At 33.2% G+C, this 72,089-nt stretch overlaps 2 protein-coding genes across 2 annotated transcripts; both read left to right on the forward strand.

Annotated features, from left to right (window-relative positions):
- The first annotated feature begins 31,682 nt into the window (after nucleotides 1-31,682).
- Nucleotides 31,683-35,256, forward strand: LOC110639214 (uncharacterized). The gene is made up of 3 exons (XM_058128590.1): nucleotides 31,683-34,279; nucleotides 34,378-34,465; nucleotides 34,573-35,256. The coding sequence occupies exons 1-3, from the start codon at nucleotides 31,683-31,685 to the stop codon at nucleotides 35,254-35,256; spliced, it is 3,369 nt and encodes a 1,122-aa protein (XP_057984573.1).
- A 247-nt stretch (nucleotides 35,257-35,503) lies between these two features.
- Nucleotides 35,504-37,171, forward strand: LOC131169371 (uncharacterized). The gene is made up of 7 exons (XM_058128591.1): nucleotides 35,504-35,774; nucleotides 35,859-35,936; nucleotides 36,039-36,286; nucleotides 36,358-36,570; nucleotides 36,694-36,786; nucleotides 36,874-36,972; nucleotides 37,115-37,171. The coding sequence occupies exons 1-7, from the start codon at nucleotides 35,504-35,506 to the stop codon at nucleotides 37,169-37,171; spliced, it is 1,059 nt and encodes a 352-aa protein (XP_057984574.1).
- The last annotated feature ends 34,918 nt before the right edge of the window (nucleotides 37,172-72,089 follow it).

A 72,089-nucleotide genomic window follows, 5' to 3' on the forward strand; every position in this document is an offset into this window, starting at 1 on the left:
GTTATATTATTGCACCATTAAGCAGCAATGCTTAGTGCGATGATTTATGTCCTCGCGTAGGTACTGAAGGTAAAAACCCAGTGGACATTAAACTGGAGAATTTAGAGTCCAGATCTGTGGAAGTGTTAGAAGTGTACAAGGTTGTCACCTCCTCAGCAATACATGTAGACAGGGCCTGTATAAGTTATTTTATGTCTTTTGTGCATTATGTAAATTATGAACTTGTGTAATTAGTTTATAAATCATGTAAATGTACGTAATTTGAACATTTTTACATATGAATTGAGTATGAATGGAAATTTATGGAAATGATTATAAAATTGAAATGTATGGATGAGATTTAAAATATGAGAAAATTATGAGAATGATTGATGAGATAATTATGATTAGCATGGATAAGATTTTATTTTGAAAATATTGTTGAATTTCAAACAGGTGAATATTGAAAAAAGCCAAATGATAATAAAATAGGGAAAACTCCGCTAGTTTCTCCGTAGAAAGATAATTGATATTAAAAGATAATAACTTAAAAATTATTAAAGAAATAAAGTAAGATAAGTTAGGGTGCTCCGGCACTGAGTGTGACATGTCTTGTCGGCTACACTATAGACGGGTGAGGGGTGTTACATTTATTGATATCAGAGCGCGGTTTAGGCGTTTCTAGGCCTAGATAGACTGCATATCATGCATTGCATTCATAAGAGTTGAGGTGACACTATTGCAGATCTGTATTCCCATTTATTTTAGGTTAAGGTATGGAATAAGATAGTGAAGAGACAATGAGATAGCGAATGGAGATGAGAAGGAGAGTGTATTTAAGATGAAAAATAATGAGTACAGAACTATTTGAGGATAGGATTGAGACTAAGGAGAAAGTGAAGTATGATAACACAGAAAGGTGTAGAAGTAAAGAGGTAGCAGTTCGTCGATTGCTTTTGTCAGATAAATTTCGAGGATGAAATTTTTGTTAGAGGGGAAGAATTGTAACACCCTCACTGTAACTATTCTGTACATTCTACTATTCCGCTGATCGGTGTCGATCCGGACAGCTAGAACGTCTACAAAAATATTTAGACTAAAGTGAGGAACTATAAGTAACTCAAATATTAACAAGAAAAATGTAGGAAAAAATTTTAGAAATAAAATACAACCAAGTTAAATGAGCCGGTGCCCTAGTGATAGGTAATCCAATAGAAAGTTGCAGTTTTAGCAATTAGGAGCCCTAGACCCAGGATAAAATTCATAAAGTAATTTTTGGGACTCCAGAGAAGAGTCATTGAGGTTTCTATGGCATTAGAATGCCAAGAAAAGAGTTAGAAAAATTTTTAGATTGGTACAGACAATTTTAGTCTATTAAGCCAAATGAAGGGCATTTTGGTCATTTTGCCTTCAGAGAAGATTTTTGGCCGACTTGTCCAGTTGAGTAAATAATTATTATGGCATAAAATGTGAACAAATATTGCTAAAAATTGAATTGGAAATGAGTAGAAAAGAAAAGAAAAGAAAAATGAAAGAAATTAGGAATTATGAAATCATATGATGTCATTAAACACTCTCCACCTAATCACAACTTGACAAGCATTTAAAGAAGATAAAAACTAAATAAATAGGGATAAAAATAAAAAGAAATCAGATTGTCTTCATCAATTTCCCGGCAGCCTCCCTTTCCTCACCTCCATTGAAGAAGCTTTCATCTCTCTCTTTTCCAAACCTTGATTTTTCACCACTAAACCCTAAGTTCTTTTCATTAAAAATTGTCCCTACCTCTTGGGAAGGTGTTTGACAGCCAAGAAAATCAAGAAAAGTGAAGTTTAAGCTTGGGAAAAATTCTACTCAAAGAGTTTAGTGCTATATCTCTCCATTTTTCCCTCTAAATTTGAAGTTAGGTGTATGGAATTAGTAAGAAATTCATGAAATTAAAAGCAAATCTCCATGTAAGGACCAACTAAAATTTTTGGCAGCTTTATGGGGGGAAGAAGTTTTGATTATTTTGATGCATTAAAGGGGATTAGAGGTGGTGTTTGAAGTGTATATGTAGAGTGATAATGAATTAGTATGTTTAATTGATGTATGTGCATGAACGGACACTTTGGAAATTAGGGTTTGTGAAAAATTAGAGTTTTTCTTATGTAATGGTATGTTAACCTTGTAATGGTCAATTAGTGACCATTTGAATGTGTGTGAGGAGGAATTGAAGTGAGTAAGGATAATGGAGTTGAGTTTAGGCATGCTGCCCTTGGTGACCTGCAGGACTGGTTGTGAGTCCAGCAGGTTTGGGCATCCATAAATGGAGTTGTATAGGTTCAATTGGTGCAAGTCCAATTGGACATGAGACTAGACAGATAATGGCACTACTTTGGCGAAGAAACCCTATCCAGAAAACCAAACCAAGTTGGCATAAAAATTGCCCTAATCCGGGTGACTTACATTCTGCCTGGGCAAAATGAACAAATAAACAGTATTTATTCGTTGGTCATAACTTAGTGTAGAAAGGTCCAATTGACTTGATATTTTACCAGCAAAAAGATGAGACACAAACCTACAACTTTTGTGAGGAATACAAATCCAAATTCTTACCATAACTTAGTCAAATTGCCAACCAAACGTAGGTCAGCAAATCTGGCAGAACCAAATTGCCCAGAAATTCTAGGTACAGGTCAATCCGGCCAGTTATGGTAAAATGACCATAACTTGAGCTATAAAACTCCAAATGGAGTGATTCAAAAAAAGAAATGTAACTAGACACAATAAGGAACAACTTTTATGAAGACAATTTTATCAAATTCCTACTGAACAAGTGACCAATGGAACAGTAAACCTAGGGTATGAAATCTGAAAATTTTGAATAACATAAGATAAGCTTTGAAATAGTATTGGAAATCAATACCAATAAAAATAAAATGCAAAATGTGGTATTTTGGTGAACTTAGGTTCAATAAATTTATTATGTATTAAAAAGTTAACAATTTGAGTGAATAGTAATATGAATAGTAATACAAAGACATAAAGTGTAAGAACTATATTGTTAAAGGGAAATTAAGGCCATAAATTTGAAATCTATGAAATGTTCATGGATTGCTTGAAACATGAAAAGTAAGCCACCTAATTGATGTGAATAGGTAGTTAGGGCTTATATGCCCATCGCAAATAGAATTCATAAAATGTATAAATGAGAAAGGAAAAATGTTTTGAATACAATGGTACATGTGAACCATTGTTTTGAATTATGATCAATATGAATAACATAATGAATGAATAAATGAACCATATTAATATATGAATGAGACATTAGTTCTCATTATTGTAGAAAGGAAAAGTACTTTGAGTACAATGGTATAAAAGGATAATTGATGTGAATTGTGATCATATAAATGATCAAATGAATGTATAAATTATAATTGAAATTTATCATGAAATAATGAAGTCATAAAACACAATATATTAACATTTAATGATACTAACGTGCCCATGTATTGCCTAGACACGTGTGTCAGATTGGATAGATTGGCATGCTAATAGGGTATTATTTTAGTAGTACTGCGAATGGCTTTATGCCTGTATTTATGGCTTTATGCCCGCACTCATGGCTTTATGCCCTCACTCATGGCTATTATGCCCGATCATGTGTTATCATAGCTTTTTAGCCATTCTGATTGCATACAAGGTTGATGTTCCGTGTCCTATGGTATGACGGCCCGAGGCACCACAGTATCCAGTGCTAACGACCCGTTATCAAGTTTAGTCAGCCTGTCATAGGTTACTTGGGTAGTCTAATTTATTAAAATAATTTATGAATATTAGCAATTAAAAATGCTAGAAAGTAAATAAATGAGAAGAAGTTATGAAATAAATTAGATTAGCTCCAAAAATTTATTCCTTAGAATGATCTGAAGTAAATTAAATTAGTTCTAAAAATTTTAAATATTATGAAATGATTGTAAACAACTTAGAAAGTATCAAGGAAGTGATAAAAAGACTAGTGAAAGAATTATAACTTAAATAACATTACGAATATGACTTTCATAAGAATATAAGTATAAGTATAAATTTTAGATTTATTTGTACATTATATAAATGATTATAGTAAACTTATGACAAAAGAGATTCTAGAAAGCAACATAAATGAAGAAAAATATATTGTATGGCAAATTCTATACGAACCCAGTAAAATTCTTGAGTATAGAATGTCACACCTCATCCCTTGTAACGCACTACATGTTCCCGTAGCATACTTAATGAATTACCAAACTCCACCTACCGATAACCCATTAGTTATGCTACAAAGGATTTTAAAACAGACCATAGCTTTTTATCTTATCAATTCTTTTGCGAAAAACTACATCATAATAGTTAAAATTCTATGTAAACATTCATTGGAAATAATGATAGACTAAATATTGCAAAAGTTACATTTTCATAAGTCTCAAAGTAAAATACAAAATAGTTACAAACTCAAAATGTCATAGCAATGCAATACTTTTAAATACAAACTGCTCAATGTCCGTACATCCATGCATATAGGTACAAAATACTTCCAAAGGAATCATAAGGGTATACCTAACGTAAATACCCACAAACAATACCAAAATGCTGCTTTCAAGTCTCTCACTCGGCAGCCTTCTCCTTTCCCTTACCTGCGACAGCATAAAGGAGCTATCGCTGAGTATATCACTCAGTGGTGCACAACTAATAACTTAAAACTTAAGGTAAAACACAATTTGTCAAAGCATAATAAATCACATTTTTCTTAAGCATAAAAACTTCACAATAGTTCTAAGTCTATAAGAGCCATTTATTGGAATAACATTTCAAAAGAGAAATCACACTTCATAAATCACAATTCACAAAGCATTAGTGTTGCCAACATCAACACACAGTTTAGGCCATGACACAAAATTTCACGATTAGTGCCATGTTTTACAGGACGACAAAGCAATCTCAACCTCACTAACCGTTAATAATGAGGGAAGGGCTAGCTAGCTAATGAGTACTCATGTAGTCTTACCCCACTAACCATTATTAATGGGAGACATAATCAATATCAATTATCAACCCTAAGTTACTGTTACTACTGAGGAGTTCCGAAAGGGACTGTCAAGCTAACTGTGGTTTAAAAACAGTTTCCAAAAATTTCCCACTCAACAATCACATTTATAAACCAATAAACACATTTAAATTCATCATAATATCCATATAGAGGTGGCAACACCTAAATTTCTTAAATGCAAGAGAAAAACCATATTTCAGTCAAAGTAAACTTGTTCAAAGCAAACTCATTCAATCTAACACATTCCAAGCAATTTACAAGTTTAAAAACGAAGAAAAGGTTAGTTGTGCACAAACCTTCAATAATTCTCCTTCCTTGTTACCTACTTCTCCTTGTCCGTTCCAACTTCTTTTTCTACTGAAAATGCACAAATAGAATACCTCAATACCAATCTCAATTGCTTCCAATAACTCATTACATGTATGTCTAATGCATCCCAAGTTAGCTTTGAAAATTTTAGAATATTTTGATTTTGGGACAGCTTGGTGCCCTAATCTTTGAACCCAATTTTTACCTAGTTTCGATCATAATTTGGTGAGGTGTTCTTCTTGAAAATTGTTCATTTAGGTCTTAACTTTATTTTCCTTTTTGAATCGCCTAATTCAGAGCTGTGTAGCTCAAGTTATGACCAAAATGTTGTTACTGTTCACGTCACTGTTCATCCTACAAATTCAGTTATGGCAGATTTATCAATCCAAATTTGTTCAGCTATTTGATCAAATTAAGTCCATAATTTGGTCTAATGTTCTTCATATGAAATGTTCTACTATGTCTTAGGTTTCCATCGTTCAAGAATCGCCTAAATCGGAGTTTTCTAGAGAGAGTTATGGCCATGCAAAGTTTACTATTCATATGGTAAATCTGTAATTCAGCAGATTTGGTGATTCAACTTTGCTCAGCAATTTGATTGGGTTAAGTCCATAATTTGGCTACAAGTTCTTCATATGAAAGGTTCTACTATGTCTTAGGTTTCTATCGGTTTAAGAATTGCCTAAATCGGAGTTTTCTAGAGAGGGTTATGGCCATGCAAAATTTACTGTTCATATGGTCAAATTCTGCAAGTTCCAGAATTTTGTCTCTAAGTTCAAGGCACATTTCGGATAGCTTAAGGTCATTTTCGGGGCAGGGTATCTTCACAAAAATTCTAGCCCTATGTCTTAAGTTTCATTTCAAATTAGTTTCACACTAATTGGAGTTGTGTAGCCCAATTTATGGGCTATCAAACACATTGAACTCAGTGTGCAAATTCTGCCCTAGGTTCAAATTTTTCATTTCTTCAGTTATTCCTACTAACCAACCTCAATTCACATTTAATTCACCCAAAATGACTATAATTTAGCATTGACACATTAATGGCACTTCCTAGCACAAAACCCACAATTTTCAAACACCAAGTTTTCAATTTTCCCTAATCCTATCATTTCATTACCTCCATTCATCAACCCAATGTCAATTCAAAATAAATAAACCTCAAATGACTATAATTTAACACTACACACACCAATTTCACTCTCTAGCACCAAAACTCCAATTTTCCCATGAATCCTAATCTCACATAATTAAATTTATACACATTTCATGCAATTTCTTTGCCCCAATCATGTATACTACTTCAACTTAACTTAGATTTATCATCAATTTAACTAAAATACATCAAAAGCCTAATTTTTCCAAAATTAGCCAAAACCCTAGTTTAGGTTCCATGCATGTTTCCTTTCAATTTCTCATGAAATTTCATCATAAATTAACTTCATTCAAAGCTTATACAACTAATCTAACATGAAAAGAAACTTACCTTAAGTGACCACTTCCAATCTTCAATTTCTTCTAACTTTTTTATTCTCTTAGCTTCTAATCTCTCAATGAAAGATAAATTTGATGTTTTCTACCAATTAGATAGAAAACCCATGGAGAAAAAGTGGGGAAAATCAAGGGTTGAGAGAGGTTGTAATTGGAAGAATGAAGAGAGAAAAAAGAAAAGAAAGGGAGAGGAGGTGTGTGGGGGGCAACTAAATGAGGGAGGAAGGAAGATGCTTTCCTTTTATACTTATCCCTATTTTTTATTAATATAATTAATTTTAATTGAGTTGTTCAAAGCCCATTGGTCCTAAAATTTTAATTGGGTCAAAATGGACCTAAAATTCTAGATTTTTGTTTCTTTTATTTTCCTTTCACTTTATACTTTAATTCTTTTCCTAAAAAAAAAATTATTCCATAATTCAATTGATTAATTTCACTTAAATTAATTAACATTTTGGTCAAAAGTGAACTCTTGAGGTGAATTGACCAAAATGCCCCTCATCGGGTCATAATCCCTCTTTTTTAATATACCCAATGAGTCCTTATATTTTTGGGTCATTTGAATTTTTATTGTGTCTATCTCAATAAATTTTCATTTTATTTTTTAGTCCTCAAGGTGTATTTGAATAGTACTAGTCACTTTTTCCCCTTTCACCTCAGCCTCTATAGATTGATCGACTGAACGATCACCCTCTTCCATAGTCAATTCGAGGATCTTAGACCTCCTGAACAATTAACACAAGGAGATTTCCTCCCGTTAGTGCATATTTATAATGTAATGTACTGTATGTATCAAACAATGATATTGAGCAGTTGTACTATGAAGAAAGAATATTCAAATAATATGTGAAAACAAAATTTAAAAACTTTGCTCTGATACCACTAAAACATGTCACACCCTACTCCTCTGTAAGGCATAACATGATCCCGTAGTATACCTAATGAATTACCAACTTCGTCTACTGATAACTCATTAAATACACTACAAGGGATTTTAAAACTTTTCTTACTTCATTTTACAGTGGTGAGCACTATTTACAGGTGTTAAAAACTTTTTGTGAACTGACTTGAAACAGTTAACACATTTAGACTATTAGTAATTTCTGTAAAAATTTTGGCAGAGTGCCATCTGTATTTTGGATAAAACAGTTCTTCAGAAAACCTGTAAAAGCACTTCAATATAATTCTCCATCTCCACTTCAACAGTTAAACAACACAATTTCTTTTTCAACTCAAATCCACAATAATTTTTCAAAGATTGAGATAAAAGAAAGATAATATAATTTTTACAAGTCAAAATACTCATAATTTACTTTACAACTTCAATGTACAATTTTAATTTACAACTGCTCAAAACCAAGAACAATATATACATACAGTGAACATACATTACAGTACAAAATGCAAAATGTGGTATACTCAATATACCCGATGATCTCTCACTGAATGCACTAGCAGCCTAGTCTGCTGCCCTGTCCGTCTGTCTACCTGCGATAGCAATGGAAAGCTATTGCTGAGACAATGTCTCAGTGGTGCACAACATTAACAAATACAACTTTAAATCAAATTTCATAAATCATATAAATGATGGATACATAAAACCATAGTTAAATTCAAGACAATGAGTGTCATAAGGAATTTAACACAATATCACATTAAATCTCAGTAATCAAAACATAGTTAAATTCAAACGACAGTGAATGTCAATAAGAATTTAAACTCCAATTCACAATATCATAATAAATCTCAATAGTCAAAACATGATTAAATTCAAAAGACAGTGAATGTCAATAAGACTTTAAACTCTATTTCACAATTTATCAAATCGCATAATAACACAATTTAGTCAAATAATTTAAGAATACAGTGTTGCCAATTCATTCACAACTTAAGCCATGACACAAAATTTTCGATTAATGCCGCGTTGTACACCACGAAAAAGCAATCACAACCCCACTAATCGAAATCAATGAGGAAGGGAGCTAGCTATATAATGAGTACTCATCCGATCACCTCAACTGGTAAACCAGAGAGGGAGAAAAATAAACGATCACGACTCCATAAATGGAGAAGGAAAATAAATGATCACAACCCCATAAATGGAGAAGGAATGATACGATACTGTCATGCTAAGTGTGAACACAAAATCAATTCCAAACATTTTATTCAAATGATTCGTGAGAATCCAATAAATTTCCAAAGTCATAATTTCATTCACAAAATGGCAACACAATTCATAAGTAACTTCAATTTTCACAAATCACACTAAATAATCTTTTTCATAGTTTCAAACCATTTACAATGCTTTTCAAGCAATAAGTATCCATTCAAACACATTTCCATAATTAAAAACAATAATATACAAATAGTCATAATTTATTTCAATTGAAAAATTCAAAAGAAATAACTGTTGTGCACAAACCTCTGATATCTGTCTCCTGGTCTTGACTCAGTGTTTCCTTCCCTTCCCCTGAGTCTTTACTAACTGAGAAACACAATTTGAAGTGTTTCAGTACTTAATTAAACTGTCTCTAACGATAATGCTTGATAATTAATTTACTGAATTCTATTATTTGCTTAGTCAACCTAATATGTCGACCCTCGATGCATTCTAGGTGAATTCGGTTTTAAGGTTACCAATATGTCACATTCGATAGTCTTTTAGGGTTTGTACATGTTACCAAATTCATTTCCATGTATCTTGCATTTTCTTGCAATTTGCTGGAATCCGGGATACTAGATTAACCTAGCCGGATGACCTAGTTCCCTCAGTTTTCGGTCAAAACTACAAACTTGTAGATCTATGTCTTATGGAACGCGGGGCAAAATTTCAGGTCATTCTGAGTTATGTAGACCAAGTTATGGTCATTTTACTATTTCTGGTCAAATTGCATCATATTTGGTCATTTTAGGTCATTTTAAGTCAATTTTGGTTCGGCCAGTTTTTGGACCCAAACTTGTGCAAGCTGTTTGACTTACTTATGGTCATTTCTGTGCTTTGGTGTCTTCATAGGACTTGTATGGGTCTTAACTATTCATGGTCAAAATTTCAGGTCAATTGGACCTGTTTTGAGTGAGTTATGGCCTAAACACTAACTGCTGCCCAAATGGTCAATTTTCAGGCCTCAATTGCACTTAATCCGGATTTGGTCATTTTTCAAGCTACCTTGCAAGCAGAATTTTGGCAAGCTTCCTTCATGAAAGTTGGCACATTTTGTGCCTAGTTTCACCTCCAATTGGTCTCATACCAATTGGAGCCACTCACTCAAAGTTCTAGGCCTAAAACTCAAACTGCCTTATTGCATTTCTTTCATACACATCAAGGATCACTCCTAACACTTACCAAACTCAACATTCAAGTCAATTCTGGTTGTACCATAACCTAAACATAATTTACAACATATTATAGGTCATTTTGGCGGCTTACAATTACATTCAACAAACACCATAAAGTGCAGAATTTTTCAACTCAATTACAACAATTCAAGCACCTAACCATAACATTTTTTTCATATCCAACTTCACACCATCATATATATACTCAAACTGCCATAACATCCAACACAAGTCAACATTAATATACCATAAACTAAGCATGAATTCCAGCATTCTTCAAGAGTCAACAACCTGCCGCATTAGTGCATTTATAATCCATTAATTTCCAAGCTTCAAATTTCAATTCACATTTACATATACTAAGTATACATCACCCAAATAATTTCCTACACAATATACATTTAATCAATCATTTAATTCATCATTTACAAGCAAAAATAAACTGCCTTCAAAGTGTTTCCATGGCTGCCAAAAGTACACATCCCCATTCAACATCAAACCTCAAAAATTTCTCCATAAATCAAACACCCATAACATCCTTACAAACTTTAATTAACCAATAATCAAAAACACAAACTTACCACTTTGGAAATTCTTCAAAACCTCACTAAAACTTCTTAAAATTGCTATCAAACTCTTCCTTGTGATGTGGGGATAAACTTTAATAAAGCAACCTTGGTGTTTAGAGGTGGAATGGAGGGGATGATGAAGCTCCTTCAAATTTCAGCCATGGAGGTTTTTAGGGAGTTCATTTCGGCATGGTTGAAAGAAATGAAGAAGATGATGTTTAGTGGAAGTACACCTGCCCATAAGATGTTAATTTAATTACCATAGTGGTCCACTCAGTTTAATTAAAGTATATTATATGTTTTAATTGATAATTACTCCATTTACGCTCTATTTTTGTTATTTACATTAGGTACCACTAAATTAATTTTTCATTATATTTTCCAAGTGTAATATTATTTATTTTTAATGGACATTTAGGTCAAAAGACAACTCGGGGTGTCGAATGACCACAATGCCCCTGTTCAAGTTGCATTCCCGATTTTTCGGTAACACCGGGTTTTGTCCGTTTTTCGATTTCTCACTTTTCTTTGTACTAATTATTTAATTTTTCTTTGATATTTCTAATGATATTTATACTTCAATTGATGTCTCTTTAAGTCCTAAAAATATTTTTCAGGATTCCCCACGGTCCAGGGCTAGTCAACGGTCCATGCCGTGACTTCCCGGTGCGGTCACCCATCGCTAGGGTTCTCAGCTCGCTTAACTTGGTTACATTTCTTTGCTATTATTTTTCCTTTGTTTTTATTGTATTTTCTTTTCTTGTATTTCATTATTTTATGTCTACTCACTCATATCGAAGTGTAGTTCTAGGCATCCTAGCTGTCCGGACAACACTGGTCACCGGAACAGTAGAACGCACTACCGAACTTAGAGGTGTTACATTTATACACATTTCATGCAATTTCTTTGCCCCAATTATGTATACTACTTCAACTTAACCTAGTTTTATCATCAATTTAACTAAAATACATCAAAACTCTAATTTTTCCCAAATTAGCCAAAACCCTAGTTTAGGTTCCATGCATATTTCCTTTCAATTTCTCATGAAATTTCATCACAAATTAACTTTATTCAAAGCTTATGCAACTAATCTAATATGAAAAGAAACTTACCTCAAGTGACCACTTCTAATCTTCAATTTCTTCTAACTTTTTTGTTCTCTTAGCTTCTAATCTCTCAATGAAAGATAAATTTGATGTTTTCTACCAATTAGATAGAAAACCCATGGAGAAAAAGTGAGGAAAATCAAGGGTTGAAAGAGGTTGTAAGTGGAAGAATGAAGAGAGAAGAAAGTAAAGAGAGGGAGAGGAGGTGTGTGGGGGAAAACTAAATGAGGGAGGGAGGAAGATGGCTTCCTTTTATACTTCTCCCAATTTTTTTATTTATTTAATTAATTTTAATTGAGTTGTCCAAAGCCCATTGGTCCTAAAATTTTAATTGGGTCAAAATGGACCTAAAATTCTAGAATTTTGTTTCTTTTCTTTTCCTTTCACTTTATTCTTTAATCTTTTCCTAAAAAAAAAAATTATTCCATAATTTAATTCATTAATTTCACTTAAATTAATTAACATTTTGGTCAAAAGTCAACTCTTGAGGTGAATTGGCCAAAATGCCCCTCATCGGGTCATAATCCCTCTTTTTCAATATACCAGGTGAGTCCTTATATTTTTGGGTCATTTGAATTTTTATTGTGTCTATCTCAATAAATTTTCATTTTATTTTTTGGTCCTCAAGGTGTCTTTGAATAGTACTAGTCACGGACCAAAAATGGTACTATTCATAACTCGGAGGTTCGGGGTGTTATATAGAAAATATGCTCGAATTATTTTTATTTGTATACATTATTTCTTGTTATATTATTGCACCACTAAGCAGCAATGCTTAGCGCAATGGATTTGTTTCCTCGCGCAAGTACTGAAGGTAAAAACCCAATGGACATTAGGCTGGAGAATTTATAGTCCAGATCTGCGAAAGTGTCAAAAGTATACAAGGTTGTCACCTCCTCAGTAATGCATGTAGACAGGGCCCATATAAGTTATTTTATGTATTTTGTACATTATTTAAATTATGAACTTGTGTAATTAGTTTATAAATCATGTAAATTTACGTAATTTGAACATTTTTACATATGAATTGAGTATGAATGGAAATGTATATAAATGATTATGAAATTGAAATGTATGGATGAGATTTGAAATATGAGAAAATTATGAGAATGATTGATGAGATAATTATGATTAGCATGGATAAGATTTTATTTTGAAAATATTGTTGAATTTCAAATAGGTGAATATTGAAATACGCCAAATGATAATAAAATAGGGGAAACTCTGCTTGTTTCTCCATAGAAAGATAATTGTTATTAAAAGATAATAACTTGAAAATTATTAAAGAAATAAAGTAAGATAAGTTAGGGTGCTCGGACATCGAGTGTGACATACCTTACTCGGCTACACTATGACGGATGAGGGGTGTTACATTTATTGGTATCAAAGCGCGGTTTAGGCATTTTTGGACCTAGATAGACTGCATATCATGCATTGCATTCATAAGAGTTGAGGTGACACTATTGCATATATGTATTTCCTGTTTATTTTAGGTTAAGGTATGGAATAAGAGAGTGTAGAGACAATGAGATAGCAAATGGAGATGAGAAAGAGAGTGTATTTAAGATGAAAAAGAATGAGTATAGAACTATTTAAGGATAGGATTGAGACTAAGGAGAAAGTGAAGTATGATAACACGGAAAGGTGTAGAAGTAAGGAGGTAGCAGTTTGTCGATTGCTTATGTCAGATAAATTTCAAGGACGAAATTTTTGATAGAGGGGAAGAATTGTAACACCCTCATTGTAATCATTCCGTACATTCTACTGTTCCGGTGACCGATGTCGGTCTGGACAGCTAAAACATCTGGAAAAATATTTAAACTAAAGTGAGGAACTATAATTAACTCAAATATTAACAAAAAAAATGTAGGAAAAATTTTAGAAATGAAATACAACTAAGTTAAATGAGCCGGTACCCTAGTGATGGGTAACCTAGTGGGAAGTTGCAGTTCTCACAACTAGGAGCCCTAGACCAGGGAGAAAATTTATAAAATAATTTTTGGGACTCTAGAGAAGAGTTATTGAGGTTTCTATGACATTAGAATGCCAAGAAAAGACTTAGAAAATTTTTTGCTCGGTATAATTTTAGTCTATTAAGCCAAACGGAGGTCATTTTGGTCATTTCGCCTTCAGAGACTATTTTTGGCCGACTTGTACAGTTAAGTAAATAATTATTATGACATAAAATGTGAATAAATATTGCTAAAAATTGAATTGGAATGAGTAGAAGAGAAAAGGAAAGAAAAATGAAAGAAATTAGGAATTATCAAATCATAAGATGTCATTAAACACTCTCCACCCAATCACAACTTGACAAGCATTTAAAGAAGATAAAAACTAAGTAAATAGGGATAAAAATAAAAAGAAATCATATTGTTTTCTTCAATTTCCCTTCAGCCTCCCTTTCCTCACCTCCATTGAAGAAGCTTTCATCTCTCTCTTTTCTAAACCTTGATTTTTCACCACTAAACCCTAAGTTCTTTTCATTAGAAATTGTCCCTACCTCTTGGGAAGGTGTTTCGCAGCCAAGAAAATCAAGAAAAGTGAAGTTTAAGCTCAGGAAAAATTCTTCTCAAAGAGGTTAGTGCTATATCTCTCTATTTTTTCCTTTAATTTTCAAGTTAGGTGTATGGAATTAGTAACAAATTCATGAAATTAAAAGCAAATCTCCATGTATGGACCAACTAAAATTTTTGGCAACTTTATGGGGAAAGTAGTTCTGATTATTTTGATGGATTAAAGGGGATTAGAGGTGGTGTTTGAAGTGTATATGTAGAGTGATAATGAATTAGTATGTTTAATTGATGTATGTGCATGAATGGACACTTTGGAAATTAGGGTTTGTGAAAAATTAGAGTTTTGCTTATATAATGATATGTTAACCTTGTAATGGTCAATTAGTGACCATTTGAATGTGTGTGATGAGGAATTGAAGTGAGTAAGGATAATGGAGTAGAGTTTAGGCATGCTGCCCTTGGTGACCTGTAGGACTGATTGTGAGCCTAGCAGGTTTGGGCAGCCATAAATGGAGTTGTAAAGGTTCAATTGGTGCAAGGCTAATTGGACATGAAACTAGACACATAATAGCACAACTTTGGTGAAGAAACCTTGCCCAGAAAACCAAATCAAATTGACCTAAAAATTGCCCTAATCCGGGTGACTTACATTCTGCCTAGGCAAAATGACCAAATAAATAGTACTTATTCATTTGATCATAACTCAGTGTTGAAATGTCTAATTAACCTGAAATTTTACCAAAAGAAAGCTGAGATATAGACCTACAACTTTTATGAAGAACACAAATCCAAATTCTGACTATAACCTAGTCAAATTGCCAACCAAATGTAGGTCAGTAAATCTGGCAGAACCAAATTGCCTAGAAATTCTGGGTACAGGTCAATCCGGCCAGTTATGGTAAAATGACCATAACTTGAGCTAAAAAACTCCAAATGGAGTGATTCAAAAAAAATAAATGTAACTAGACACAATAAGAAACAAGTTTCATGAAGACAATTTTATCAAATTTCTCCTATACAAATGACCAATGGAGCAGTAAACCTAGGGTATGAAATATGAAAATTTTGAATAACATAAGATAAGCTTTGAAATGGTATTGAAAATCAATACCGACAAAAATAAAATGCAAAATGTGGTATCTTGGTGAACCTAGGTTCAATAAATTTATTATATTTTAAAAAGTCAACAATTTGACTGAATAGTAATATGAATAGTAATACAAAGACACAAAGTGTAAGAACTATATTGTTAAAGGGAAATTAAGGCTATAAATTTGAAATCCATGAAATATTCATGGATTGCTTGAAACATGAAAAGTAAGCCACCTAATTGATGTGAATAGGTAGTTAGGGCTTATATGCCCATCACAAATAGAATTCATAAAATGTATAAATGAAAAAAGAAAAATGTTTTGAATACAATGGTACATGTGAACCTTTGTTTTGAATTATGATCAATATGAATAACATAATGAATGAATAAATGAGCCATATTAATGTATGAATGAGACATTAGTTCTCATTATTGTAGAAAGGAAAAGTACTTTGAGTACAATGGTATAAAAGGATAATTGATGTGAATTATGATCATATAAATGATCAAATGAATGTATAAATTATAATTGAAATTTATCATGAAATAATAAAGTCATAAAACACAATATATTAATATTTAATGGCACTAATGTGCCCATGTATTGCCTAGACACGTTTGTCAGATTGGATAGATTGGTATGCAAATAGGGTATTATTTTAGCAGTAGTGCGAAAGGCTTTATGCCCGTATTCATGGCTTTATGCCCGTATTCATGGCTTTATGCCCGTATTCATAGCTTTATGCCCACACTCATGGCTATTATGCCCGATCATGTGTTATCATGGCTTTTTAGCCATTCTGATTGCATACGTGGTTGACGTTCCACATCCCATGATATGACGGCCCGAGGCACCGCGGTGTCTAGTGCCAACGACCCGTTATCCAGTTTAGTCAGCCTGTCATAGGTTACTTGGGCTGTCTAATTTATTAAAATAAGTTACAAATATTAGCAATTAAAAATGCTAGAAAGTAAATAAATGAGAAGAAGTTCTGAAATAAATTAGATTAGCTCTAAAAATTTGTTCCTTAGAATGATCTTAAGTAAATTAAATTAGTTCTAAAAATTTTAAATATTACGAAATGATTGTAAACAACTTAGAAAGTATCAAGGAAGTGATAAAAAGACTAATAGAAGAATTATAACTTAAATAACATTACAAATGTGACTTTCATAAGAATATAAGTATAAGTATAAATTTTAGATTTATTTGTACATTATATAAATGATTATAGTAAACTTATAAGAAAAGAGATTCTATAGAGCAACATAAATGACGAAAAATATACTGTATGGAAAATTCTATACCCAGTAAAATTCTTGAGTATAGAAAATATGCTTCAATTATCTTTATTTGTATACATTATTTCTTGTTATATTATTGCACCACTGAGCAGCAATACTTAGCGCGATAGATTTGTTTCCTCGCGCAAGTACTGAAGGTAAAAACCCAGTGGACATTAGACTGGAGAATTTAGAGTCCAGATCTGCAGAAGTGTCAGAAGTGTACAAGATTGTCACCTCCTCAGCAATGCATTTAGATAGGGCCCATATAAGTTATTTTATGTATTTTGTACATTATGTAAATTATGAACTTGTGTAATTAGTTTATAAATCATGTAAATTTGCGTAATTTGAACATTTTTACATATGAATTGAGTATGAATCGAAATGTATGGAAATGATTATGAAATTGAAATGTATGGATGAGATTTGAAATATGAGAAAATTATGAGAATGATTGATGAGATAATTATGATTAGCATGGATAAGATTTTATTTTGAAAATATTGTTGAATTTCAAATAGGTGAATATTGAAATACGCCAAATGATAATAAAATAGGGGAAACTCCGCTAGTTTCTCCACAGAAAGATAATTGATATTAAAAGATAATAACTTAAAAATTATTAAAGAAATAGAGTAAGATAAGTTAGGGTGCTCCAGCACCGAGTGTGACATGCCTTGCTCGGCTACACTATAGACGGGTGAGGGGTGTTACAATGGCTCAAGTGCTAGTGGGAGATTGTTAGTAATATGTCCTAGAGCATATCATTTAGTATGTATCTGTTAGTAGTATGCCCTAGAGCATATCATTTATTCTGTATCTAGTATATATTTTATTAATAAAAGGCAATTTCACTTTTCAGTTTACATAATGTATTTATGTGTAATAGACTAGGTACATTGATATTTTGTTAGAAATTCTATTATTAAGTTGTTAAGAATATGAGTGACAGTATTTCTAGCACAAAGTATCATAAATTGGTTCACAATCGAGGATACTTTACACAGGACATGACTTATCTAGAAAGATTGTATTCATGTTTGTTCCCAATGTATTTATATGAGATATAAATAAGATGGAATGGTGAGTCTCATGCCATATAACAACACATGATAAGTAGGTCGAACCAGTGACATTTATGACAAGCACATGGAGTTTACTCTTGTCAATGTACTGTCATAAATCATATCAGTGCATATAATCTTTAGACCAGAGATAGCACAGTTATCTTGTATATAGGTGGTTTGAGCTTGATACTGCTTTCATACTTGTACTGTGTATGGGTATATGGGCATGTGTTGGCTCCTACTAGTTATATATGGAGGTAGATGTTGATCAAGATGAAATCTATTACCCTAAGTAAATAGGGATAAAATCCTATGTTCATTTAATTGTTCTTAATGTTTCAAGTTCCTGGCCAGGACAAATAGATTTAATCAGAAAAGAGTTTCTAATGAGAAAATCTTTTAATCAAGAACTAAAATTAAAAGAGAATGTAATATTCATACTAAATGGGGTTTGACATAAACCGTGACTCCAGTTCGAATTGGAATTTTGTAACAGAGAGATTCTAGTGCATAGTAACATATGATTATAGGTTCATTTAAGGTAAACCTTATTGCTAATTGGGTGGCTATGGCATGCTATGCTAGGTGTTAACCATAGTTTATGAGCTGCATAAAATGATTTAGAGAAATCATTTATGGTAAGAAAGAGCTCTAATGATATTAAGTGTTGATATCATATCTCATTGCCAATTAGTGATGAGCCTAGTAAGTGACACACATACATAAGTAATCACCCAATTAAATATGATTTAATTAATTAATTAAAGAGTTTAATTGATTAATTAAATAGGTTTAGTTTGCAATTAGATTGCAAAGTCTTTAGCATGGCTTGAAACAAAATCTAGGTTATTGGATGTATAGTATAAGTTAAATTTATATTTAAAGTGTTTAAATATGAATTTAATTATAAGAAATTAATTACTAGAGATTAATTAATTAATTTATATTTGATATAAATTAATTAGAAGAAGAGAAATAATTATTTTGGGTTGAGAACTCAAAATTAAGACACAAGGGTATTTTGGTCATTTCACTGGGTGACATGTGGCACTATGAGATGGTGACACATGGCACTACACATAAGCTTTCCATTTGTCTTTTAATCATGTAAGATGATTAAAGACAAGATTAAATCTAAGTTTGATACTTGGCACAATGTGATTGGATCAATTAAACTAAGAACCAATCAGAAGGTGACATGTGGCAAGGGTTTTAAGTGGTGACCTAGCTATATAAGGGAAAGGATGAAAAGAAAAAAAATACAAGCTATTGTTTATTTCTTTTGTGCTGCCACTCAAGGAGTCCTCTTCCTCTCTTCTTCTTCATCTCTCACCAATTCAAAGAGGATTGCCAACATTCTCTTGAATTAAAAAAACTAGAAATCGTTTCTAGTGTCCAGTATACATCTGTAATATCTCAAAAGGCAAAACCTAATTTTCTAATTAATTAGAAAGGCTTGAGAAGCTGTTCAAGGGGCTGCCATTGGTGATCTTGGTGTGAAAAGGCTAGAGGGACAACATCGTGTGTCCTAGGTGCATCGCAAAGGAGCCAAACACAACTGCAGTGCATCGAAAGGTTAGTGCACTTGTTCTTAATCTAATCTAGCGTTCTAATAAATTAATCTATTAATTATAAAATGTTAAATGGAAAATGTAGATCCAAAATATATTAAAAGATTTTTGATATGTTGTTTATCATTGAAATCAAATCGATAAAAATGAATCTTACATGATGCATGTGACCCAAGAAGAAAAATTTTTGAATTCAATGATCTAAACTTATGTTTTTCATGCTTCTGCTTCTTCAATTGGTATCAGAGCCACTATATTTTCCATTTAGATTATTGATTATATGATTTAATTATGTGATTTGATCATGAGATGGTTGATTCATCGCTGGTTGCAAAGCAAAGGTGGCGGCATGCTTGGTTGTGCCCATGGTGCGCATGGTTGTGGTACCACTATGGTGCGCAAGGTATGATGGATATTGAATGTGCAATTTTTGTATGATCTAAGGTCCATTTTATGTCTAATTAAATTGTTTAATTAGAATTATAATCACACAATTAAATTTGTTTGAGTGAGATTCAAATCTAAATTTTTAAAATTGTTTGAATGAGATTCAAATCTGAATTTTTAAATTTGGTTGAATGAGATTCAAATCTGAATTTTTAATTTTGGTTGAATGAGATTCAAATCTAAATTTTTATATTTGGTTGAATGTGATTCAAATCTGAATTTTTTAATTTGTTTGAATGTGATTCAAGTTTGAATTTTTAAATTTGTTTGAATTATATTCAAATCTGGTTTTTTAAGTTGAATATGAGATATTCAATTTAATTTAAGTATGTATGTTTTATGTAATCGTTAAATAGTGACATGCATGATGGATGATCATGGACAATAAAAGACCAATGTGATTGAATTTATTTCTTTTATGTTTCTTTGGGTTGTAAATTAATTAATTTATTTTAATTTATTTTGGGGAATGTATTATAAAGGTTGTAATATTTTTTGGGCTGTAATTTCATTTATTTGGTTCTTGTAAATTCGCCTTGCTATGTCAATGATTACTATGTAATTGGATTGTAAGAAGATCAAGGAGGTCAAAAGCATTGGTGGGACTAGTAGGAGGAATTCAAGATCAAGTGTTGATTATGTACTCCTTCAGCAATTCTTGTAATATGAATGAATGAAATGCACCTAGGAATGCCCTGATTCAATTCTTGGTGGCTTAGAATTGAATCCCTTAGAAAGTCCATGATCATACTTATTATCCATGAATGCATGAGATGTATAGGAATGTATGCAAGTATATAATATGTTCATGCTAATTGGATAATGTGCAAAGTGAGACCTTAATTGTAATTAGGACGATCACAAAATCTTCCAAATAAAAGATTAAGTTGGAAATGCTATAATTAAAGTAATTATAACATGGGCCTTCCATTGGGGCAATTATTTTAAGAAATTTTAAATAGTTGCACATGATGCAATTAATTTAAGAGATTTTCTTAAGAATAATTGTTAAGCATGAGATGTTGTAAGTATGTAAATGGTTTGGTAGCCAATAATGGATGTGCTTGAGGAAATTAAAATTATTTGCATGTTTACTGGCTCAATGAGATCAACTTAACTAATGCAAGATAAGTCAATAATAGATGTGCCTGAGATTTTGAGCATTGGGGGCTAGGTAAAGGATTGAATCTCACATGAGATGTGATGGGTAAGGAGTTGCTCACTTATAATTTATTGTAATTCCAATAATGGTTGTGCCTGAGGATGATCAATAGGATTATAAGAATTCAATCACCCACTAGAAATCCATCCAACTAGGATTTCCGTTTTCTACTTTGGAAGTGTTGGATTCGCTAAGTTAGTGAGAGGACCAATTTGATTAAAAGACCATAATCATTTTGGTTAAATACATGATACATTTACTAATTAATCTGGTTATTTTCTGTAGTTAATTTTCTAATAATAATGAGCATAGAACAACCACCACCATCCAATATCCTTGTAAGTATACTTGATCGCAATCGGTTGACAGGACCTAATCTATCTGATTGGCTAAGAAATTTGAAACTTGTCATGAACCTTGAACATATAGGATATGTTCTAGACTCACAGGTTCCTGGTCCCTTACCTCCAGAGGCAATTCAAGAGGAACATGAGACTTTGGACAAGTGGAAGGAGCATGACATGAGAGCCAAGTGTTACATGCTTGCTTCTATGAGTAATGAGTTACAGAAGTAGCATGAGAACATGCAGAGTGCGAGTGAGATCCTCCTTCAACCATAAGAGTTGTATGGTGAGCACAGTAGGAATGCTAGGTATGAGATATCTAGACAACTATTCCACATGAGGATGTCTGAGGGATAGAATGTTAGGGATCTTGTCCATAAGATGATTCGGCTGATTGTGTAGCTACAACATCTTGACTTTTACATGGATTTCCAACTGCAAACGGATTTGATCCTTCAGTCTCTTCCTGAGTCTTTTGGGAATTTTATGACAAATTTCCATATAACTAAGCAGGAATGCACCTTGGCTGGTTTACTTAACATGCTGGTTATTGCCCAAAAGAATATTCCAAGCAATAAAGAAAAAGAGGTAGCTTTGATTGCATCTTCTTCTGTTGGAAAGTCCAACAAGAATAAGGGCAATAAGAAAAAGAAACCTCAAATTCCTGGTCCTTCCAAGAAAATAGCTAAACAGAAAGGGAAGACTAAAGCTGATGGAGGCAAAGGAAAGTGTTTCCACCGCGATGGGATGGGCCTTTGGAAAAGGAATCGCAGTATAGCAATCTAAAAGAATGCAATGCCATGGCGAAAATAAACTCAAGTTAAAAATATATTTGGCACTTAAGGTTAGGTCATGTTGCAGAAGATAGGATTGCAAAACTAGAGAAAATGAGGATTTTATTTTCATTAGGTTTTGGACCTACTCTAACTTGTGAATTCTGCCTTCAAGGCAAAATGACTAGATTACCCTTTGTTGGATAAGGATTAAGAGCTAAAAATATTTTGGAGCTAATACATAGTGATGTATGTGGTCCATTTAAAAAAATGGCTAGAGGCAGTTTTCATTATTTTATTACCTTTGCTGATGATAAATCAAGGTTTGGGTATTTGTATTTGATGAAATACAAACATGAATCCCTTGTAAAGTTCAAAGAATTTAAATCTGAAGTAGAAAATCAAACAGGAAAGAGTATTAAAGCTCTTTGATCAGATCGTGGAGGTGAATACTTGAGTACTGAATTTGATGAATACTTGAGAGAGCACGACATTGTTTTCCAACTGACTCCTCTAGGAACATCGCAGCTGAATGATGTATCTGAAAGGAGAAATCATACCCTATTGGATATGGTATGTAGTATGATGAGCTATACTGATATGCCAATCTCCTTTTAAGGATTTACATTAGAATCAGCTTTGCATATTCTGAATAGGATTCCATCAAAATCATTATCTTCCACACCTTATGAGATATGGCATGGAAGAAAACCAAGTATTAAGCATGTTAAGATTTGGGGTTGTCCAGCTTATATAAGAAAAGCTGAATACTGATAAATTGGAAACCAAATTATAAAAGGGTTGATTTGTTGGATATCCAAAATATAGTTTTGGATATTATTTTTATTTGCCTACATCACAAAAGGTTGTGATAAGTAGAGATGCCACATTTCTTGAATAACAGTTTGTTCAAGAAGGAGGCAAAGGAAGGCAAATAGAGTTAAAATTAGAGAGTTTTGACCAACAAATAGATCAAATGGATACAGATCCATCTAATCAACCTACACCTATTGATGAAACATCTACAGTTGTTCCTCATAGATCAACCAGGGTATCTCACCCACCAGTGAGATATGGTTTCCTTCATGAAGAAGAACAAGAGTTGTCTACTCATGAAGAAGTAGATCATGGAAATGATCCATTTACCTATGAAGAAGCTATATCAGATATAGACTCTTCAAAATGGATTGGTGCTATAAAATCTGAGATTGATTCCATTTATAAGAATTAAGTTTGGGATCTTGTTGACCCACTAGAAGGTATTGTACCTATAGGAAACAAATAGGTTTTTAAGAAGAAAATTGGTTTTGATGGAAAGGTAGAGACCTATAAAGCAAGGCTAGTAGGGAAAGGGTTTTGCCAAAGGCAGGGAATCGACTATGAGGAGACTTTCTCGCCTGTTGCTATGCTTAAATCAATTAGGATTCTATTAGCAATAGCTGCATACTATGATTATGAGATTTGGCAGATGGATGTCAAAACAGCTTTTCTCAATGGATACATTGAAGAAAACATTTTCATGGAACAACCTAGGGGTTTTAAATCCTAAGATGGTTCCTAAGTGTGCAAGCTAAAGCGATCCATTTATGGGTTAAAACAAGCTTCGAGGAGTTGGAACATCCATTTTGATGAAGCCATTAAGTCATTTGGTTTTATCAAAAATGAGGATGAGCCATGTGTATATAAGAAAGGTCAGTGATAGTGCTATCACTTTCCTTGTCTTATATGTGGATAATATTTTGTTGATAGGTAATGACACAGATATGTTGAAAACTGTAAAGGTATGGTTGTCAAATACATTCTCCATGAAAGACTTAAGGGAGGCAACCTATATTCTTGGGATTCGCATCTATAGAGATAGAGCGAAAGGAATAATTAATTTATCCCAAAGCCTATACTTGGAAAAGGTGTTAAAGAGGTTTAACATGCTTGATTCCAAGAGAGGATTATTACCAGTGAGACATGGTATCCACCTTTCTAAAGAGATGTCTCCAAAGACACCTGAAGAAAGAGATAAAATGGCTAGGATTCCATATGCTTCGGCTATTGGAAGTTTGATGTATGTAATTTTGTGTACTAGGCCAGATATCGCATATGCTGTTAGTTTGACTACCAGTTTTCAATCCAATCTAGGATTGGAACACTGGATAGCTATCAATAACATCTTTGAGTACTTGAGAAGAACTAAGGATTTATTCTTGATTTATGAAGGTGTAGACTTGCAATTGGATGGTTATATTGATTCTGATTTCCAATTAGATATCAATAATAGAAAGTCAACCTCTGGGTTTGTGTTCATTTGTAATGGAAGTGCAGTCAGTTGGAAGAGTTCCGAACAGAGCACGATTGCTAATTCCACTACAGAGGCCGTGTATATTGCTACATCAGATGCTGCAAAAGAGGCTTTTTGGATATAACAAACCTCGGTCTCACCAGAAATCCAAACACATAGAAAGGCACTACCACATTATCAGAGAGATAGTTGGGCAAGGCGATGTAGCCTTTGTCAAAAGCACAGTTAGACTAACATCTAGAGAAGATGGGTCTAAGGTATTGTAATGAATGGCTCTAGTGCTAGTGGGAGATTGTTAGTAGTATGCCCTAGAGCATATCATTTAGTATGTATCTAGTACATATTTTATTAATAAAAGGCAATTTCACTTTTCCGTTTACATAATATATTTATGTGTGATAGAAAAGGTCCATTGATATTTTGTTAGAAATTCTATTCTTAAGTTGTTCAGAATATGAGTGACAGTATTTCTAGCATAAAGTATCATAAATTGGTTCACAATCGAGGATACTTTACACAGGACATGACTTATCTAGAAAGATTGTATTCATGTTTGTCCCAATGTATTTATATGAGATATACATAAGATGGAATGGTGAGTCTCATGCCATATAACAAACATGATAGGCACTTATACATGATAAGTAGGTCGAACCAGTGACATTTATGACAAGCACATGGAGTTTACTCTTGTCAATGTATTGTCATAAATCATATCAGTGCATATAATCTTTAGACCTGATATAGCACAGTTATCTTATATATAGGTGGTTTGAGTTTGATACTGCTTTCATATTTTATCTGTTACCCTAAGTAAATAGAGATTAAATCCTATGTTCATTTAATTGTTCTTGATGTTTCAAGTTCCTAGCCAGGATAGATAGATTTAATCAGAAAAGAGTTTCTGATGAGAAGATCTTTTAATCAAGAACTGGAATTAAAAGAGAATATAATATTCATAACAAATAGGGTTTGACATAAACCATGACTCCAGCTTGAATTGGGATTTTGTAATAGAGAGATTCTAGTGCATGGTAATATATGATTATAGGTTCATTTAAGGTAAACCTTATTACTAATTGGGTGGCTATGGCATGCTATGCTAGGTGTTAGCCATAGTCTACGAGCTGCATAAAATGATTTAGAGAAATCATTTATGGTAAGAAAGAGTTCTGATGATATGAAGAGTTGATATCATATCTCATTGCCAATTAGTGATGAGCCTAGTAAGTCACACACATACACAAGTAATCACCAAATTAAATATGATTTAATTAATTAATTAAAGAGTTTAATTGATTAATTAAATAGGTTTGGTTTGCAATTAGATTGCAAAGTTCCTAACATGGCTTGAAACCAAATCTAGGTTATTGGATGTATAGTATAAGTTAAATTTATATTTAAAGTATTTAAATATGAATTTAATTATGAGAAATTAATTAATAGAGATTAATTAATTAATTTATATTTGATATATATTGATTAGAAGAAGAAAAATAATTATTTTGGATTGAGAACTCAAAATTAAGACACAAGAGTATTTTGGTCATTTCACAGGGTGACATGTGGCACCATGAGATGATGACACATGGCACTACACATAAGCTTGCCATTTATCTTTTAATCATGTAAGATGATTAAAAACAAGATTAAATCTAAGTTTGACACTTGGCACATTGTGATTGGGTCAATTAAATTAAGAGCCAATCAGAAGGTGATATGTGGCAAGGGTTTTAAGTGGTGACCTAGCTATATAAGGGAAAGGATGAAAAGAAAAAAAATACAAGCTGCTATTTATTTCTTTTGTACCGCTACCCAAGGAGTTCTCTTCCTCTCTTCTTCTTCATCTCTCACCAATTTAAAGAGGATTGCCAACATTCTCTTGAATTAAAAATACTAAAAATCGTTTCTAGTGTCCAGTATACATCTGTAATATCTCAAAAGGCAAAACCTGATTTTCTAATTAATTAGAAAGGTTTGAGAAGTTGTTCAAGGGGCTGCCATTGGTGATCTTGGTGTGGACAAGCTAGAGGGACAACATTGGGTGTCCTAAGTGCATCCCAAAAGCACTAAACACAACTGCAGTGCATCAAAAGGTTAGTGCACTTGTTCTTGATTTAATCTAGAGTTCTAATGAATTAATCTGTTAATTCTAAAATCTTAAATGGCAAATGTAGATCCAAAATATATTAAAAGAGTTTTAATATGCTATTTATCATTGAAATCAAATAGATAAAAATGAATCTTGCATGATGCATGTGACCCTAGAAGAACAATTTTTGAATTCAATGATCTAAACTTATGTTTTTCATGCTTTTGCTTCTTCAGTATCTTGTACATATTTTATTAATAAAAGGCAATTTTACTTTTCCGTTTACATAATGTATTTATGTGTAATGGAAAAGGTCCATTGATATTTTGTTAGAAATTCTATTATTAAGTTATTAAGAATATGAGTTCCAGTATTTCTAGCACAAAGTATCATAAATTGGTTCACAATCGAGGATATTTCACAATAAGAATATGATTTATCTAGAAAGATTGTAATCATGTATATACACAGTTATCTTATATATAGGTGGTTTGAGTTTGATACTGCTTTCATACTTGTACTGTATATGGGTATATGGGCATGTGTTGGCTCCTACTAGTTATATATGGAGATAGGTGTTGATCAAGATGGAATCTGTTACCCTAAGTAAATAGGGATAAAGTCCTATATTCATTTAATTGTTCTTGATATTTCAAGTTCCTGGCCTGGACAGACAGATTTAGTTAGAAAAGAGTTTCTGATAAGAAAATCTAATTAATCAAGACCTAGAATTAAAAAAGAATATAATATTTATAGCAAATGGGGTTTGACATAAACCATGACTCCAGCTAGAATTGGGATTTTATAACAGAGAGATTCTTGTGCATGGTAACATATGATTAAAGGTTCATTTAAGGTATTCCTTGTTACTGATTGGGTGGCCATGGCACGCTATGCTAGGTGTCAACCATGGTCTATGAGATGCTTAAAATGATTTAGAGAAATCATTTATGGTAAGAAAGAGTTCTGATGATATTAAGAGTTAATATCATATCTCATTTGTTACAACTTACCCCTCTATAAGACATAACATGATCCCGTAGAATACCTAATGAACTACCGAACTTCACCTACCGATAACTCATTAAGTACTATACAAGGGATTTTAAAACAATTTTCTTACTTTTGATAAGTGGTGAGCATTTTCTAATAGGTATTAAAACATTTAATTAAAGTTGAAAACTAGTTAAAATTTTTGGTCCATTTTATTTTTTCGCAAATTTTATAAAAATTTCAACAGAGTGCCATCTGTATTTTGAGAAAACAGTTCTACAATTTCCTATAAAAAGCACTTCTAATAATTTATCTCAACAATTTCAACAACTCCACAATAATCCCAACCAATTTCTCAAGTTTCAAAATTCAACAATCATCATTTCTCAATTTCCAAAAATTTAGCAATCAACAAAATACTATCTATCAATTTTATTCAAATTAAAATAAAACATGTCCATTCATATTTCATTAAAGATAAAACAATTTATATACATCATACTAAAAATTTACATTAGGAAAATTCAAACTAAAATTTATTACAAACTTTGTACAAGTTGCTCAAGACCAATTTTACATGTCCACACATTTACGTGCATTACATACATCAAAATAAATATTTATAGTCAGGGTATAAATTATACCTGATAACTTCAAAGCAGGTAGCTCCTCTGTCCTCAGCAGCTCACTTTGCTGCTCTTCTAGTCTCTATATCTGCGACAGCAATAACAACCATCGCTAAGTACTAGGACTCAGTGGTGCACAACATACTAAAATAATCTTTATGCAGAGTTTAAATCACTACAAGAATTATAGTTTTTAACGACCAATTATCAACGAGAGAATTAAAATTTCCTCGTTAATGATATATAAATAACGACTAATAATATAATTGATCGTAATTATATAAAATTTTAACCACTGTTATAAAATACTCTAGTTAAAGAATAAAATATTGGTCGTTATATCCAAAATTTTAAATGAATTATTTTTAAGTCTTTCACGAGGACAAAAGGTCCTTGTAAATGAATCAACTTCTTTTTTTAGATTTTATTTTTCCCTCCAGCTGATATTATTAATTCCTATTTCTAAGAGGTTTCTAACTCCTAAAGCCCTAAATTGTGTTTCTAAACGTAACTGCCACCATCCCTCTTATTACGTTTTCTTTCTTCAACTTCCAATACAAATGCAATCAAATCGATCGGAAATACCATCCCTCTTTTACGTTGCTGCACTACTTGCAACGATACCATTTGTGCTGCTTCTTGTGTGGTTGAAATCCTAGGTGAGGTGGGCATTGCCATTGATTTTGAGGTGGGTATTACTAGTAATATGAGTAATAAAAGTGGTTATAGGATTTGTTCTTGTGTTTGATGGTAACAATATTGAATTTGGTATTGTGGGTATTGGAGGGCTTGCACTTGTTCTTACAAAATTGGATTAAGGTGTTGCTATTCAGATTTTGGAAGAGAGGAAGTCCATTGATTTTTGCAAATACCCCTTGTTTATTCCTACTGATCTTGATTTGGAAGCCTACATTGCTCATAGGGTTTATTAATTTGGAATTCTCTCCTGAATCAGCAATCTTACAAGTAAGTTTTTCTTATCAATCAGGTGGTGTCATTATATTTGATTAGGAGCTATTTGCCTTTAGGTCTCTATGTGTTTGATAAATTGCTAGAATGAAATTTTATGGAGGGTTAATAATATGAAAGAATAGCTAAAAGCAAATAGAGTAGAAATTTATTAAAATTTTATTTTAGAACAATATCTGCTTAAATTCTGCTGCAAATCCTATACTAATTACATTGAAATTCTGGTTCAAATTTTGCTACAAATTAATATGTAATTCCTGCTCCAATTTTCTTTGCAAATTCTACAAGAATTCTGCTTAAATTACTGCGATTCTACACAAATTCTACTACTTATTTTATTGCAAAATTTGCAGCAATTCTGCAGTAATTCTTACTTATTTTGATGTATTTTCTGTTCAAATTTTGCAGCAATTTCTGCACAAATTCTACTACTTATTTTACTGCAAAATTTGTAACAATTCTGCAGTAATTCTTACTTATTCTGATGTAATTTCTGCTTAAATTCTGCAGCAATTTCTGCACAAATTCTACTAATTTCTGCTCAAATTCTACAGCAATTTCTGCACAAATTCTACTACTTATTTTACTGCAAAATTTGCAGCAATTCTGCAGTAATTCTTACTTATTCTGATGTAATTTCTGCTCAATTTCTGCACAAATTCTACTAATTTCTACTCAAATTCTGCAGCAATTTCTGCACAAATTCTACTACTTATTTTACTGCAAAATTTGCAGCAATTCTGCAGTAATTCTTACTTATCTGATGTAATTTCTGCTCAAATTCTACTGCAATTTCTACACTAATTTCATTGCAATTCCTGCTCAAATTCTGCTACAAATTAACATGTAATTCCTTCTCAAATTCTATGGCAATTTTGCACAAAATTCTGCAACATATATTTATTGCAAAATATGTAGCAATTCTGCAACATTTCTTATATTTGATTGTGCTAGCAATTCTGCAGCATTTCTTATATTTGATTGTGCTATAAATTCCTGCTCAAATTGTGCTATAAATTCCACAGCTATTCCTGCTCAAATTCTGCTGCAGTTTTGCACAAATTCTGCTGCTTATTTTATAGCAAAATCTGCAGCAATTCTTGCTATTCTAATAGCAAAATCTGCAGCAATTCTTGCTCATTCTAATGCAATTTCTACTCAAATTCTACCGCAATTCTTGCACTAATTTCATTGCAATTCCTGCAGTAATTTTGCTATAAATTAATATGTAATTCTTGCTCAAATTATGCTATAAATTTCGCAACAATTCCTGCTCAAGCTATTTAATTCCTGCTCAAATTGTGCTATAAATTCCACAGCTATTCCTGCTCAAATTCTGCTGCAGTTTTGCACAAATTCTGCTGCTTATTTTGTAGCAAAATCTGCAGCAATTCTTGCTCATTCTAATGCAATTTCTGCTCAAATTCTACCGCAATTCTTGCACTAATTTCATTGCAATTCCTGCAGTAATTTTGCTATAAATTAATATGTAATTCTTGCTCAAATTCTGCTATAAATTTCGTAGCAATTCCTGCTCAAGCTCTGCTATAATTCTGAACAAATTCTGCTGCATATTTAATTGCAAATCTGCAGTAATTTTGCAGCCAGTCATGGAGATAGCATCCTCCCTCAGTAATCTGCATATTTAATTGCAAATCACTGTGATAGTTTCACAAATGTTATTTTGCTTGGCTAGAAATAGCATCCTCCCTCATGTTCTCTAAGATGTTTGAGTCCAATAAATCAAGTGCATTCTCTTTGCTTGTCATTTTGCTGCAAACCCAGTACACTATGTCCTTGTTCTCTCCAAATTCTGGTTCTACTAGCCTTTTTCCTGTGACCAACTCCATTAGGACTACTCCAAAACTGTACACATCACTCTTCTCATTTAGCTTGCATGTGTACGCATATTCTGCATTCCATAGTGCAGAAAACAGTCAAAATATGCAGCAAGTTTCCAAAAATTATCTATAGGAAAACATGATAATTTTGATTATGTACAGTAAATTACACCAATTTGGACTGCAGAATGTGACTAGCTAGGCAAGCATTACCGAACAAGCCTATAAGTTTGAAAACTCAACCATATTAGAATTAATTTTAATATTATGAGATATTAAATTTAAATTTAATAAAGTTTAATGCTAATAATTTAAAATAAAAAAGGGTAATGTTAATTAACAAAAATGAAGAGAAGAAGAAACAAAAAATAGAGGATGAAGGAAAATTAAAAATTGAGGGAGATTGAGAGTACAGCTGATTGATTTAGGAACAAAAAGGAGTGGCTTTTATTTTACCAAGTGTCTCCCTTTCATTGATCAATGCACAATTATTCCATAAGTTCTTTTGTATTTAGAAAATTCACTTTTATAGTTCTTTGTCTTTCAAATTCCTCCATTCTGACCCTACTTTTAAATTTCCACTTCATATAATATTTTGGCACCATCCTTTTTGTGATCAATGTTATTTAATTTTTTTTAATATTTATTTATTTAATAATGTAACCTAAATTTTAAACTAAATTTTTTTCTTGTCAAATACGTTTGCTTATTTTTATAAGTTATATTTCTAACTATCAATTTATTAGATAATGGCTCCTAGTAAAGGATGGATGGATCTTGTTGGTGATCATCTTAATGATGTATATTTACATGGGGTTGAGGAATTTTTAGACTATGCTTTTAAGAAGACTGGGAGGCGTGGGGAAATACGTTGTCCATGTGTCAAGTGTAGTAACACGTATTCTGCCACACGAGAAGTGGTAGGGACACATCTCAAGGTGTATGGAATAATACGTAATTATACATTTTGGTATCACCATGGAGAAAGGGTAGGTGAATCTGAATCTAATTTAGAAAGTGTTGAACAAAGTGAAGATGAGCCTAGCAATGAGATGCATGACATTTTAAGGGATTTATATCCAGAGTTTTGTGGTCAAGATACAAATGATATGGATACGGATATCTTCGCTTGTGATATTCATAAAGAGGAACCGAATGAGGAAGCGAATAAATTCTATAGGTTACTAAGAGATTTTGAGCAACCATTATACCAAGGTTCTAAGAGCTCAAAGTTATCTTGCTTAGTCAAATTGCTCCATATCAAGAGCCTTGGTCGATGGAGTAATGAGTCATTTACTATGTTGTTGCAATTATTGAAAGATGAATTATTACCTCAAGGATCTAATTTGCCACAATCATATTATGATGCAAAGAAAGTAATTCAAGATCTTGGTCTCTCATACAAAAAAATTGATGCATGTGTAAATAATTGCATGTTATATTGGAAAGAGGATGAGAGGCTAGATTTTTGTAAGATTTGCGGCTATTCTAGATGGAAGACTGATAAATATAATGGGGAAGACAAGGTTAAAACCAATGGGAAGAGAATACCAAAAAAAATTCTGCGTTACTTTCCACTAAAGCCAAGACTTCAAAGATTGTTTATGTCCACAAAGACAGCGTCTTTGATGAGATGGCATAAAGATAAGAGGGTAGATGATGGAGTGATGAGACACCCTGCTGATTCAATGGCATGGATTTCCTTTGACAAACTACATCCAAATTTTGCCTCAGACTCTCGCAATGTGAGACTAGGCCTTGCTAGTGATGGATTTCAACCTTTTGCCAATTCAAAAATGCCATATAGTGTTTGGCCAGTTTTACTCATTCCATACAATTTGCCACCTTGGATGTGCATGAAACAATCAAATTTTATTTTATCAATGCTTATTCCAGGTCCTGAGGGTCCCGGAGATGCAATTGATATCTATCTTCAACCTTTAGTAGAAGAACTAAGAGAGTTATGGGAAACTGGCATTGATACATTTGATGCATATGCACAACAGAATTTCAAGTTACATGCAGTTTTACTATGGACTATCAATGATTTCCCTGCATATGCGAACTTATCAGGTTGGAGTACTAAGGGAAAGTTGGCTTGTCCTTGTTGTAATAAGGACACCTGTTGGATGAGGTTGGCTAATGGAGGCAAGCAATGTTATATGGGTCATCGACGATATCTTCCTCTTAATCACAAATGGAGAAATGATAATGAATCTTTTGATGGCACAAGGGAGCGAGGGTTACCACCCAAGCCACTTTCAGGAGATGATATACTTGATCAAGTGAAAAATCTTGAAGGGGTCATATTAACTAAGGCTCCTCATATGAAGAAAGCAATCTCACATGATGGTAGGGGGGACAATTGGAATAAAAAGAGTATATTCTTTGACCTTCCATATTGGAGGACCTTATTGCTACGTCACAACTTAGATGTCATGCACATTGAAAAGAATATATGCGATAATATACTAGGGACAATCATGAACATAAAGGGAAAAACTAAAGATGGCATCAAAACTCGCCTTGACTTGCAAGCATTAAATATAAGGCCAGAGTTACACCCAGTACAACAGGGGAATAAAGTTGTGATACCTCCAGCATTGTACAGTTTATCTACTTCTGAAAAATACAGGCTTTGCCAATTCTTGAAGCAGTTAAAAGTTCCAGATGGATTTTCATCCAATATTTCTCTTTGTGTAAACATGAAAGAGAGTAAAATCTCAGGATTAAAGAGTCATGATTGTCACGTTCTTCTATTACATATACTTCCTCTTGCAATACGTGGTTTACTTCCTAAAGTAGTATATGAACCACTTGTTGAGCTGTCATTGTTCTTCACTCATTTAGGAGCAAAGTCATTAAAGGTAGATGTATTGGAGCAATTAGAAAAGCAAATTCCTATAACTCTTTGCAAGCTAGAAAGGATCTTTCCACCTTTATTCTTTGACATTATGGTGCATTTGCCTATGCATTTGGCTAATGAAGCTAAAATTGGTGGACCAGTACAATATCGTTGGATGTACCCAATAGAACGAGCATTATATTCATTTAAGTCATGTATTCGTAATAGAGCTTGTGTAGAGGGTTCAATTGCAGAGGCATACATTGCAAATGAGTGCATGACTCTTTGCTCAAGGTACTTGCATGGCATTGAGACAAAGTTCAATCGAATGGAGCGCAACTATGATGGTGGCAGTAATAAAAATAAAGGAGGCTTATCAATTTTCTCCAAAGTAGGACGAGGATTAGGTGCTAGTAAAACTCGTGATCTTGATACACAGGAGTGGGAGCAAGCTCATATTTATGTATTAAAGAATTGTGATGAAGTCCAGCCATACATCGAGTATGATATTTTTTTTTGCTTATTCATATTGTATTTACTCTTTTTTTTTTAATTTATAACAATCACCTATAATCCTTTTTTTTTTTTTTGCCCCTTAGAGAGTATTCACAATTGCCAACAACCAATTTAGTAGGTATGTCAGAAGGTCAATGGAATAAAAATTTTGTTAGATGGTTTAAGACGAAAGTAAGTACACTTTAAGTTTTGTATGTATTTTGAGTAATTAATTATTTCAATTGTTTGTAACCATTAGGAATTGATTTTTCACTTTTTCAAACAAATTTTTTTTATAGGTTGCGTGGTTGCATAAAAATGACTCAAGTCCAATGATGGGAGCCCTACTCTCATTATCACGCGGTCCTGCTCGATATGTGACATCTTTTTATGGTTACATTGTCAATGGGTATAGGTTTCATACTAAATATCATGACCAAGGTTTAAGGACACAAAATAGTGGAGTTGTTGTAATTGGAGATATTGGTGATGAAGTTAACAACATAGATTACTACGATGTCTTAACTGAGATTATTCAATTGCAATATCTTGGAGGAAGACGTGTGGTGTTATTTCGTTGTAATTGGTGGGATGTTTATGATCGAGTGAGGGGGGTTAAGATTGATGAATATGGGGGGGTTAGTGTTAATTGTAAACGAACTTTGAAAACAAATGAACCTTTCATTTTAGCTAACCAAGCATCACAAGTCTTTTATGTTCCAGACAATATTCACAAAGGCTGGCATTGTGTGATAAAGGCACATCCTCGAGATTCTTATGACATCCCATTAGAAGAAGACATTGACCCCGTTGACTTGAATCAATTAGGTGAAGCATATCAAGCTGATGAATCTGTCAATCTTGAATCTGGAGAAACAACTACAGCTGATGCAAATGACCAAATTAGTTGGAAGAGGATGGATATAGAGCCACAAATAATTGATATATCTTCAACACAGAAGAAAAGAAAACATGGATCATGAAGTTTATTTAATTATTATTGTTTGAATGCTAGTGTATAATATTTCTTTTCAAAATAAACTCTATAATATATACATAATTTATTTTGGATGTTTATGTGTAATTAAGTTATTCAATGTAGTTTACATTTCATTTTGTCTTTTTCCCATATTTTATTTATGTTGTTTCCCATATTTATTTATGTCATAATATATTTTGTTGGTTTGAAAAAAAATTCACATATATTTGATGTGCTAATATTCCAGGTAAATGACGCTAGAAATGGGGTCACAAAAAAAGAAAGGACCTAGGACAAATATAGTGAAGAGTTCATTTATACCACCGGGCGCATTAAGAAGGGCAAGGGGACATGGACATCAATCAAGATCATTTTTACCTATGACATCCACACAAAGTCAAACTGCATCAATTGCACGTTGTTCGTTAGAGCCACATAATGACAACTCTCTTTTTCAAGATGTTGATCATAGGGAAGAAGATGGTGGAGTACAGGAACAAATACTTGAACAAGTGCATGAAGGTTCAACTCCTATTTTTCTATTTCATTCAGGGTTATGAATTTAGTTTACATTAATAATTTACTTTTTATTTTTAATATTGATAGATTTTGATACTGCAGAATGTAATACAACAAGGCAACATCAAAGTAATAATAATCCAGCTCAGGAAGAAACACAAGAAGGTTCAAATAATTATTGTCATATGTATTATTAATAATTTATATTTATTATTGATGCATTATTTCTATATCATTAATGAAGTTCTAAGGACTTTTTTTATTTAGGTATTTCCACTATACAAAAGAAGAGAAAAACAAGAGGAATGAACAAGGGTAAAAAGATTACAGCACTTAAGGATGGAGAGAAACTGGATGTGGTTTTTTATAATAATCGAGTTGTTAGAGAAAATCATGCAGAATGGTCAAGACATTTGGGCAAAATAGTGCGTGACCCAAACATTTATCCAATAAGAGTGCACTCATGGAAGCAAATTGGAGAAGATGCAAAAGATCATATGTGGGATTCAGTCAAGGTACCTTTATTTTTAATAAAACATTGGATTAATTTAATTTACATCTATTCATTCATTCTTTTTTTTTTTAGGAGAAATTTAAAAATGTTGACATTGAGCTATATCGAGAAAAGACTTTAGAGCATATGAATCATTTGTGGAATAATTGGAGAGGGGATTTGAAATGCCACAATATAAAGCCTTGTGGTTCTTTTCCAGAGATGTTGAAAAATGTTCCTCAAGGGATGCATCAAGAAGATTGGGAGTGGTTAGTTAAGAACCATTTTTGCACCAAAAAATTTAAGGTATGACATTTTATTTTACCAATATTAGAAATTACGTAAATTAAATATAAGTATTTTTATCTTTAGTTTTATTATTTTTTATAAGGGTTAACATAATGTTTTTAAAAACTTTTTTTAATGTAGGAAACAAGTGTTCGAAACTCTGAAAATAGGAAAAATTTAACTATGCTTCATCGTACTGGTAGCAAACCTTACAGACAAATTATCTATGATTTGGTGATGTTAGTGAAATTTTTTCATGCTTTTGCATTTTAGAGATTAAATATATTATGCTATTGTGTAACAATATCGTATTTTGTAAAGGGAGGCAAGGATGGCAATCCACCAGACATTGGAACTATATTCTTTGAAACTCATAAGAAGGGTGCAAATTTGGTTGACTCTAATGTTCAAGAGAAATATGTATGTTATATTACTTTTATTGCAAATCTTTGTCTTTTCATAAATTGTTTTATTTGTGTCATTGATTAATCATAATTATTATAGGATCAGATACGTGATGTCATCCAATCCAACCCTTCTTTGTCTCATATGGAGGTTGTAGAACAATGTTTTGAAACACGACATCGTGATCAAATTATTGGTTATGGGGGTGGAATAAAGGCAAAAGAAGTTAAGAAATCTCATTCCAACGTTGGCCTTCAAGAGGAGAATCGATTGCTTAAGGATCGTTTGTCTGAAGTAGAAACTAGGATGAAATACCTGGAGGACTTATTATTGAGCCAATACTCTAATGCTCCATCTAGAACTTCTCTATCTACAGATCAATCTACTTGATTGTGATAAGGTAAATTATCTTCTTTTTCATCTACTATATTCTTTATATTGTTTTTAATATAGGTCATATTTTAAGTTGTACATTTACAAATAGAAATAAATATTCACTATTATATATTTATTGAAGATAAATGTATATAATTTAATTAAAGAGCACAGAAATCGGATTGGAAGTTGATGAATATTTTTGAATTTATGTTTTATGCAAGTTATGAATTTGAATTATTTGTTTGAAATTTTGAAAATATTCAAAATACAAATGGAATTTTGCCGAATTTTTTATTTGATATATTATACTTAAACTGTTTAGAAATAAAATATTAACAAATTTTAAGTTAAATGTGAAACTCATTTCAAGCTATTAGTGGATTTCATAGTTGTTGCAATCTAATTATATTTTTATATTTTGGTGCAGATGTGATTATGCAAATAGTGAAAGCATTGAAGTAATTTTTTTGGGTGAAGGTGTTCAAAAGTAACTTAGAAGATATTGTTGAATTTTATTTCAGCCTTCACGTATTTATAGTTTTCTTATTGACATAAACAAATTAAGTGTAAATAATTAATATTAAACCGACATTTGAGACGGTTGTTATGACATTTTTCATATTGATGTATGAATGTTATTTTATTTATGAAGCATATTATTTATTATTATTAATTGCTTATTAAATTTTTTAGTGTTTTAAAAGTTAACACAATTAAATCATCATTATTAATGATGATTTTTGCATTCATATTGATTGTTAATCACCTCTTTTTGTTATTGTTAATATGTTTTCACAACTATTTTTATGATTGTTAATCATTTTTAACGACCATTTTGCATCGTTGTTATCAATTTTTAATGTTCATCCTCAATTATTTTCAACGACTACTTTTTACTATCGTTAGTAATTTTTAACGATCATCATTTGCTCTCGTTAATACTTTTTAACGAGATTTTTTTTAATTGTTAATAACCATTAACGAGCATTATTTGCTGTTGTTAATATTTTTTAACGACCAATTTTTTCATTGTTAATAGTTTTTAGAGGCCGTTACATTGTAAAATAACGATCTTTTAATTTAAATTTGATGACCATTTTCTCCGTTGTTAATAACATTAACGACGGCTAAAATAGTCGTTAATACTATAATTTTAACAATCGCTTATTGTGTCCTCGTTATTAGTATCAACGACGAGTTATATAAATTCCTCGTTAAACTTTTTAACGACGGAGCCTATAACGACGACTTAACGACCAACTTTTGTGGTTGTTAATTATTATTAACGACCACTTTTTAACTTTTAACGATGATTTTTCCTCTCGTTAAATATTAATTTTCTTGTAGTGAATCATGTTTATTCAAAAATTGGACTAAACATGAGAATTAATTACAAAACATGAATTATGAGATTTTAATCCAAATAATTTCATTTCGAAGTATCAAAACACATTTCATAAGACCCACAGTTATATCATGCCGTTCGAAACAAATATAATCTCAATAGCCAGAGGCTAAGGAGAAGTCACATCACAAGGCTAGCTAGCTCAAATATATGGATACCCATTCAATTTCTTCTTCTACTGGCACACACCTCAACACTTCAGCCAGAGAAGGAATCAAAATTTGAAACTGATTACCCCCACTAGTCATGCTAGTAAGGTGTTCAAATATATGGTCATGGCACTGTGGTTTCAAAACTTATCTTAACAATTTAGTAAACATTGCCATTTCAAATATATACAAATAACTTTCAACAATTTAAATCAAAAACATCATAAATACTTCATCATAGTAATGTCACAATTCAATATTTCAAATTATTCAAAACAATATGCAGAAGATAATTTACAAAAATTATACGTTGTGCACAAACCTTAAGCGAGTCACCTCTTGGCCTTAACTATATTACTCGGGTTCTTTTCCGGTGTTCCTTTCCACTGAAACATACAGTTTCACAGTGTTTTAGTACCATAACTTAGCATAAATCCAAAAATAAATTTTAATTCACTTTTACCTAGCTCTAATGAACTAAACTTGACGTTCTTTGAAATTTGTGCTTTGGTGTTACTATTCACGATACTATTTAAGTCAATTTGTTGACTTTCTAAGGCTTAATAGGTATGGAAATTCCAACTTCACCCACATACCACATTTTGGTTACTAAATTTGTTGGTTTTGGTTGTTTACTCAAATTCTAAGTCTTTTAGGCAAATTTGTAAATTTTCAGTTTTGGTGTTTTAAGTTGCACTGTTCCATTGGTCATTTTTCTGTTAGAATTTGGAAAAACTTCCTTCATAGAAAATGTTCCCTATTGTCTTAACTTTATTCTACTTTTTAGATCACTCCAATTGGAGTTTTGTAGCTCAAGTTATAGCCATTTGAATCATGGCTGCCGAATTGGACTTAACCCAGATTTCTGGGCAAATTCTGGTTCTGGCAGTTTTAGGTTACCAACTTTGGGTGGCCAAATGACTTGGTTAATGGCATAATTTGGGCTTGTGTTCCGCATGAAAGTTTTAGGTCTATATCTCAACTATCCACGTGTAAAATTTCAGGTCATTTAGACCTGCCTAGCTCAAGTTATGGCCAAATGAATAGACACTGTTCATTTGGTAATTTTTGTACAGGTCAAACTGAGAAAATCCGGATTTGGTCAATTTGTTCACTAGGTTTTGGTCACTTTTTGGGCATGATTCCTAAATGAAAATTGTGTCATTTTGTGTCTATTTTCATTCCCAATTGGTCTCATACCAATTGGACTTGTAAATTTTCAATTTTGATCCCTTAAAGGGACCTTGGTCCTGCTGCCTGCAGCATGATCACATTCAATCTGAATTTGAACTCAATTCCAACACTTCCAACACACTTCATTTGGTCACTAATGACTATTTCTCACCTCAAACTAGGTCAAACACATCATTTCACTGTTTTTCCAAATTTTTTCTCCCAAACCCTAGGTCCAAAACCCTAACTTCCATGTTTAGTTCATTTGTTGAATTATAAATGCATATTTAGTTCTCATTCACTTATTCTTACTTAACTACTTTCTAATTTGCATCAAATCACCCATTTCAAACATAAACCCTAGCTGGTTGAATTCATATATAGTCCCTCAATAATTGTTTTCTTTTCATTTAAAGTTAATTTCTAACTTACATCAATTACTTAAACAAGAATTCAATAGATAATTTGAAGAATTTGTCACTAACCTCTTGGGAAGTTTCCCAAAGCTTCAATTTCCCTTTATTTTCCTTCACATTTCCTCTTATTAGGCTTGCCAAGATCCAAGAACAAGTTTTATTTAGGAAAATTGTGGGATTTATGGGGTTGATTCAAGCTTTAAAAGCTTGAAATTAAGTAGCTATGGAGGATTTAGTGAGAAAAGGGAGAGAGATGAGAAGCTACAGAAAAAAAGAAGAAGAAGATAAAAATTTGGCTTTTTAATTTTGTTTTTATTCTTTACTTTGACTTAGTCAATTAGTTAATTTAATTAAAATTAATTATGAAGTCATAGTTGCATCATCATGATGCTGTCATCAATTGCTTTAACTTTCTTTTTTCATTTTTTTTCTTTAGTTCTTTTAATTTAATTCTCGATTACGAAATTCTCTTTTCTCCGATTTTATTTGACAGTCACGTCAGGAGTCAGCTCTAGGGGTCAATTGACCAAATTACCCATCGCCAGTTCGACCCGGTTGGCAATTAATTCAATATTTCTTCCGGAGCCCTGACCTAATTATTTGACCTACTTAACAATTCTTTTTCATGATTTTCTCTTTTCCATTATGTTCGAAATGGTCCTAAGGACCGCGGCGTCAGATTTTACAATTCGAAATTCGAGTTTAAATTGACTTCGTAATCCTTCCCAAGAAGGTCACCCATCGTTGTGACTCTTGGCTCATTTAACTTCTTATGTTTTGTTTTTCTTATTATACTTAACTAATTGATAATTACTAATTATTTGTGTTTATGGCTTATCTAGTTGTCTTAAGTGTGGTTCTAATCCCCTTAATTGTCCGGACCGACTCCGGTCACCGGAACAGTGAAATATACCAGGCTATACAAATAGGGGTGTTACAATTCTCTCCCCCTTAAATAAATTTCATCTCAAAATTTTACCTGGTATCAATCTCTGAACAACTGTGGGTGTTGTCTCCTTATGTCCTCCTCTCGTTCCCAAATAGCTTCTTGGCCCGAATGATGGTTCCACAGCACTTTTGCCAACGGTATCTGCTTGTTTCGTAGCTGCTTCACCTCATAAGCCAGAATCTCTATGGGTTCTTCCTCGTATGTGAGGTCTAGATTCACTTCAATTTCTTCCACTGGTAGTACATGAGATGGGTCTGATCGATACCTCCTCAACATAGACACATGGAAGACATTATGTATCTTCTCCAACTCTGGAGGTAGTGCCAAACGATATGCCAAAGGGGCCACTCTTTCCAGAAAGTCATATGGCCCGATAAAACGAGGACTTAGTTTCCACTTTCTGCCGAATCTCATAATTCTCTTCCAAGGAGAAACCTTGAGGAATACTTTCTCACCCACTGTATACTCAATATCCCTTCTCTTCAAATCAATATAGGACTTCTGATGGTCTGATGTAGTCTTAAGTCGATCTCTGATCAATCTGATTTTATCTTCAGTTTGTTGAACAATTTCTGGCCCAATCATCTTTCTTTCACCCACGTCATCCCAACACAATGGGGTTCTACATTTTCTGCCATATAAAGCTTCATATGGAGGCATCCCAATGCTTGATTAGTAGCTGTTATTGTAAGTAAACTCAATCAAAGGCAAGTGTGTCCCCTAACTGCCCTTAAACTCAATCACACAAGCCCGTAGTATGTCCTCCAAGATCTGAATTACCCTCTCAGATTGGCCATCTGTCTGTGGGTGGAATGCCATACTAAAGTTCAATCTAGTTCCTAGGGCTCTCTGAAGACTACCCCAGAGTCTAAAAGTGAACCTAGGATCTCTGTCTGATACAATGGATACTGGCACTCCATGCAGTCTCACTATCTCATCAATGTACAACTTGGCCAATCTTTCTAAACTGTAATCCATCTGGACTGGCAGAAAATGAGCAGACTTGGTTAGTCTGTCAACAATGACCCATACTGCATCATGACTCTTTTGTATCCTCGGAAGTCCCATCACAAAATCCATTGTTATTCTCTCCCATTTCCATTCTGGTACTGGTAGTGGATGTAACAACCCAACGGGTACTTGATGCTCTGCCTTCACTTGCTGACAAGTTAGGCATTTGGAAACAAATTCTGCCACATCTCTTTTTATGCCTATCCACCAGTAATGCTCCTATAGCCCTCTATACATTTTTGTGCCACCAGGGTGTATGGCAAAAGGAGACTCATGTGCTTCCTTCAAAATGATCTTCCTTAAATTAACATCATTAGGAACACACATTCTGCCCTGGTGTAGTAGTAGAACGTCATCTCTTATTGAGAATTCTGGTTTCTTGCCCTGTCTGACTTCTTCTAACAACTTTTGATACTTCTGATCATTTTAAGCAGCCATTCTGATCTGATCAATCAATACTGGCTGTACATGCCATGCAACTGCTGTCTGCCCCTCATCATTAATTTCTAAGCTGGGATGTAATGATCTCAACTCATGTACCATAAACAAAGGAGTAACCCGTAGACTTGCCATAGTCTTGCGACTTAAGGCGTCAGCCACAATATTAGTTTTCCCTGGCTGATAGTCTATCAGACAATCATAGTCTTTTATCAACTCAAACCATCTCCTCTGTCTCAAATTCAACTCTTTCGGGGTGCCCAAATACTTCAAACTCTTATGATCTGTGTAGATGTAGCACTTCTCCCCATACAAATAGTGTCTCCAGATCTTAAGAGCAAACACAATAGTTGCAAGCTCCAAATCATGTGCTAGATAATTCCTCTCATGCGGTTTCAGCTAGCGTGATGTATAGGAAATGACATTTCGATCTTGCATCAATACACAGCCTAACCCATTGTGAGAAGCATCACTATATACTGTGAATTCTTTACCCGGGGTAGGTAAAGTCAGGAATGGAGCTTCAGTCAAACATTTCTTCAATTCATCAAAACTCTGCTGGCATTTGTCCGTCCACTAAAATTTCATATCTTTCCTAAGTAGCTTGGTAAATAGAGATGCCAACATGGAGAATCCTTTCACAAATTGATGGTAGTATTCAGCTAAACCCAGAAAATTATGAATCTCTATGATATTTCTGGGTGGCCTTCAATTAAGGACAGCTTCTATCTTACTTGGATCTACCTTGATGCCCTCTACCAATACTACATGGCCCAAGAAAGATATTTCTTTGAGCAAAAATTCACACTTTGATAATTTGGCGTATAGCTGTTTCTCCTTCAAAGTCTGTAGTATAATCCGCAGATGTCTATCATGCTCTTCTACACTCCTCGAATATACCAATATATCATCTATGAATACCACAACAAACTGATCAAGGTATGGTCTGAAGATAGTGTTCATCAGATCCGTAAAAGCAGCCGAAGTATTAGTTAACTCGAATGGCATAACCAAGAACTCATAATGGCCATAGCGGGTTCTGAAGGCAGTTTTAGGAATACTCTGCTCTTGTACTTTCAGCTGATGATAACCTGATCTCAGGTCAATTTTGGAGAACACAGCTACATCCCTTAACTAATCAAACAAGTCATCAATGCGGGGCAATGGATATCTATTCTTTATTGTCACCTTATTCAACTGTTGATAATCAATACATAAGCGGATAGTGCCATCCTTCTTCTTAACAAACAACACTGGCGCTCCCCAAGGTGACACACTAGGGCAGATAAAGCCCTTGTCAAGCAGCTCTTGCAACTGCACTTTCAACTCTTTCAATTCTGCAGGTGCTATTCTATATGGTGTTACAGAGATTGGGTCCACACCAGGCATAACATCAATCTCAAACTGCACCTCTCTTTCTGGAAGTAATCCTAGCAATTCATCAGGAAATACATCCGAAAAGTCATATACAGTAGGGATGTCCCTCAGTGCTGGACTCCCCACTTGGGTGTCTATCACATGTGCCAAATATGCTTCACACCCTTTTCTGATCATCCTTCTGGCTAGTGCAGCCGAAATGATGTTTGATGGCAGTAAATGTCTCTCTCCATGTATTACCACATCACCGTACAGAAGGAGACCAAAAGTGACTGTCTTCAGTCTACAGTCAATCGTGGCATGATGCCTGGCTAACCAATCCATGCCCAAGATGATATCATACTCTCTGAAGGGCATTTCAATCAAAATCTGACAGAAAAACATGTCCTTGGATCACCAAAGGACAGTCCCTATAAATTCTGTTGACCCGGACCTCTTATCCTAATGGACTAGTTACTAGCACTTCAAAACCCATTTGGACACATGGAACAGCAAGTGAACTGACTATGCTAGCACTAACATATGAGTGGGTTGAACTCGGATCAAATAACACAAATACTTCTTGATTAGAGATAGAAAATGTACAGACTACAACATCAGAAGTCTCAGCCTCTTCTCATTGTCTCATTGTGTAAACTCTGGCTGAAGCACTTCTCAGCCGACCGACCAACCGCACTCGACTACGACGTAAGTGCCTCTACCTCTGCCTCTTCCTCTACCAATAGGTTGTGAACTTCTGGAAGCAGGACTCTGAATAGATCCTTTTGCAGTGGTAGGAGTTGGACCATATTTAGGAGTACTAGTGTAGTCTTTTGCTAAATGGCCCTTGGCTCCACAGTTAAAGCAGGCTCCTATAGCCCAATAGCATTCTCCCCCATGAATCTTGCCACAAGTCTCACAGGGGCAGGCAAGATATAAACCCCTGCTCGACTGCTGACCAGACCTAGGGGGCCTCTGTCCAAAGAATCGACCCCTTCCAAATCTTCCACCTCGACCTCTGCTAGGTCCACCAAATTTCTTTCTCTTCCCTGAAGTACCACCAGAACTTTGTTTAACTGATTTTTCTCCCTTGTCTTTCTCTGATTTTTCAACTTTTTTTTTATTTTTCTTTTGTTGGTGTCGCTTCTGATTCAATTCTTTCCAACGCAAGTGCCTGAGAGATGAGCTCTTAGAAATTACTGTGTCTGAATCCCACTACTTGCATCCGTATGCTGGGCTTCAAACCCGTCTCAAATCTCTTGCACCTTTCCTTGCTGGTAGACAGGAGACTCCTAGCATAGTGGCTTAAGCAGGAGAACTCCCTCTCATACTCTGCCACTGTGCTGTTGCCTTGTTTCAAACTCTGAAATTCTTGTAGTTTCTGATCAACATATGCATCTGGGACGTATTTTTGTCTAAACTCTCTGATGAAGTTATCCCAGGTCAGTACTAGTGGTTCAGCCAAGCTGTGGGGTATGGTCTTCCACCAATCATACGCATCCCCTTGCAGTAGTGACACGGAGTATTCAAATTTCAACTCATCTGGGCAGTGCAGCTTCTTGAATACTCTGTCCATTCTCTCTAGCCACTGCTCTGCCTCTAAAGGGTCTACTGTACTCTTAAATTCTGTAGCCCCATAATTTAACAACTTGTCATACTGTCTAACTGGAGGCTGTGGTTGTACCACAGGTGTCTGAAGTGGAGCTTGAGCGGGCATACCCCAGCTATTTATTGGAACATCGCAGCCATCTGCTGTGCGAACTGTGCAGGAAACTGCGGTATTTGTGGGGCTGATGCCACTGACCCACTGACATTCTGTAGAGCTGGGGCTTCCCCTTGTGCCTCAGCTTCAACAGATTGCTCAACAGAGCGACCCTCTTCTTCCATTTCGGTCTGAAGTTAGGATATCTGCTGAACAAATAACACAAGGAGATTCCCTCCGTTAGTTCATATTTATGATGTAATGCACTGTATGTAACAAATAAGGACATTGAGCAGTTGTACTTAATCAAGAAAGACACAAATTCACAAGTTAAAACATACTTTAAAAATTTGCTCTGATACCACAAAAATATGTTACACCTTACCCCTCTGTAAGGCATAACATAATCCAGTAGAATACCTAATAAACTACGGAACTACACTTACCGATAACTCATTAAGCACCCTACAAGGGATTTTAAAATAATTTTCTTACTTTTGATAAGTGGTGAGCATTTTCTAATAGGTATTAAAACATTTAATTAAAGTTAAAAACTAGTTAAAATTTTTGGCTCATTTTATTTTTTCGCAAATTTTATAAAAATTTCGGCAGAGTGCCGTCTATATTTTGAGAAAACAATTCTTCAAATACCTGTAAAAAGCACTTCTAATAATTTATCTCAACAATTTCAATAACTCCACAACAATCCCAACCAATTTCTCAAGTTTCAAAATTCAACAATCATCATTTCTCAATTTCCAAAAATTCAGTAATCAACAAAATACTATCAATCAATTTCATTTAAATTAAAATAAAATATTTCCATTTATATTTCATTAAAGATAAAATAATTTATATACATCATACTAAAAATTTACATTAGGAAAATCCAAACTAAAATTTATTACAAACTTTATGCAAACTTTGTACAAGCTGCTCAAGACCAATTTTACATGTCCATACATTTACGTGTATTACATACATCAAAATAAATATTTACAGTCAGGGTGTAACACCCCTATTTGTACAGCCTGGTATATTTCACTGTTCTGATGACCGGTGTCAATCCGAAAAATTAAGAGGATTAGAACACACTTAAGACAACTAGATAAGCTATAAGCACAAATAATTAGTAATTGTCAATTAGTTAAGTATAAATAAGAAAAACAGAACATAAGAAGTTAAACGAGCTGAGAGTCACAGCAATGGGTGACCTTCTCGGGAAGGATAACGAAGTCGATTTAAACTCCAATTTCGAACCGTAAAATGTGACACCGCAGTCCTTAGGACCATTATAAACACAGTGAAAAAGAGGAAATCACAAAAAAGAATTGTTAAGCCGGTCAAATAATTAGGTCAGGGATCCAGAGGAAATCTTAAATTATTTGCAAACCGAATTGAACCGGCGAGGGGCAATTTGGTCAATTGACCAAGAGAGCTGACTCTTGACCTAACTGTCCAATAAAATTGGAGAAAAGAAAATTTTGGGATCAAGAATTAAATTAAAGAACTAATAGAAAAATATATGAAAAAGAAAAAGGAAAAAATTTGGAAAAGGTGAAAAAGCTTATGACATCATGCATGATACAATAAACTTAATAATTAAAAAAAAAATTAAATTTTAGGATAATTTTGTCTTACTAAATATTTAAAAAACACAAAAGAAAAAAAAAAGAAAATTGAATAATGACATCACCAAATGACATAAGATATGACATCAAAATTAATTTTAATTTAATTAACCAATTTGACTAAGTCAAATTTTGCATAAATACACATAAAATGAAAAAAAAAATAAAATAAAAAGATCCATCTTCTTCTTTCCAGTAGCTCTCTTTCTCTCTTTCTCCCAAAGCTCTCTCACCCTTAAAACCTCCATGAAAGCTCATCTTTGAGCTTGAAAAACTAAAAATCTCACCATAGAAAATTACTCTACCATGGTTAAAGCTTGTTTTGGCAAGTAGAAGAGGTGATTGAAGAATAAAGAAGGAAGAAAGGAAGAGGTTTGAAGGGAAAGAAAATTTTGCACTAAGGTTAGTAAGCTAAATTTGATTTTCTAGTTAAATTAGTTGTGTTTATAGCTTAATTAACTTAGAAATAAACTTAAAATGAAATGAAATTAATTGTTGGAGGACTAAACATGGATTTTGATCAGCTAGGGTTTGCTATGGTAGTGCATGAATTTGATTGGATTATAAGTGTAGGCAAGCTTATATGAATGTAGAGGTGATATTGAGATACTTGGATGTGGTTAAATGTAATTACTAGTGTAGTTAGGGTTTTGGACCTAGGGTTTAGAGGCAAAAATGTGAGAAATGGTAAAATGATGTCTTTGACCTAGTTTGAAGTGAAAAATGGTCATTTGTGACCAAATGAAATGTGTTGGAAGGGTTGGAGTTGAGACTAAATTCGGATTCAGCGTGGTCATGCTGCTGGCAGCATGACTAAGGTCCCTTTGAGGGACCAAAAATGAAAATTTACAAGTCCAATTAGTATGAGACCAATTAGGAATGAAAATAGACACTAAATGACACAATTTTCATTTAGGGACTATGCCCAAAAAGTGACCAAAACCTAGTGAATAAATTGACTCAATTTGAAAAATCTCAGTCTACCCTGTACAAACTGACCAAATAAACAATGTTTGTTCATTTGACCATAACTTGAGCTAGGTAGGTCTAAATGACATGAACTTTTACCAGTGGATAGTTTAGATATAGACCTAAAACTTTCATGAAGAACACAAACACAAATTATTCCATTAACAAAGTTATTTGGCCACCCAAATTTGGTGACCTAAAATTGCCAGAACCAAAATTTGCCCAGAAAATTGGGTTGAGTCTAATCCGGCAGCCATGGTTCAAATAGCTATAACTTGGGCTAAAAAACTCCAATTGGAGTGATTCAAAAAGGATAATAAACTTAAAACAGTAAGGAACATTTTCTATGAAGAAAGTTTTACCAAATTCTAACAGTAAAGTGACCAATGGAACAGTGCAACTTAGGACATCAAAACTGAAAATTTGCAAATTTGCTTAAAAGACTTAGAATTTGAGAAAACAACCAAAACCAACAAACTTAGTGACCAAAATGTGGTATGTGAGTGAAGTTAGAATTCCCATACCTATTAAGCTTAGAAAGTCAACAAATTGACTTGAATAGTGTAGTGAATAGTAACCCCGAAACACAAATTTTGAAGAACGTCAAGTTTAGCATATATAAGCTAGATAAAAGTGAATTTGAATTTATTTTGGGTTTATAATAAGTTATGATACTGAAACACTATGAAACTGTGTGTTTCAGTGGAAAAGAATACCGAAAAAGAACCTGAGAGATCGAGTCAAGGCCAAGAGGCGACTCGTATAAGGTTTGTGCACAACTAACTCTTTTGTTATTTTTCAATTCCAAATTGATTTGAAATAAATTTATGGTATGATTTATGATTTTTGTTGTATTGAGAATTTTAACTTATTGAATGAAATTATATAATTTGAATATAAATTTTCTTATGCATTTAAGGATTAATTGCATTGTTTTGAGGATTGTAAATTTTAAGTTTGATGTGTTGCCAACCTTGAGCATGAATTTATGATGAATAACTATGTTGATGATTTGTAAATACTTTGTAAATAGAAATTGTTTTGAATATGATTTGAAATCACAATTGACATGGCAAAATTTGTTGTGAATTCTCATTAGCTTGTCTAGTGAGATATCTCCTCCACTAGATGGGGCGAGTTACTTCCTCTCTAGCTTGCCAGTTGGGCAAGAATTTGAATGAGTACTCATATATACTAGCTAGTCTTTGTTTCTCCCTTTTAGCCTCGGTTATTGGGAGAATGTAAAATGTCTTGGTGTACAACACGACATCTATTTGAATTTTGGGTCATGGGATCAACTGTGTGAATTGTTGGCAACGCCCTTTAAATTATGCATAATTTGATAAATTGTGATTGAAATAAATAATTTGTTAGTAATTCAAAATATTTTTGTATTGTTTCAGAATTTAAAAGAAATGTAAATAAATAGTTATTAATTGATTAAAATGTTATTCAAATGAATAATTTGCATGAATGAAAATAATGATTTTTGAATGTCATGGATTTTGAAGAATTTAGAAATTTTAAATTTTTATTCATTATGAATTGTTAAGAATAATTTGTATTAAGTTTTAAGTTATTAATTTGTGCGCCACTGAGTTCACCACTCAGCGACAGCTTTGTATGCTGTCGCAGGTAAAAGGAATAATAAAGCAGCTGAGCAAGATTTCTGAAAAGACATAGTGAGACTATCTTCGGGTATATCATAGGTATACCCTTGTACATTAGCTTTTGATGTAATTATGTAATTATATGTATGAAATTTACTTTGAGCAGTTGTACCAACTCTTTTGTAATACATATATTTATATTGTAATCAAATACAAATTATTGTAATATTATCTTGAGATTTTATGTATTTATAAAGTTTGCACTACTAAATTTTTAATACTCCCATGAATGTAAATATTTATTTTGTTATCTTAATGAGATATTTCAATGTTTGATTTAATTTAAACTGTGTATTTAATTACTTGTGTTGATTTGTGAAATGAGGATGGTTTGAATTTTGAGACTTGAGAAATTGGGTGAGATTGATTGTGAAATTTGAAGAAGTTATTGAGAAAAATATTGGGAGTGTCTTTATTTTCAGGTTTTGAAGAACTGTTTTCTCAAAATACAGACGAAACTTTGACAAAATTTTTATAAAATTTGCGGTAAAATAAAATGGGCCAAAAATATTAACTAGACTTAACTTTAATTAAATGTTTTAATACCCATTAGAAAATGCTCACCACTTATCAAAAGTAAGAAAATTGTTTTAAAATCCCTTGTAGGGTACTTAATGAGTTATCGGTAGGTGAAGTTCGGTAGTTCATTAGGTATTCTACGGGATCATGTTATGCCTTACAGAGGTGTAAGGTGTGACATGTTTTAGTGGTATCAGAGCAAAGGTTTTAAAGTAAATTTTGAACTGTGAATTTGAAATATTTTTTGATAAGTACAACTGCTCAAATATTTGATACATATAGTACATTTACATCATAAATATGAACTAACGGGGGGAAATCTCCTTGTGTTGGTTGTACAGAAAATAAAAAAAAAATCCTGTGAATAGATATGGACAAGGGGGATAAAACGGTAGAGCAGTCTGATACAGCTAACGTACAAGGAGAGGCCCCAGTTTCGCAGAGCGTTGGAGGTCCAGCTGCACTAGTCCCTCCTATACAAATTACTGCATAAACGGCCCAGCAGATGGCCATGTTCTTTCAGCAGATGGCCATGTTCTTTCAGCAAATGGCTGATAATCTGTCAGCCCAGGCCCAAGTACAAACCCAACCCCCTCAAGAGCAGCATGAAAAAGAGAAAAGTGGAAAACCCATAGGTCAAAGTTCGAGTAGTAAGTTGGGAAAGAGAAAAAATTTTGAGGGACCCTGAGCTCCTAAGTATGACAGAGGCGGATCTTCAGGGTGAAAACAATCAAGAATCATTAGTCAAAGAACCAGAAGTTCCTACCTTACCCGTCTCTATGATGTTTGTGGAAAATTTCACGGGGGTATTTGCCATAGGGTCACTGGAGCCTGCTTCAATTGTGGTGGAATTGGACATTTCGCTCGAGATTGTACTAGCGCACGTCGATTTATGCCACATACTACACCAGAGGAATCAGTTCAAGATTCTGATTTTAGAGGCTCATTAATAATTAGTAGGGGCAGAGGTAGAAGTAGAGACAGCACTTCAGGTAATCCTCGCACAATGGACCAACCCGAGCAGAGGAATACACTAGAAAAAGGGAACACCATGCATCGAGGGAAAGAAGCAGAGACTTCAGATGTAGTTGCCAGTATGTTATTAACTTGTGAAAGGAATAATTATGTACTATTTGATTCCGGCTCTACTTATTTATATGCTAATGCAAAATTATATGTTCTATTGCTATTCCCTTGCATGGAGATAAATTTTAATGTGTTAGTAATTAGTCTTTTAGGATAAGAATTGCGATAATAAGCATGATTGGAATTAATTTTGAAAAAGTTTATAGTGAGAGACATCTCCTAGACTACGATAAATTATAAAGTTAATTAGTAAGCCTAATTAAGAAGGCAAGAGGACCAAAAAGTAAGTTATAGCAATATATCTGCCCTAGATGGAAGTAAAGGTACTACTGTTGATAGATGTCAGTAAGTACCATAATCAAAATAAATTTAAGATATTAGTGGATTTGAAAGAAATAAGACATAGGGAAGTTTGATCTATTGGGATGTATCGTAGTAACTATGCAATAATATTCTATTTGTGTAGTGGTGAGACATAAAATATAATTTTGTTCCCCTAGAAGAGACAGGATGCTATGGATGACAATTATAACTTATAAACAGTTAAGAAATGATATTCTACTAATAACAGTAATTCGATAGGAACTAGTTGGCCAGGTATTCTTTAGGAAGAGCACAATTTTATTGTGCGGATCATAAGGATTAGATTAGAATTAAAGCGAAACTTTTGAATAGCATGGGAAACAGGAGAGTCTGGTAGACTCCCTTCTTAAGATTACAAAATTATTTATGGTTGAAAAAAAAAAGAAAAGGGGTAATGATCGCAAACTAGTGGAAAATAAAATATAGAATATTGATAGATAAAAGAGTTGTGGAAGTAAAAATTAGAATAGTTGGTGTGAATGTAATAAAGAAACGTTATGAATATTAGTTAAAGTGTTGACTAGAATGGTCAGAGGACCAAATCAAGTAATATTGAAGTATAGTGGATTTATTAGGGATGATAAGAGGTGCTAAATCATGACTCGACAGTTAAGTTAAGGAAGAAGATTAGATTAAAAAAATAAAATAATTAAAGTTAAGTTGTGGAATGAAAGAAAAAAAAAACAAATAGAACAATAAGAAATGAGAAAAACACTAGATGAGGAATTGCCACCAGGGCAAACAACCTACTTAAGACGCGTAACGATATCCTAAACTATTTTATCAAGAAGGAAATAAGTTAAACAAAAGCAAACAAGATAGTGCGAAATGGCACGTAGGCCTTGGTCATAAATGGAGATGGTAAGATAATGGTTATAGCCCTATGGCCAAGAAAGAGATAAGCAGTTCATATATGACCAACAAGGTTATTTAAAAAAAAAATAAAGACTACAAAGGAAAATAATTGCTAAAACAATAGCAAGAAAAGACTAAAATATTCTAAACTAAACTGAAAGTTGATCAAATGATCAAGAGATTTAATAAGAAAAAAAGTAAAACTAAGTTCTCACCCATAGGATCATACAAGGTCCTAGAAAGAGTGGATCCACTAGCACACAGATTTGCTTACCTCTAAAATTGAAATGAATTTAAATCTAACTTATGACAGAGGCTCATAAGAAACTTGGCACATGAGGTGAGCAATCGATGAGTAAATAGTATTGGTTAAAGTGCTAAGGAACCATCATTCAGGCCAGAAGCTACTTGGAAGCGTGAATAGGACATGAGGAGACAACACCCACAATTGTTTAGAGACTGATACCAGGTAAAATTTCGAGGATGAAATTGTTTTAAGGGGGGAGAATTGTAACACCCCCATTTGTACATCCTGGTATATTTTACTGTTCCGGTGACCGGTGTCAGTTCGGAAAATTAAGAAGATTAGAACCACACTTAAGACAACTAGATAAGCCATAAACACAAATAATTAGTAATTATCAATTAGTTAAGTATAAATAAGAAAAACAGAACATAAGAAGTTAAACGAGCTGAGCGTCACAGCGATGGGTGACCTTCTCGGGAAGGATTACGAAGTCGATTTAAACTCGATTTTTGAACCATAAAATGTGACACTGCGGTCCTTAAGACCATTATAAACATAGTGGAAAAGAGGAAATCACAAAAAAGAATTGTTAAGTCGGTCAAATAATTAGGTCAGGGATCCAGAGGAAATCTTGAATTATTGGTAAACCGGAATGAACCGGCAAGGGCCAATTTGGTCAATTGACCCCGAGAGCTGACTCCAGACTAAACTGTCGAATAAAATCGGAGAAAAGAAAATTTTGGGATCAAGAATTAAATTAAAGAACTAATAGAAAAATATATGAAAAAGAAAAAGAAAAAAATTTGGAAAAGGTGAAAAAGCTTATGACATCATGCATGATGCAATAAACTTAATAATTAAAAAAAATTTAAATCTTAGGATAATTTTGTCTTACTAAATATTTAAAAAACACATAAAAGAAAAAAAATTGAATAATGACATCACCAAATGACATAAGATATGACATCAAAATTAATTTTAATTTAATTAACCAATTTGACTAAGTCAAATTTTGCATAAATACACATAAAATGAAAAAAAAAAAAAGATCCATCTTTTTCTTTCCCGTAGCTCTCTTTCTCTCTTTCTCCCAAAGCTCCCTCACCTTAAAACCTCCATGAAAGCTCATCTTTGAGCTTGAAAAACCAAAAATCTCACCATAGAAAATTACTCTACCATGGTTAAAGCTTGTTTTGGCAACTAAAAGAGGTGATTGAAGAATAAAGAAGGAAGAAAGGAAGAGGTTTGAAGGGAAAGAAAATTTTGCACTAAGGTTAGTAAACTAAATTTGATTTTTTAGTTTAATTAATTGTGTTTATAGCTTAATTAACTTAGAAATAAACTTAAAATGAAATGAAATTAATTGTTAGGGGACTAAAAATGGATTTTGATCAGCTAGGGTTTGCTATGGTAGTGCATGAATTTGATTGGATTATAAGTGTAGGCAAGCTTATATGAATGTAGAGGTGATATTGAGAGACTCAGATGTGGTTAAATGTAATTACTAGTGTAGTTAGGGTTTTGGACCTAGGGTTTAGAGGCAAAAATGTGAGAAATGGTAAAATGATGTCTTTGACCTAGTTTGAAGTGAAAAATGGTCATTTGTGACCAAATGAAATGTGTTGGAAGTGTTGGAGTTGAGACTAAATTCGGATTCAACGTGGTCATGCTGCTGGCAGCATGACTAAGGTCCCTTTGAGGGACCAAAAATGAAAATTTACAAGTCCAATTAGTATGAGACCAATTGGGAATGAAAATAGACACTAAATGACACAATTTTCATTTAGGAACCATGCCCAAAAAGTGACCAAAACCTAGTGAATAAATTGACTCAATTTGAAAAATCTCAGTCTGCCCTGTACAAACTGACCAAATGAACAGTCTGTTCATTTGGCCATAACTTGAGCTAGGCAGGTCTAAATGACCTGAAATTTTACCAGTGGATAGTTTAGATATAGATCTAAAACTTTCATGAAGAACACAAATACAAATTATGCCATTAACCAAGTCATTTGGCCACCCAAATTTGGTGACCTAAAACTCCCAGAACCAAAATTTGCCCAGAAAACTAGGTTAAGTCCAATCCGGCAGCCATGGTTTAAATGGCTATAACCTGAGCTACAAAACTCCAATTGGAGTGATTCAAAAAGGAGAATAAACTTAAGACAATAAGGAACATTTTCTCTGAAGAAAGTTTTGCCAAATTCTAATAGTAAAGTGACCAATGGAACAGTGCAACTTAAGACACCAAAACTGAAAATTTGCAAATTTGCCTAAAAGACTTAGAATTTGAGAAAACAACCAAAACCAACAAATTTAGAGACTAAAATGTGGTATGTGGGTGAAGTTGGAATTCCCATACCTATTAAGCCTTAGAAAGTCAACAAATTGACTTGAATAGTATAGTGAATAGTAACCCCGAAACACAAATTTTAAAGAACATCAAATTTAGCATATACAAGCTAGATAAAAGTGAATTTGAATTTATTTTGGATTTATAATAAGTTATAATACTGAGACACTGTGAAACTGTGTGTTTCAGTGGAAAAGAATATCAGAAAAGAACCTGAGGGATCGAGTCAAGGCCAAGAGGCGACTCATATAAGGTTTGTGCACAACTAACTCTTTTGTTATTTTTCAATTCCAAATTGATTTGAAATAAATTTATGGGATGATTTATGATTTTTCTTGTGTTGAGAATTTTAACTTATTGAATGAAATTGTATAATTTGAATATAAATTTTCTTATGCATTTAAGGATTTATTGCATTGTTTTGAGGATTGTAAATTTTAAGTTTGATGTGTTGCCAACCTTGAGCATGAATTTATGATGAATAAATATGTTGATGATTTGTAAATACTTTGTAAATAGAAATTGTTTTGAATATGATTTGAAACCACAGTTGACATGGCAAAATTTGTTGAGAATTCTCATTAGCTTGTCTAGTGAGATATCTCCTCCACTAGATGGGGCGAGTTACTTCCTCTCTGGCTTGCCAGTTGGGCAAGAATTTGAATGAGTACTCATATATACTAGCTAGTCTTTGTTTCTCCCTTTTAGCCTCGGTTATTGGGAGAATGTAAAATGTCGTGGTGTACAATACGGCATCTATTTGAATTTTGGGTCATGGGATCAACTGTGTGAATTGTTGGCAACGCCCTTTAAATTATGCATAATTTGATAAATTGTGATTGAAATAAATAATTTGTTAGTAATTCAAAATATTTTTGTATTGTTTCGGAATTTAAAAGAAATGTAAATAAATAGTTATTAATTGATTAAAATGTTATTCAAATGAATAATTTACATGAATGAAAATAATGATTTTTGAATGTCAAGGATTTTGAAGAATTTAGAAATTTTAAATTTTTATTCATTATGAATTGTTAAGAATAATTTGTATTAAGTTTTAACTTAGTAATTTGTGCACCACTGAGTTCACCACTCAGCGACAGCTTTGCATGCTGTCGCAGGTAAAAGGAATAATAAAGCAGCTGAGCAAGATTTCTGAAAAGACATAGTGAGACTATCTTCGGGTATATCATAGGTATACCCTTATACATTAGCTTTTGATGTAATTCTGTAATTATATGTATGAAATTTATTTTGAGCAGTTGTACCAACTCTTTTGTAATATATATATATATATTTAGATTGTAATCAAATACAAATTATTGTAATATTATCTTGAGATTTTATATATTTATAAAGTTTGTACTATTAAATTCTTAATACTCCCATGAATGTAAATATTCATTTTGTTATCTTAATAAGATATTTCAATGTTTGATTTAATTTAAACTGTATATTTAATTACTTGTGTCGATTTGTGAAATGAGGATGGTTTGAATTTTGAGAGTTGAGAAATTAGGTGAGATTGATTGTGAAATTTGAAGAAGTTATTAAGAAAAATATTGGGAGTGTCTTTATTTTCAGGTTTTGAAGAACTGTTTTCTCAAAATACAGACGAAACTCTAGCAACATTTTTATAAAATTTGCGGTAAAATAAAATGGGCCAAAAATATTAACTAGACTTAACTTTAATTAAATGTTTTAATACCAATTAGAAAATGCTCACCACTTATCAAAAGTGAGAAAATTGTTTTAAAATCCCTTGTAGGGTACTTAATGAGTTATCGGTAGGTGAAGTTCGGTAGTTCATTAGGTATTCTATGGGATCATGTTATGCCTTACAGAGGGGTAAGGTGTGACATAGGGTATAAATTATACCCGATAACTTTAAAGCAAGTAGCTCCTCTATCCTCAGCAGCTCACTCTGCTGCTCTTCTAGTCTCTATATCTGGGATAGCAATAACAGCCATCACTGAGTACTAGGACTCAGTGGTGCACAACATACTAAAATAATCTTTATGCAGAGTTTAAATCATATTTATTCAAAAATTGGACAGAACATGAGAATTAATTACAAAACATGAATTATGAGATTTTAATCCAAACAATTTCATTTCGAAGTATCAAAACACATTTCATAAAAGCCATAGTTATATCATGCCATTTGAAACAAATATAATCTCAATAGCCAGAGGCTAAGGAGAAGTCACATCACAAGGCTAACTAGCTCAAATATATGGATATCCATTCAATTTCTTCTTCTACTGGCACACACCTCAACACTTCAGCCAGAGAAGGAATCAAAATTCGAAACTGATTACCTCCACTAGTCATGCTAGTAAGGTGTTCAAATATATAGTCATGACACTGTGGTTTTAAAACTTATCTTAACAATTTACTAAACATTGCCATTTCAAATATACACAAATAACTTTCAACAATTTAAATCAAAAACATCATAAATACTTCATCATAGTAATGTCACAATTCAATATTTCAAATTATTCAAAATAATATGCAGAAGATAATTTACAAAAATTATACGTTGTGCACAAACCTTAAGCAAGTCGCCTCTTGGCCTTGACTCGATTCCTCAGGTTCTTTCTCGGTATTCCTTTCCACTGAAACATACAGTTTCATAGTGTTTCAGTACCATAATTTAGCATAAATCAAAAAATAAATTTAAATTCACTTTTACCTAGCTCTAATGTGCTAAACTTGACGTTCTTTAAAATTTGTGTTTTGGGGTTACTATTCATGACACTATTCAAGTCAATTTGTTGACTTTCTAAGGCTTAATAGGTATGGGAATTCCAACTTCACCCACATACCACATTTTGGTCACTAAATTTGTTGGTTTTGGTTGTTTACTCAAATTCTAAGTCTTTTAGGCAAATTTGTAAATTTTCAGTTTTGGTGTCTTAAGTTGCACTATTCCATTGGTCATTTTTCCTGTTAGAATTTAGCAAAACTTCCTTCACAGAAAATGTTCCCTATTATCTTAACTTTATTCTCCTTTTTGGATCACTCCAATTGGAGTTTTGTAGCTCAAGTTATAGCTATTTGAATCATGGCTGCCGGATTGGACTTAACCCAGATTTCTAGGCAAATTCTGGTTCTGGCAGTTTTAGGTTACCAACTTTGGGTGGCCAAATGACTTGGTTAATGGCATAATTTTGGTTTGTGTTCTTCATGAAAGTTTTAGGTCTATATCTCAACTATCCACTGGTAACATTTCAGATCATTTAGACCTACCTAGCTTAAGTTATTGCCAAATGAACAAATACTGTTCATTTGGTCATTTTTGTACAGGTCAGACTGAGAAAATCCGGATTTGGTCAATTTGTTCACTAGGTTTTGGTCACTTTTTCTGAATGAAAATTGTGTCATTTTGTGTCTATTTTCATTCCCAATTGGTCTCATACCAATTGAACTTGTAAATTTTCAGTTTTGATCCCTCAAAGGGACCTTGGTCCTGCTGCCTGCAGCATGACCCCATTCAATCCGAATTCAAACTCAATTCCAACACTTCCAACACACTTCATTTGGTCACAAATGACCATTTCTCACCTCAATCTAGGTCAAGCATATCATTTCATCATTTCTCCAAATTTTGTCTCCCAAACCCTAGGTCCAAAACCCTAACTTCCATGTTTAGTTCATTTGTTGAATTATAAATGCATATTTAGTTCTCATTCACTTATTCTCACTTAACTACTTTCTAATTTGCATCAAATCACCCATTTCAAACATAAACCCTAGCTGGTTGAATTCATATATAGTCCATTAATAATTGTTTTCTTTTCATTTAAAGCTAATTTCTAACTTACATCAATTACGTAAACAAGAATTCAATAGATAATTTGAAGGATTTGTCACTAACCTCTTGTGAAGTTTCCCAAAGCTTCAATTTCCCTTTATTTTCCTTCAAATTTCCTTCTCAATAGGCTTGCCAAGATCCAAGAACAAGTTTTATTTAGGAAAATTGTGGGATTTATGGGGTTGATTCAAGCTTTAAAAGCTTGAAATTAAGTAGCTATGGAGGATTTAGTGAGAAAAGGGAGAGAGATGAGAAGCTACGGAAAAAAAAAAAAGAAGAAGAAGATAAAAATTTGGCTTTTTAATTTTGTTTTTATTCTTTAATTTGGCTTAGTCAATTAGTTAATTTAATTCAAATTAATTATGAAGTCATAGTTGCATCATCATGATGATGTTATCAATTGCTTTAACTTTCTTTTTTCATTTTTTTTTCTTTAGTTCTTTTAATTTAATTCTCAATTACGAAATTTTCTTTTCTCCAATTTTATTTGACAGTCAGGTCAGGGGTTAGCTCCAGGGGTCAATTGACCAAATTACCCCTCTCCAGTTCGATCCGGTTTGCAAATAATTCAATATTTCTTCCGGACCCCTGACCCAATTATTTGACCTGCTTAACAATTCTTTTTCGTGATTTTCTCTTTTCCACTGTGTTCGCAATGTTCCTAAGGACCACAACATCACATTTTACGGTTCGAAATTCGAGTTTAAATCGACTTCGCAATCCTTCCCGATAAGGTCACCCATCGCTGTGACTCTTAGCTCATTTAACTTCTTATGTTCTGTTTTTCTTATTTATACTTAACTAATTAACAATTACTAATTATTTGTGTTTATGACTTATCTAGTTATCTTAAGTGTGATTTTAATCCCCTTAATTGTCCAGACTGACTCCGGTCACCGGAACAGTGAAATATGCCAGGCTATACAAATATGGGTGTTACATCATTGCCAATTAGCGATGAGCCTAGTGAGTCAAACACATACACAAGATAATCACCAAGTAAAATGTGATTTAATTAATTAATTAAAGAGTTTAATTTATTAAGTAAATAGGTTTGGTTTGCAATAAGATTGTAAAGTTCCTAGCATGACTTGAAACCAAATCTAGGTTATTGGATGTATAGTACAAGTTAAATTTATATTTAAAGTGTTTAAATATGAATTTAATTATGAGAAATTAATTAATAGAGATTAATTAATTAATTTATATTTGATATAAATTGATTTGTAGAGGAGAAATAATGATTTTGGGTTGAGAACTCAAAATTACAACATAAGGGTAATTTGGTCATTTCACATGGTGACATTTGGCACCATGAGATGGTGACATGTGGCACCATGAGATGGTGACATGTGGTTCCATATTAGCTTGCCATTTTTCTTCCTATCATGTAAGATGATCAAAGTCATTATTAAGTCTAGCTTTGACACTTGGCTTAATGTGATTAGGTCAATTAAAAAATAAGATGCAATGTGGAGGTGATATGTGGCATAGGGTTTAAGTGATTCCCTAATTATAAAAGGGAAAAGAAAAGAAGAAACACTCACTCTTATTCTCTCTTATGTGTGGTGGCACCTCTTCTTCCCTCTCCTCTCTTCATCTTTTCTCATCAATTCAAAGAGAATCACTCCATTCCCTTTGAATTAAAATTGCTAGAAATTGTTTCTAGTGTCCTATACACACACATAAACTCTCTAAAGGTAAAAACCCAATTTATAATTGGTTAGCAAAGGCTTGAGAAGCAAATTGGGGGCTGCCTATTGGTGATCTTGGTGTGGACAAGCTAGAGGGACAACACTTGGGGTCCTAGGTGCTTTGTAAAGGTACCAATCACATCCATAGTACATCAAAGAGGTTAGTGCTCTAACTCCTCTTTTAAACTAGGGTTTAAATGAATTAATTTGTTAATTCACAATCTTGAATAGCAAACATAGATTGTAATACATATTAAAAGTGTTTTAATATGCAATTGAGCATTGAAATTAATTAGACACATAACAGATGTGGTATGATGTATGTAACCATAGAAGAAAATTTTTGAAATTCAATGCTCTAATGAACAACTTTCATGCTTCTACTCCTTCATTCAGATACTTCAAGTTGTGTGCGATGTGGGAAACTTCACCAAGGACCATGCAAGTATGGAACCTCAGAGTGTTATAAGTGCGGCCAACAGTAGCATATGGCAAGGGAGTGACCTAACATGGAAAGGGTGGCCTCACAGGAGCAAGCAGGGTCAAGTAGTGTAGCTCAACCAGTAGCAAGACAAGCTCCTGCGGTTCTTTCTTAAGACAAGCACAAAGGAGAGGAAGAGGAGTTTTTTTCCTCCACTACAGGTTTACAAGGGAGGGGTTCTATTGCACCAACTCGAATCTTTACCATGACACAATGGGAAGCAAACACTTCCAGCACTGTAGTGTCAGGACACTTCATATAGGAAGCTTTAATGTGCATGTTTTGATAGATCTAGGTACTTCACACTCTTTTATTACCCCTAGTATAGTCCAAAGGATAGGATTGATGGTTTCCAGTTTAGACTATCTTTTGCTTATTAGTGGACCTAAGTGTGAACCCTTCAGTGACAGGGATGATCTATTACTCTTGTCTAGTAATGGTTTGAGGACAAATGCTTTCTTACTAACTTAGTGCTTTTAGACTTGACTAATTTTGATGTCATTCTGGGGATGGATTGGCTCTCAGCCAATTATGCTACCTTAGATTGGAAGAATAAGATAGTGAAGTTTAAGGGACAAGATGGATCAGAAGTTGTGTTTCAGGGAGACTAGGTACCGCCTATGAAACAAATGATCTCAGCATTACAAGAAAGGAAGATGCTTAGGAAAGGATGTAGAGGGTTTATAGCCCATTTCAAAGAAATTGTGGTGAACCAAAGTGGACTGGGGTTAATTCTAGAGGTGAGAGAGTTTTTAGATGTTTTTTAGAAGGAATTACTTGGATTGCCACCTGAAATAGAGATAGATTTTGAAATTTATATAGTACCTAGTACCAAACCTATATCTATTTCTCCTTACAATATGGCCCTTGTAAAGTTAAATGAATTGAAGGTGTAGTTGTAGGATCTAGTAGACAAGGGATTCATCAGACAAAGTACTTTTTCGTGGGGTGTTTCGATATTGTTTATAAAGAAGAAGGATAGTTCCTTAAGCCTGTGCATAGACTATAGGTAACTGAATAAAGTAACGATAAAGAGCAAGTACCTTTTGCCCCATATTGATGATTTGTTTTATTAGCTAGCAGGAGCTAGTTGTTTCTCAAAGATAGATTTAAGGTCCAAATATCATCAGTTAAGGATTAAAGAGATAGACATTCTGATGACTACCTTCCAGATTAGGTATAGGCATTATGAGTTTCTTGTGATGCCATTCAAGCTAACCAAGCCCTAACTACATTCATGGATCTCATGAATAGGGTATTTAGACATTTTTTGGATCGCTTTGTGATCACTTTCACTGATGACATCATAGTGTATTCCAAAAGTCCCAAAGAGCATGCACAACATTTAAGAGCAGTTCTCTAGACTCTAAAAGAGTATTAGTTATATGCTAAGTTTTCAAAGTGTAAGTTTTGATCAAATAGTATATCTTTCTTGGGGCATGTAGTGTCAGAAAATAGTATTAAAGTGAACCTAAAAAAAAAGTTAAAGCAATGGCAGATTAGGCAAGGCCAACCATGATGACTAAGATCAAAAGCTTCTTAGGATTAGTTGGCTATTACAGGAGGTTTGTACTCAATTTCTCCAAGATAGTGACTAGGTTGACTAAAAAAAATAGGAAGTTTAAGTGGACAAACCTGTGTGAAGAGAGTTTTCAGAAGTTCATGGAATGTTTGGTGACAATACCAATTCTAGCTTTGCCATCAGGCAACGAAGATTTAACAGTGTATTGTGATGCCTTCAGAGTAGGTTTGGGTTGTGTTCTCATGCAAAATGGTAAGATAATAGCTTATGCTTCGAGGCAGTTGAAGAACCATGAAGCTAACTATCTCACCCATAACCTAAAAATGGTGGTTGTAGTTTATTCCCTTAAGATATGGAGAAATTTTCTTTATAGGGCTAAGTGTGGAATCTTTATAGACCATAAGAGTCTCTAGTACATCTTCAACCAGAAGGAGTTAAAACTCAGGTAGAGAAGGTGGGTAAAACTGCTAAATGACTATGATTGTACTATCCAACATCATTTGGGTAAGGCAAATGTAGTTACAGATGCCTTCAATTGGAAATCATTTGGCAACAACACACATATCAGTAGAAAGATGACCCATCTTAAAAGAGCTACACCAACTAATAGAAGAAGGGCTATAGTTAGAATTATCAGCAAAAGACACCTAATTTGTCACACCCTACTCCTCGTAAGACGTAACATGCTCCCGTATTACACCTAATGAATTACCGTACTTCGCCTACCGATAACCCATTAAATATACTACAAGAGATTTTAAAACAATTTTCGTTCATTTTTAAATTAGTGGGTAAAATTTTTTCAAATATTAAAAATCTTTATTTAAAGTCTAAACATAAATTAAATTTTTAAATATTTAAAATCTTCGCAATTTTTACAAAAATTTTGGCAGAGTGCCGTCTGTATTTTGAGAAAACAGTTCTTCAAAACCTGAAAATAAAGACACTCCCAATATATTTCTCAGTCACAACTCTATTAATCAATTTCATTTCACAAATCAATACGAGCAACTTAATACACAGTTTAAATTAAATCAAACATTAAAATATCTCATTAAGGTAACAAAATTTATATTTACATTCTTGGGAGCATTAAAAATTTAGTAGTACAAAACTTTATAAGTACATAAAATCTCAAGATAATATTACAATAATTTGTATTTGATTACAGTCCAAAAATATATTACAAAAGAGTTTATACACTGCTCAAATGAAATTACATACATATAATTACAGAATTACATTAAAATCTAATGTACAAGGGTATGCCTATGATATACTCGAAGATAGTTTCACAGTGTTTTTCAGTAATTTTACTGAGCTGCTTTATATTTTCTTTCACCTGCGATAGCATACAAAGCTATCGCTGAGTGGTGAACTCAGTGGTGCACAAACCAATAATTTAAAACTTAATGCAAGTTATGCTTTGACAATTCATAATAAATAAAAATTTAAAATGTCTAAATTCTTCAAAATTCATGACATTCAGAAATCAATATTTTTATTCATGCAAATTATTCATTTGAATAATATCTTGATCAAATAGTAACTATTTATCTACATTTCTTTTAAATCCTAAAACAATACAAAAATTTTGAATCACTGACAAATTATTTATTTCAACCACAATTTATCAAACTATGCATAATTTAAAGAGCGTTGCCAAAAATTCACACAGTTGGATCCATGGCGTAAAATTCATAATAGATGTTGTGTTGTACACCATGACATTTCAAACTCTCCCAATAATCGAGGCTAAAAGGGAGGAACAAAGACTAGCTAGTATATATGAGTACTCATCCAAACTCTTCCCCAACTGGCAAGCCAGAGAGGAAGGAACTCACCCCATCTAGTGGAAGAGATATCTCACTAGACAAGCTAATGAGAATTCAAAACATATTGCTATGTCAACTGTGGTTTCAAATCATTTTCAAAATAATTTCTATTTACCAAGTGTTTACAAACCATTAACATATTGAATCATCATAAATTCATACTCAAGGTTGGCAACACATCAAACTTAAAATTTACAATCCTCAAAACCATGCAATAAATTCTTAAATACATAAGAAAATTTATATTTAAATTATACAATTTTATTCAATAAGTTAAAATTCTCAACACAACAAAATCATAAGTCATAAAATAAACTTGTTCAAATCAATTTAGAAGTGAAAAGTAACAAAATAGTTAGTTGTGCACAAACCTTATACGAGTCACCTCTTGGCCTTGACTCGATATTTCGGATTCTTTCCCGGTATTCTTTTCCACTGAAACACACAGTTTCACAGTGTTTCAGTATCACAATTTATCATAACTCCAAAAATAAATTCAAATCTACTTATACCTAGCTTTAATATGCTAAACTTGATGTTCATTAAAATTTGTAATTTGGGATTACTATTCACGTTACTATTCAAGTCAATTTGTTGACTTTCTAATGCTTAATAGGTATGGGAATTCTAATTTCACCCACATACCACATTTTGATTACCTAATTTGTTGGTTTTGGTTGTTTTCTCAAAACTTAAGTCTTTTAGGCACAAATTTCAAATTTTCAGTTTTGGTGTTCTATTTTGCACTGTTCCATTGGACATGTTGCTATTAGAATTTGGCTAAGTTTTCTTCATAAAAGTTATTCCTTATTGTCTTAAATTTATTTCCCTTTTTGAATCACTCCATTTAGAGTTTTTTAGCTCAAGTTATAGCCATTTGAACATGGCTGGCCGGATTAGTCTAACCCAGATTTTCTGGGCAACTAATTTGGTTCTGGCAATTTTAGGTCACTAAATTTGGGTGGCTAAATGACTTAGTTAAGAGCATAATTTGGACTTATGTTCTTCATAAAAGTTGTAGCTTTATATCTCAGCTTTCTACTGGTAAAATTTCAGGTCATTTGGACCTTTCTAGCCCAAGTTATGGCCAAATTGTTCATTTGGTCATTTTGTACAGGTCAGTTTGCCTAATCCAGATTTAGCCAATTTGTTCACTATGCTATGATCACTTTCTGGGCATGATTCCTAAATAAAAAATGCGCTATTTTGTGTCTAGTTTCATTCCAAATCAGCTTCACACTAATTAGGTTGGTAAATTTTTAGTTTTGGTCCCTGAAAGGGACCTTGGTCATGCTTCCTATAGAATGACCATAAGCAATCCGAATTTAAACCTAATTCTAACACTTTCTACACACCACAATTGGTCATACAAGACCATTTTTCAACTCAAGCAAGGTCAAATAGATCATTTGGTTAATTCTCACATTTTTCCTCCCAAAATCCTAAGGGTTAAGAACCCTAATTCTTCAATAGCTTCAAACCATGAACTCAAAGTGTATAAACATTATCTACACTCTCAATCAAACTTGCCTATTTATTTAATTGCATCCAAACCCATCAAATCCTTTTCATCTCTAACATGGATGAATTTCATGGGTTGCTATACATGCATGATTTTTTTTTATTTGTTTTTACAATAATTCATCCACATGAACTCAACTTCAAGCATTTATACTAAAGAAAGAGATTTGATTACTTACCTCAAATTATGAATTTTCTACTTCTTCAAATCTCCTTCCTTTCCTCTTCTTTCGCTTTCAACTATCAACCCAAGATGAAATTTCAATATTTAGTGTTAAGGATTATGAAGATCATGAAGGAAAGTAAGGTTTTGTGAGCTTTTAAGGTATGTTAATGGAGGAAAAATGAGAGAGTTAGGGAGAGAAGATGGGGCGGAACTCTAGGAAGATGAAGAGAAAAATGAGTTTTTTTCTTTTCTTTTTTGTTATTTTATGTTTTATTTAATAAGAATTGACTTGGTCAATTATGTAGGGAAAAATCAAAATTACTTTTGACATCATGATGATGTCATTAAATGATGTAATAAACTTTTTTTTTTCTTTTCTCCATTCTGCTTTAATTTAATTCTACATTCTGAAATTTTTGTTTCTCCAATTTTATTGGAAAGTTAGGTCAGGTGTCAGCTCTAAGGGTAAATTGACCAAATTGCCCCTCGTTGGTTTAATCCGGTTTGCAAATTATTCGATATTTTTTTCGGATCTTTGACCTAATTATTTGACAGGCTTAACAATTCTTTTTCGTGATTTTCTCTTTTCCACTATGTTCGCAATAGTCCTAAGGACCGCGGCGTCACATTTTACGATTTGAAATTCGAGTTTAAATCGACCTCGCAGTCCTTCCCAAGAAGGTCACCCATCGCTGTGACTCTCGGCCCATTTAACTTCTTATGTTCTGTTTTTCTTATTTATACTTAACTAATTGACAATTACTAATTATTTATGTTCAGGGCTTATCTAGTTGTCTTAGATGTGGTTCTAATTCCCTTAATTATCCGGACTGACACCGGTCACTGGAACAGTGAAATATACCAGGCTATGCAAAGAGGGGTGTTACATAGTTAGCATAGATGAAAGTGGCACCGGTATACTTGAGATAGGTGGTAGAGAAAAAACACAAAGATCCAGAATTAGTGAAGTTAGTGGAAACAGTGCATAAGGGTAAAAACCATGAGTTCCAATTTAATGGGAAAGGAAATTTAAGGTATGGCAACAAATTGTGCATACTAACTGATATCGGACTCAACAGGAACATTATGAGAGAAGCTCATAATGTAATGTATAGCATACATCCTGAAGCCACGAAAATGTATCAAAATCTGAAGAAGTTATATTGGTGACCTTCTATGAAGAAGCAAATTACACAATTCATATTTGTTTGTGAGGTATGTCAGAGAGTGAAGCTAGAACATCAAAAGTCAGCACAAATGCTTAACCCATTACCCATTTGAGAATGGAAACGGGAAAACATGGGCATGAACTCTGTTGTGTGGTCACCTGTAGCCTCTAATAGACATGACTCAACATAGGTAATAGTGGACAGATTGACCAAAACTGCTCACTTCATTCATTTAAGAGCTAACTATTCAGTTGATAAGTTAGCTTAAGTTTATGTGGCAGAGATATTGAGACTGCATGGAGCTCCAGTGACAATAGTCTCTAACAGGGGACCATAGTTCACCTCTAGGTTTTGGCATTATCTTTAGAATGAACTGGGAATCATACTAGATTTCAGTACAACTTTCCACCCTTGGATTGATGGGCAGTTAGAAAGAACCATACAAACTTTGGAGGATATGCTAAGTGTAACACCCACTGCTTTTCCACGTCGAAATTCCTATCATGGATGGAATATTCTCGTGAAACTTGGGATATGCTAATTGGGTCCTGGTCCCTAAAACATTGTTTTAGGTCTTTGTCTTAGGTTTCCATATCATTTTGAATCACTTCAATTGGAGTTTTTTAGAGGAAGTTATGGCCTGATAACCATTTGGAGCTCACAGGGCGAATTTGCCAAGGAGCGGGAATTCCAGATTTAGGATTCCTGATTTATCCTAACAATTCCTCTACATTGCCCTAAGAACTGGGTTCTGGTCAAAACATTAAATTTTTAGTTCTATGTCTTATGAGAATTTTGGATTTATAATCATCTAATTTGCATTTTTTTAGTCTAAGTTATGACCATTTTTCCAAAATTGGTCAGATGGCTCATTGTTCAGGATTTCGAGGTTAGTCCATAATCATGGCAGATTTACTGAACCAAATTCATCTAGTAATTTGATTAACTTAGGGTCATAATTTGGCTCTATGGTCTTCATAAGAATTTTTATCCTATGTCTCAGGTTTCCATTGGTTCAAGAATCACCTAATTTGAAGTTTTCTAGAGTGAGTTATGCCTAGTTTACTAAGTACTATTCATTTAGTCATTTTTTGTCAGGTCTAGAATTGCAATCTGGATTCAATTCTGTCATGCTTATGTCATAAAGTAATTTAAAATTAAAAATTCTCATTTTTTTTTCCTTTTCTTTTCCTACACTTATTCATTTTTAATTCTTTTGTAATATTTTGGTATCATACAATTTAATGGACATTTAGGTCAAAAGTCACCTCTTGAAATGAATTGATCAAAAGTCACCTTTTAATAATGCCTAATGAGTCCTTAAGTACTGATTCACTTATTTGTGCTTGTTCCCTTTTTATTTTTGTGATTTTTTAGTTCTCAATAGTTTCACAATTATCCCTTAAGTAAGAATGTCATTGAACGAGCGAAAGCATGGTGATTAGTTCATTAGAGCATTGAATTTCAAAATTTTCTTCTAGGGTTACATGCATCATGTCAAATCTCTTATGTGCCTAATTAATTTCAATGCTCAATTGTATATTAAAACACTTTTAATATGTATTAGGATCTATGTTTGCCATTCAAGATTGTGAATTAACAAATTAATTCATTTAAACCCTAGTTTAAAAGAGGAGTTTGAGCACTAACCTCTTTGATGCACTATGGATGCAATTGGCATCTTTAGAAAGCACCTAGGACCCAAGTGTTGTCCCTTTAGCTTGTCCACACCAAGATCACCGATGGGCAGCCCCCAAATTAGCTTCTCAAGTCTTTGCCAACCAATTATAATTTGGGTTTTTGCCTTTAGAGAGGTTGTATGTGTGTATAGGATACTAGAAACAATTTCTAGCAATTTTAATTCAAAGGAATTTGGGTTATTCTCTTTGAATTGAGTGAGAAAAGAAGAGAGAAGATGGTGAACCCTTTGTGCCATCCACTTTTAGAGAATAAGAAGAATAATTTATTTCTTCTTTCTTTTCCTTTTATACTTAGGCCATTAAGTCACTTAAACCTTATGTCACCCCTTACTCCTCTATAAGGCATAACATGATCCCATAGAATACCTAATGAACTATCAAACTTCACCTACCGATAATTCATTAAGTACCTTACAAGGGATTTTAAAACTATTTTCTTACTTTTTAGAAGTGGTGAGCATTTTCTTATATTTAATAGAAGTTTAAAAATTAGTTCAAATTTTTATCCATTTTATTTTTATGCAAATTTTTGAAAAAATTTCGACAGAGTGCCGTCTATATTTTAAGAAAATAGTTCTTCAAAAACCTGTAAAAACACTTCCAATAATTCTTTTTCATCAAACTCACCACTACCTTAACACAATTCAACATCATTTCTCAATTCAATTGTCATCAAAATAATACTCAATAATTCCATTTATTTTTCATTAAAGTAAAAACAATTTACATTCATCATCCAAAATATACATGAGAAAATCCAAACTAATATTATTAAAAACTTTATACAACTGCTCGTGACCAGTTTATACGTGTACATAAATTTACATACATCAAAATAAGTATTACAATTAGCGTATAAAATATACCCAACAGAACTTCAGGGACGTAGCTCCAAAATCCTCAGCAGCTCACTCTGCTACTCCTCTAGTCTCTATATCTGTGACAGCAATAACAGCCATCGCTGAGTACTATGACTTAGTGATGCACAATATACTAAAATAACATTTATTCAAATATTGAACTGAACATGAAAAACAGATACAAAACATGATTTATAAATTTTTAGTCCAAATAATTTCATTTAGGAAGTCTCAAAACGAATGTCATAAAAACACACAGTTATATCATGCTATTTGAAACAATATTCATCTCAATAGCTGGAGGCTTATGAGTAATCACAAGGCTAGCTAGCTCAAATATATGGGTACCCATTCAATCTAGAAGTGAATCTAGGATATTTGTCTGATACGATGGATACTGGCACTCCATGTATGTAACATCCTCACTTTAGCTAGACCGTACAGTCTACTGTTCCGGTGACCAATGTCGGTCCGGGCAGTTAGAATGTTTGAAATTATAAATAGACTAGAGGGAGGAGTTATCAAGTAACTAAATAATGCTCATAAAAATCAAAGAAAAATTTTAGAAATCAAATACACCAAGGTTAAACGAGCCGAAACACCAGGGATGGGTAACCCGAAAGGGAAGTGACGGTGAAGGCCGTTAGCAGCCCTAGACCAGGGGGAAAAATTATAAAATAATTATTGAGACTCCGGAGAAAGGTCATTGAGGTTCTTGTGGCATTAGAATGCCAAGAAAATACTTAGAAAAAATTTTCTATTGGTACACACAATTTTGGCTCGGTAAGCCAAATGGAGGGCATTTTGGTCATTTCATCTTCAGAGATGATTTTTGACCAACTTGTCCATTTATGTAAATGAATTATATGACATAAAATATGAATAAATGTTGTTAAAAATTTAATTGAAATTAAATAGACAAGAAATGGTGAGAAATTGAAAGAAAATGGAATAATGACATCATCATGATGTCATTAAAATTCTCCCAACCAATCCAAGGTTGACACATGGCCTAAGCTAATTTAAAAGAGACTTAATGGGCTGGAAAATGAAGAAAAAAAATCAGAAAGCTTCTCCCACCTTCCTTGCCGTCACCCACCTCTTCCATAGCTAAGCATATTCAAGCTTTTCAAAGCTTGATTTACCAATTTCTACCCAACAAAATCATAACCTAGCAACACAAAAAAGTGTTCTTACCTCTTGGCAAGTCTTTTGGGAGCAAAAAGAAAAGGAAAAGAGGAACCCTAGCAAGTGAGAAATCTCACTCCATAAGAGGTTAGTGACAAAAACCTTAAATTTCAATTCAATTTCATGTTTAAGCACTATATTGGTGATTAAATGACAAAGAAACTTGATGAAAGACATTGGTATGCCATCCCTTATTTTTGGCAGCCATGGTTAGGGTTTGATGGTGTTGAGTTTAATGAAGATAAAAGGGTATTAGGGCTGCCCACAATATATATTTGCTAAGTAGATTGATGAAATAAAGTGAAAATGCATGATTTTGAATTGTTGAGTTAGGGTTTGAGTTGAAGAATGAGATTTGATCTTGTGATGATGGAAGTAGGTTTTAATGGTCAATTAGTGACCATTTGGTTTGGTTTGAACCAGAAATGAAGTGAATTGGGTTGTGGGATTTGAGGTTGGAGTGGCTGCCTTGTGTGACCTGTAGGTTTGGCTGTGAGTCCAGCCTG

Source organism: Hevea brasiliensis, chromosome 10 (genome assembly GCF_030052815.1).
Source record: "Hevea brasiliensis isolate MT/VB/25A 57/8 chromosome 10, ASM3005281v1, whole genome shotgun sequence".
In the NCBI taxonomy this organism is placed as follows: domain Eukaryota; kingdom Viridiplantae; phylum Streptophyta; class Magnoliopsida; order Malpighiales; family Euphorbiaceae; genus Hevea; species Hevea brasiliensis.

What these genes read in the sequence shown, in the direction of transcription:
- LOC110639214 (XM_058128590.1), top strand. Translation starts at nt 31,683, where the DNA reads ATGGCTCCTAGTAAAGGATGGATGGATCTTGTTGGTGATCATCTTAAT. An exon ending in GAAGTCCAGCCATACATCGA is followed by an intron (nt 34,280 to 34,377) that starts GTATGATATTTT and finishes TTTGCCCCTTAG; the next exon opens with AGAGTATTCACAATTGCCAA. An exon ending in TTAGATGGTTTAAGACGAAA is followed by an intron (nt 34,466 to 34,572) that starts GTAAGTACACTT and finishes TTTTTTTTATAG; the next exon opens with GTTGCGTGGTTGCATAAAAA.
- LOC131169371 (XM_058128591.1), top strand. Translation starts at nt 35,504, where the DNA reads ATGACGCTAGAAATGGGGTCACAAAAAAAGAAAGGACCTAGGACAAAT. An exon ending in ACTTGAACAAGTGCATGAAG is followed by an intron (nt 35,775 to 35,858) that starts GTTCAACTCCTA and finishes TAATATTGATAG; the next exon opens with ATTTTGATACTGCAGAATGT. An exon ending in CTAATGTTCAAGAGAAATAT is followed by an intron (nt 36,973 to 37,114) that starts GTATGTTATATT and finishes TGGAGGTTGTAG; the next exon opens with AACAATGTTTTGAAACACGA.